Raw genomic sequence first — 72089 nt, 5'->3', positions numbered from 1 at the left:
TCCTCATCAAGGATACCATTGCTATGTGGAGAATTCTGAGGAGAAAGTTTTGGTTATCATATAAGATATCTAAACACCTCCCATTGTGGAATAACCCGGAGTTTCCAAGAGGATATACAAATAGTTTGTTCAAAGAATGGGCATTAAAGGGAATCCTACAGGTCAAGCACTTGCTACATCCCGTGGAGCCCAGATCGCTTAGGGAGTCGGAAGTGATAGATAAATTCTCTCTAACCCCTTTTCAAACTTTACAATATGCTCAAGTAAAGGCAGCCATACACTCAAATCTACTAATGGTCCACAAGGAAATAAAGCACATTATTTTGGACAAAATTCTGGAGCTGGGGGAGGGAGAACCGCAGTCTCCCACTTATACTACAGATTGCGAACTGAAGAACTATTAAATGATAGAGAAGGAAGTTTTCAAAAATGGGAAGAGCAGCTAGGTTTAGTAAACATTACCCAATTGATGCATAAGGAATGGTTGCGAGTTAGGAAGCATATAATAAATGAGGTATGGAGAGACACTCAGTTGAGAATTATCCATAGGGCCATCTTTGGTTTCAATGTACCTTCTCACCCGCTCAAACCCGACCATATAACACACTGTCCTAAATTTCATATAGGTCATAAAGACCTTTTTCATTGACTTTGGATGTGTTCCAGTAGTAGACAGCTCTGGTCTGAGGTGGGTGATATGGTGGAGGAATTATGGGGGAGAAAATTGAGATTGACCCCAATGTTGTTCCTTTTTCACTGTGAAAGGGAAGAAAATGATGGGGGAAGTCTTCCTGATCTTTTTCACTTAATTTGTATGGTTGTTAAATGCTGTATCTTACAGCAATGGCTGCAACCTGAAATCCCCACGTTTTGCACTATCATTACACAACTAAAACTGTTGTTTCATCTAGAACGTTTGGCGACCTTTCAGTCAAAAGAACGATCCACTCACAAATTGTTCAAAAAATTGAAACATTTTATTCTTAAGCACATGTCAGACAATGAGATTCAATTCATAATGAAACCATTTTCTTTAACAGAATGGTATTTATTAGAACAACTGAAAGGAAGATTGGGCAGACTACAGATTAGGGACACAAACATAGTGGGATAGGTGGGTTGTTGAACAAGACCCTCTTTGGTCTATGAAGTTTTGCTACTCATACAAAGTACAAACAAAATTTGGTCAGGCAGATTGTCATATGTAATATTCCAATTCATGCAAGATGCATGATATTTTTCACACTTGTTGATCCTTTGATATTGCGAGTGATGTTCTAAAGATGTTGATTTTATTATTTTTCACACTGTGATTTTCTTGGAGATCTGTTCTAGATCTCATTGTTTCTCTATTTATTGTGTATTTAGGTCTGCGTACCCATATTATATTTGCTATAACTCAATGCCTCTACTTGTCTAATACTGCTTCTATTGAGTGTCACGCCCTATTTGTATGTTATGAAAAAGATGAATAAATAAATATATATATAACTGGAATACCCCTTTAAATCGCCTAGAGCTCTATAAAGCTCGGTTTACATCACTTTGAGCATCCGTCTGAGACTCTCTTGGCATATGTCAGGTCAATTAAGCCCTGCAGCTAAGTTCAGCATATACTGTACGTCCTGGTGCTCCAAGGCGTAAGGGCTCATGCACACCACCGTGTTTTTTGTCCGCATCTGCATTTTATTCACTTCAATTGGACCAGAAAAGATGTAGACAGCACACCGTGCTGGCACCTGCAAAAAAATAGAACCTGTCCTATTCTTGTCCATTTTATTTTTATTATATATATCTATATATATATATATATATATATATATATATATATATAGATATATATACAGTGTTTGGCTTGAGAAAGGCTCATGTAGAGCCGAAACGTTGCTTTTTTGCTGCCACCACATGGGTGATTAAACATTACTTGCTTTACCGAAGAAACCGTCTGGAGTGCTGTCCGATTCTTTCCATTGTCTACTAGTGGGTAAGCTCCAGTTACCGTACTTGGACTTTGCACCCGTTTCTTGTTTTACAAGGTGGTGCTGCCGGTAGATTTTTATACTATATATACACATATATATATATATATATATATATATATTTATATAAAAAATATTATATATTTTATATATAAAATTTTGCGGAACGCACACGGTTGATATCTATGTTTTATGGATCTGCAATTTGCGGACCGCAAAAACGGTTACAGCTGTGTGCATGAGCCCTATGGGTAAGACTACAGGGAGCCTAAACCAGGGAAGCTAAGGAGTTGCCCCTTTCTCAACAAATCCGTTTAGATGCCAAAACAGTGTCCATTTGGCTGAGTTCACACTTAAGGTATTTGGTCAGTTATTTCCGTAATTTCCGTTATTTCGAGCCAAAACCAGTAGTGAAGCCTCCCCAGAGATCAGGTATAATAGACTGATTTCTACCTGTTCTGTGTTTTTGACTTGCACCTGATTTTGGCTCACAATCACTGATGGAAATAACTGATCAAATAGCTAAAGTGTGAACTCAGCCGTACCATTTTATACCTGTATAGGAATTCTTTATGAATTATGGATAAAAAAATAATAATAATTCCCATCATTGCTTCTGTAGTAGAAGAACTCCGTGCATACAGCACCCAACAATGCTAGTATTGCTCCATGTACAACGTGCGTGACAACTAATGTGAAAGGAGCCTTATTCTGGCAAAACCTGTTTAACTGTATGCTAGGCATAAAACCTGTTTAACTGTATGCTAGGCATAAAACCTATATAGCTGTATGCTAGGCATAAAACCTATATAACTGTATGCTAGGCATAAAACCTGTATAGCTGTATGCTAGGCATAATACCTGTATAGCTGTATGGTAAGTTTACATAATGTAATAAATGTAATTTAAATAATTAATAAGATAGATTGTGTTATCGCTTTTCTTGTTCCGCTGCTCTAGGTCAGTGCAGTTTATTGCATACTTGTGGCATCATGAGACTGATATACATGCATTCATTGCTCTTTGCATATCTGTGAGCTTTTCTGGCTGTCAGAATGACTCAGCTGGCCTGGGTTCTCCACCTCTCTAGGTCTTAGGGTACTTTCACACTATAGTTATTCTTTTCTGACTTTAAGTTCAATACTGGAAAAGAACTGATTAATTTTATCCCCATGCATTCTGAATGGAGAGCAATCCGTTCAGGATGCATCAGGATGTCTTCAGTTCAGTCACTGAACGGTGTTCTCGACAGAGGAAATACTGCAGCATGCTGCCGGAATGCCGGATCAGGCATTAATTTACATTGAAATGTATTAGTGCCGGATCCAGCATTAAAAATACCGCAATGCCGGATCCGTGCTTCTGGTCTGCGCAAAAATGTGAAAAAAATATCTAACGGTTCCGTTTCTCTGGTTGACATCCGGAGAGACGGATCTGTTCTTGCAATGTATTTGTAAGACGGATCTGCATCCAGATCCGTCTACAAATGCTGTCCGTTTGCATGCAGATTGCCTGATCCGGCAGGCAGTTCTGGCGACGGAACTGCTTGCCGGATTACTCTGCCGCAGGTATGCCTTACAACTTGTATTGGAGACATCCTATCCTTCACAACATTGACAAAAGCTGCCTGGCGTGTACTATGTCAATTACACGCTAATGTGCGGCTCTCATTACTTATGTTAATACCACTAGAATGATGTAAGGGTTGACTCATTGAAGGGGTTCTCTGAGTCACGCAACATCGTTTCATATATAGCAAAGAACAAGGGGATCCGCTCACTTCTGTTCCCCTCAGGACAGGTGCTCCAATCCAAAAATGAGTCACCCCTCAAAAATGGTTCACCCCTCAAAAATGGTCCTTTTTATATATCGTTTCATATATGCAGGCTGACCACGAGGGTTAAAAAAAAAAAAAAAAGACTCACCTGTCACCATCGCTCTAATTCCAGCACTAAGGCCTCTTTCACACGGAGGTCACGTTTTGGCTCAGGATGCGTCCCGGGTGCATTGCGGCAAAACCGCGCGAGTAGGTACGCAATTTTAGTCAATTTTGAATGAGATTGCGTTCCGTTGTTCAGTTTTTATCGCGCCGGTGCAATGCGTTTTACACGCGCGTGATAAAAAACTGAATGTGGTACCCAGACCCAAACTTCTTCACTGAAGTTCAGGTTTGGGTTCAAGGTTGTATAGATTGTATTATTTCTCCTTATAACATGGTTATAAGGGAAAATAATAGCATTCTTAATACAGAATGCTTAGTAAAATAGGGCTGGAGGGGTTAAAAAAAAATATAATTTTTTTAACTCACCTTAATCTACTTGTTTGCGCAGCCTGGCTTCTCTTCTGTCTCCTTTCTTCAAGACCTGGGTAAAGGACACTTGATGACATCACTGCGCTCATCACATGGTCCATCACATGATCCCTCACCACGGTGAAGGATCATGTGATGGACCATGTGATGAGCGCAGTGACATCACCACATGTCCTTTTCCTTACAGATCAGCAAAGAAGAAGACAGAAGAGAAGCCGAGCTGCGCGAAAAAGTGGATGAGGTGAGTTAAATTATAATTTATTTATTTTTTACCCCTCCAGCCCTATTGTACTAAGCATTCTGTATTAAGAATGCTATTATTTTCCCTTATAACCATGTTATAAGGGAAAATAATATAATGATTGGGTCCCCATCCCGATCATCTCCTAGCAACCATGCGTGGAAATCGCACCGCAGCTGCACTTGTTTGCGATTGTCACGCATTCACTTCTATGCGGCCTGCGTTGCGTGATAAACGCACAATATAGAGCATGCTGCGATTTTCATGCAACGCATAAGTGATGCGTGAAAATCACAGCTCATGTGCACAGCCCCATAGGAATGAATGGGTCCAGATTCAGTGCGGGTGTAATGCGTTCACCTCACGCATCGCACCCGCGTGGAAATCTCGCCCGTGTGAAAGAGGCCTAAGCTCTCTTCTTCCAGTTCCAACTGGACAGGAGGTGAGAATGTTCTTTCTACACACACGTCACCATTGCTGGTTAATTAGCGGTCATAAGCTATGCCTGCGTACATTCCCGCTGAGGCAACAGATACATACACGTAGATGGCACTTCCAACTTTCAATCCATTGGGGACCTGAAGCAGAAGAGAAGAGAGCTTGGTGCTGGAACCAGAGCCCTGATGATAGGTGTCTTTTTTTTTTGTACATGTGAAAAGGGGTTCTTAGTCCCAGAGAACCTCTGTAAGGTAGTCATACACATGCTGGCCAAACACGAAGCTACATGCATGTCACACGCAGGGTGTCGGACCCAAAACAATTAGATATTGATAGTCCATCCTGTGGCATTCAATACGATGTTACAGTGGGAAAATTACTTTACAGGGTCCTCCACCAATCACGAGAACAGGGTCCTGTGTTTCCCTGTTTAAATGGAGCAGCAGACAGGCATCTACCGTCCCATTCAAACAGGGGGACACGGGACCCCCATCAATAAGACATCCCCCATTTGGTGGATGGGGGTTCTTGTAATCAAAATCAAAATATGGTCCAGTGCTCTTGCGTCTTCAGATCAAGATCCATCTTTATTATATACTAGCAGAAGGACACGGCTTCACACGGGTATATTTAATCTATTTCATTAAATTTTTCTGTGTGTCGTTAAAAGATATCGACAGCATCCCCCATAACAGTGATCTCTACAGCACCCGCCCCTCTAGCAGTGAACTCCACAGTTCCCCACCCCTTAACACTGACCCCCCCCCCACAGTGCCCCGCCACTTTAAAATGGGACCTCCACAGCAGCCCATCCCCTTAACTTTGACCTTTACAGCAGCCCGCCCCTTGACAGTGACCTCCACAGTACAACGTTGCCTTTATAGTGACCTCACAGTACCAGCTGCCTTAACAGTGAGCTCCACAGCAGTTACCCCTTTAATAGTGGCCCCTGCCGCCTTAACAATGACCTCCACAGCGCCCTGCCCCTTTAACAGTAACCTCCACAGCACCCGGCCCTTTAACATTGACCTCCACAGTGCCCGCCTCTTTAACAGTGACCTCCACAGCGCCCTGCCCCTTTAACAGTGATCTCCACAGCACCCGCCTCTTTAACAGTGACCTCCACAGTGCCCGCCTCTTTAACAGTGACCTCCACAGTGCCCGCCTCTTTAACAGTGACCTCCACAGCGCCCTGCCCCTTTAACAGTGATCTCCACAGCACCCGCCTCTTTAACAGTGACCTCCACAGTGCCCGCCTCTTTAACAGTGACCTCCACAGTGCCCGCCCATTTAACAGTGACCTCCACAGTGCCCGCCTCTTTAACAGTGACCTCCACAGTGCCCGCCCATTTAACAGTGACCTCCACAGTGCCCGCCCATTTAACAGTGACCTCCACAGCACCCTGCCCCTTTAATGCTAGGGCTACACGACAACATGTGTCGAGCAACATTTTGTCTCAACTATTTTTATAATGATAGGCCATGCGACATGCTGCGACTGCAACGCGACAGTAGCAAAAATTCCATCCAAGATGGATGCATGTAGCAGCGTAGTTGTGCCCTATCTGTCATGCGACTAATTGTCATCCTGTAGCCCTAGCCTAAAGCTGACCTACAGCAGTGAAGAAAAATGGCTTGGTTGTTATGGAAACCTGGAGTAAAACTGTGTGTATGTGGAGACTAAGAGCCTGCAAGCTTCTATTGGCTGACAATGGACATGTAACCGTGTGTATGGCAGTGGGGATTTGAAGAGAAAGAATTGCAGGCTTGTATTGGCTAATGCAGGTCATTTTTTGGGGAATATCTGAGATCGAGATGGTGAAGATCGGTCCAGTCGTTTGGTCGCGCATAAAGAACAGACAGACAGAAACTCATTTTTATATATAAGAGACAATTACCCTACTAAAGAACTCTTATGGAAATCACAGGATCGATAGACATGTTAATCATATGCAAATAATGAAAACATGGAAAAAAATATTCAAAACATCTTGATTTATTCAGTATCAATTATGAGCACCACGTGCAGAAATACACACGCTTACATGCCTTGGCATGCTTTCACTGAGGTTATTAAGGGGTGTCCAAGGAATGTCCTGGATGCCAAGCTGAATGCCCTTTGGCACACACAAATCATAAAGATCCACTGCTGCCAGCTCCCCTTGCAATTGCCGACCAATGACTTCCCAGATGTGCTCCATGTGAGACAAGTCTAGAGATGCTGCAGGCCCTATTAGCATGTTTATGCCACACAGGCTGCTCACAGTAGCACAGGCAACATGCGGCCTTGCATTGTGCTGTTAAAAATTGATTCCTGGGACACTTTGCGAAATGTGTGTATCACTCGTTCCATGACCAAATGAATGTAATGCCGAGTTGTTAAAGGGCATCTGTCAGCAGATTGGTACCTATGAAACTGGCTGACCTGTTGCATGTGCTCTTGACAGTTGAAGGCATCTGTGTTGGTTCCATGTTCATATGTGTCCGCATTGCTGAGAAAAATTATGTTTTGGTATATGCAAATGAGCCTCTAGGAGCAACGGACACAGCTCTCTCTGTAATGGCAACGCACCCGTTGCTCCTAGAGGTTAATTTGCATATATGAAAACATCATTTTTATCAGCAATGCTGACACATATGAACATGGGACCAACACAGATGTCTTCAGCTAACAAGCGCATATATATCAGGTCAGCCAGTGTCATAAGTACTAATCTGTTGACAGAAGCCCTTTAAGTGTACCTGAAATGAAGACTAGAGGGGCCCGGCTACCATATATTTTACCACCTCACACCATAATCCTGGCTGTATGACCGGTTTGATGTTACGTTGTGATGGGCTCTTCATGGCATCATTGCCCATGTGGTCCCTAGACCAATCTCTGGCTATCACTGTGTCCAAGACAAAAGTAAGACTTATTGCTGAAGAGGACAGACCTCCACTGCCATCCTGCTGTGCTCCATAATAGTCTTTAAGAACAGTGGCCTCAGGTCAGAAACATATGTAGCAGGACATCTGGTTCTTAGCCCAATGTCATGATAACACCTTCTGATGGTTTGTGTAGACACTGTTTGTCACCCTAGGCCTGGGATGTGACATCCAATTTCACTTGCAGAACGGAATGGATAACTACAAGCCATTCTTCTAATCAGATGATCCATCCATGGATCTGTGCTCCTCTGTGCACCTCTTTCTGTCAATCCAGTTTATCGTTGTTCTCCAACCACTGGGTCACACAACATTGAAGATCTCAGGCACGTCAACAAACAGGAGGCATCGCACAATCATCCCACACGACTTGATCCGATTTTTGAGGTTTCATGTGGGTAAAAAACTTTTCTTTTAGTCTGGCTTTTATGTCCCTCACACATGCCACAGATTGGAACTAGGTGTTTGGAAATTTGACCATCTGGATATCGTGGTGACACCTGCTACTTCGTCGACTTGACTAACCTTACATCTTGTCCTTCTTGGTGTTGCAATTTCAGTGTTAAGGAGTGTATATAGCCTTAGTCATAGCTAATCAGATACCAACCCAATATTCAGTGGATAGTGGATAAGTTCTTGTAATAAGACAACCCTATTAAATATTGTTGGCCTTACATTAGGATAGGTGCTCGATATGTCATTATAGGGGCCAAATGGGGCTGAGCTATGGCATGAGGCCAAGCTGACTGGCATGATGAGATGCTAAGGCCTCTTTCACGTGTTCGTCATGACATTTCTGTCAAGGTGATTAGTACAATTCATGTTTGTTTTTCCCCCCTCCATGTGTCATCTGTCTTCCATGAACACTACTAGGCTGAAAATTGGTTTCCAGAGCATAAACTACAGTATATAATGGGCATGAGGGATCTGTAATCACAGGGCAGGACATGCTTCCGTGGTGCACTCTGTGATTCACTGACATGAAAAAGGCCTAAGAAGAGGATACAGTGCTTGCAGGAGCTCTGCCGGCCTCCATTGTGCTGATCAGCAGGGTTCTAGGGGTCAGATTCCTACTGATCAAATATTCTGAGAGGCCATAGGACATCAGCATTTTAAACCTGGAAAACCCCTTTAAGTGTCTAGATATAGCAAGTCACTGGTCGTTCGTATTCTGTGAATCCATTTTTCAAAAGTTCTCTCATTTCTGTTCAGGTGGTGAAAAAGGCAGACATAGCAGAGCTGGAGAGGGTTCAGAGAAGGGCAACTAAAGTAATAACTGGAATGGGGGGACTACAGTATCCTGAAAGATTATGAAAATTAGGGTTATTCACTTTACAAAAAAGACGACTGAGGGGAGATCTAATAACTATGTATAAATATATCAGGGGACAGTACAGAGATCTCTCCCATCATCTATGTATCCCCAAGACTGTGACTGTGACGAGGGGACATCCTCTGCGTCTAGAGGAAAGAAGGTTTGTACACAAGCATAGAAGAGGATTCTTTACGGTAAGAGTTATTCTGATTGCCTGACTGGAAGGAATTTCCCCCCTCTAAAATGAGGAAAATTGGCTTCTACCTCACAGGGTTTTTTTTATTTTTTTTGCCTTCCTCTGAATCAACTACAGGATAACAGGATGAACAGATGTCTTTTTTCAGCCTTATAAACTAGGTTACTATGAGTGAATTTCTATATTTGCAGAATGTAGCTGTATAATTAGTCCTGTATGCGGCAGGAGTTCCCTAGTTCTTTGGATACGGGACTGCCGGATGTTACCAGAATGGCCACTAGCCCCATTGGCTATAATGCTGGGATTCAGTCAAACAAATACCCCTGTATGCCATGTTTTTTGTCTGTCCGGATCCAGAGAGCTCTGGCAGTCTGTTCTCTGCTGAAACAGCCTTCCGGGACTTCTGCCGTCATTGTGACACAGGCCTTAGTAGTTTTTTATGTGCTCTTTGTCTATTTACCTATATGTTGATATAGTAGACCTTTGGCAACCGCTGGTGGGATATGGATGTGAAATGTTGACATTACTTATATTAACGGCCCTGTGAGTTACCTGCAGCTTTATTATACACCATGATGTACAGGTACCCTGTTATATCTAGCCTATTAATTGCTCCACAAGAAAAAGGTCATTGATGAAGTGCAGTGACCTGTGAAGCCCCTTCGTTAAAATGAAGTACATTGTGAAGGCAACTTGTGGAGTTGCAGGTAATTACTCGAGGCCTCGATTCACCTTTTCATGGAAAATAGAATATTTATCCGTCAAGGAAAGGAGATTTGTGGAGCAAATAAAAGCGTTGAAGATTTCTGTAGGAGGAATATAGTGGTTTATTCATGAAAACCGCATAAAGCATTCCAGGTCGTCTTGGACGTAACTTTTCTATTACTTACATCTCATCATCTTCCTTCAGAAAGACTCAGCAATAGTTCAAAAAAATCCTGTCCACGAATAGCAAGGAGTTGCCATGGCAACATATCCAATTACTTTTAGAATTTCATGGTCATTTGGTGTTTTACCATGGTAACCCTATGAAACATCTCATAAGTCAGGTCTCGCTGACCCGTAAATCCAGTATAATCTGGACGGTTGTCCAATGGTGCATAAATATTTCATTTTCATATTTAATTAAATCTATTATGCAACCACACTGTGCTTCTTCTGTCCATGCTACGTCCATGGGGGCTGCGGAAATGAAGCTATTTTCTAGAGGTGTACACAGGTCAATTATTGGGAACAATAATTTGTATGAACACCTGTTTCCAATAATTGACCCCTGTAAAGCTGCTTCCGGTCACCTGATGATCAAACCCTTTTTCAGTGGGTGAAAGCAGTGTTGATGTGGACACCAAAATCACTGTTCCTGGGTAGCAGATCGTCCTGTGTAAACGGGGATCTGCTGCCCAGAGACAATGATTCTTTATGGGGATGAGTGATCGCATTGGTGATCACTCATCCCCATGCAGAGAACGATTGCTGCATGTAACTACAGCTCTTTACCTCCGCTAATGAGCCGGCAGTTATCAGGAAGGAACAGTTTGTTCCCAATAATTGCCTGCTTAGTTGGCCTTAATTGAGGACTGAGGGACACATTTATTAAGACTGGCGTTTTAGACGCTGGTCTTAAAGGGTTTCTGCTACTAGAATTTTCAGTATTAAACTGGCTGACATTAGCGATGTTCTAATGTCACCTGCACCTAACTCTGCTATTCTAATGATTATCTGTGCCCCCAATACTGTAGAATTATTACTTTTATAAGTAAATGAGCCTCTAGGAGCATGGGGGGCGTTGCTTCTGCTCCTAGATGCTCCCGTCTCCCACCTCAAGTCACGCCTTCCAAGTGTTGTACGACAGGGCCAGGCATCGTTCGCACCCTTCTGCCTGCCCTGTGCCCTGGGGAAATCTCACGCCGCTCGGTATTCTGCGCAGGCACAGTGAGGGAAGGAAGCTCGCAGGCTGCCAGTTTCCTCACCGTGCCTGAGCAGAATACCGAATGGCGCACAGGACCGACTTCAATGCAGAAAAAAACTCTTCCGCCTGGTCATTCCAGTGGACCATCACGGACTTCCGTCCCTTCAGGAGCCCTGTCAACGGAGCCGCTGAAGTGGCAAAATGGGGAATGAACCTCATATAGTAGCCCATCATTCCCAGGACTTTATTTGCCTAGTGGTGACAGGTCGGGGCCAATTCCGAATCGCCTCTATTTTATTTACCTGAGGTTTGATGACTTCGCGTCCAATGACATACCCCAGATACTTAGTCTTAGAACACCGCAAGATAGGTCTCGACAACATCCATGGGGGTCATCTTAGGGATCCCTGCATGGACAGCTTTTTCGGGCATCGTGGACATTCTGGGATGCTCCTGCCGCTTGCAACGCCATCACATGTTGTAATAGCAGCAGGTTAGTTTCCTGCTGCTGCTTGTTAGCCTCCCGCTGCTGTAAGTAAGCCTCCACAAGGGCTTTCACGACGGCCTCCATTTTGTCAGGGGACACGGGTCGTAACCTTGCCGGCTTAATATAGGACATACACTTGTGCAAGGGAAAAACAAAAACTTTTCGGCCTTCAGGCCTGCCTCACTGCGTTTTCACGCATCCGACACCAATTGTGGGGATTTGCTCTGGTAGACAGGCTAGCGGACGCAGTATAGAGGCAACCACAAAGTCTTTAACTTTAACAGTTCAGTGTTTTATTCACACAAAGAAAAACAAAAAGTGACGTTTTGCAGTCTAGGTGTTTGTTCACACCATGAAAAGTCCACAGAACAAAAACCTTCACCTGGTTTGCAGTTTCTCCACATGTGGCTTTAGGGGCCTGTTTCTCAGCATGTGGCTCCCAGCCCTTTTGCACGGCACAAGTTTTCAGATCCCAAAACACACAGGGACTGACAGCGCTCCACTGTCAGAGAGGAGTAATCCACACCCAGCTGAGACTGCTGGCTGGGTTTGATATAGGCCAGTAAAGACCCGGCCTGGAGCATGGGGAGAAGCCACCCACCCAGCACTTTGGCTAATCCCAGTAAGAGCCGGCCCGGATCAGCTTACAGCAATACTAAAATAGCAACGTGTCAACCAGCACTAGCTGCTGCTGACATTTTAAAATACCGGCTCTTACTTCACCAAGGCCAGGAACCTCGGTGACACATACCTTCCGTCAACGACGGACCCTTGTGCATTTCTACACACCATTACAAGTTATTTTTTATATTATTCAGCATGAAACACTACTTACTTTTGCCATTTACTTTCTGTTATAAAAATTCTCTAGTTGTGAAATATTCTCTTTACATCATTATAATGGCACCCTGTGGTGTTTAGTCTGTATAATGATATAGGTGCACGTCCACAAATGAAGTGGTGGCACCTGCTCAGTTCCATCCTTTAAATGTTAGAAGCTGTGACAGTAACATAGAGAGAACTGCAGCAGAGAGGACACATCCCCTGAGGTAAAAGCTTGAAATACCGGTAATTATTTCAATGATTTAGTGAAACAGACATGCGCTCCACTGCTACAGCTGTTAGTAACAGCCAGGCTCCATTTCACAGACCCCAGCTTCTACAATGCCAGCTGTTAACCCTTTGATCATGGCACGGTCCATACATCAGCATGATCAAAGGGGATTCTCTCCTAAGATTGAGTCACCAAATATCTCAGTGACCCAATCGGAGATTGGGGGAGCTATCCACAGTCAGTCCTGTGGACCTATGAGGGACCCCAGGGCTGTCTGCTCAGTAAACCTTCCGTGAGGGAACACTAGTGCTGATCTAACAGCAGCCTGTGTCATACTGACACAGCGCATAATGTAATAGTATACAGGAATATGCTAATACATTATGATTGAACTAAATAAATCAAAAAAGCTATCCCATAATGGGTGCTTTTAAAAATGATATAGTGTAGTAAAAAAGAAAAAATTGAAAAAAATCTCACCCCCATAAAAAAATGTTAAATACATTTTTTTGTGCACACGTTAAATAAAAATAAAAAATACACATAAAACATCCACAACCATAATGATCCATAAAATTTAGTCAATAGGTATTTTTTCATGTGAAAGAGTAAACAAATTTAAAAAAAAAGCACCAAAAATCACACAATACACTTTTATTTTCTATATTTCCACAGCAAAAAAATTATATATTGCACAGTCATTTATATGCACCCCAAACATTATAGGGCTAATCCTGGAATTCACAAGAGGAAGCACTTTTCTATGCAAAATACTTGGCACAATCTGTGGAATTCTTTGTGGATTTTTCTTTAAAATCTCACATTTCAATCTCACCAAGGGGCGGACTGGGAACTAAAAGTGGCCCTGGAAAAAAAAGGTATAAGTGGCCCTATATTGCAGGCAGGTTCATATTGACAGAAAGGGGGGGGGGGCGCACAACATAATTGGGTGGGGACAACAGAAGTAAACAGGGCCAGCAGTACCATCGTGCAGAGCAATATACCGCCCCAGCTGAACCAAATACCACAGTGCAGCACAAAATACTGCCACCTGTGCCACAGTATTCAACTGTATCTCTGTCCTGAGGATGCCAGTACTGTTGAATTCAGGAGGGACCTGCGGCTGCTGGCCAGGTGTGTAAGAATGAATAAGATCATTATGTATCTGACTGGTGGCCGTTAGAAGGGCTTGGGTGGCCTTCCTAGGCATTGGGAAATTTCCCTGTAGGGTCTATGGCCAATCTGCCCCTGACCCCACCCCACCCTTCCTTCCCAACTCAATGAGAATATTCTTATTCAAGTAAAAGGCAAATACGCAACATATATACCAGTGCTTTTGACCATGCTGAACTTTTGACAGCACTAGGTTGGTTCTGGAGAGAGAAGTACAAACAGGACTTTTTATGGAGCTTTTTTCATCAGGAGTAGTGTGTATATAAAATTTTATTCTGCTAGAATCCTGAAGTGCACTGGAGGTGGAGCTTCACTGTGAAGTGCTCTCTGCATTGAGTTGCTTCACAGCCCCTCCCCTCTGCATGACCGCAGTAGTGGTCTCCTGGTTGGATGCCAAAGCTATCACTCAGGACAGAGGGGAGGGGCTGTGAAGCAGAGAGCACTTCATAGTCATGCACAAATATTCTCTTGTTTTACTGATTGAAACACATGCACGGTTTTAAGAGAATTTCTGTACCTGACTTAGATCATTCAATAAAGCTGGGTTTAAGAAGATCTTGATCTACAGTTATGCTGGCGTATTCTCCGTACTGTGAGAAAACGACCTTGGGAATCACTTGTTCCTCCAAAAGCAAGAGACAAAATACTTATTTTATCCATTTATTTAGAAATCACCGGTAAAGAAATAAAGGTGAATTCGAGTAAGGCTACTTTCACACCTGCGTTCGGTGTGGATCCATCTGGTATCAGCACAGACGGATCCGCACCAATAATGCAAACGCTTGTATCCGTTCATAACTGATCCGTTTGCATTATTCATTAAAAAAAAAGTCTAAGTCAAAACGGATCTGTCTTGACTTCCATTGAAAGTCAATGGGGGACGGATCCGTTTTCAATTGCAACATATTGTGTTTGGCTCCACATCATCAGGCGGACACCAAAACGCTGCAAGCTGCGTTTTAGTGTCCGCCTCAAAAGCGGAGCAGAGACCAAACGAAGCCAAACTGATGCATTCTGAACGGATCCTTATCCGCTTGTGAGAGCCCTGAAACGGATCTCACAAGCGGACCCAGAATTGCCAGAGTTAAAGTAGCCTAAGGCTATTTTCACATTAGTGTTTTTTGCGGATCCATCATGGATCTGCAAAAACGCTTCCGTTACCATAATACAACTGCATGCATCCGTCATGAACGGATGACGGATCAGTCTTGAACACCATCCGTTTTCTATTGTGTCAGAGAAAACGGATCCGTCTCCATTGACTTACATTGTGTGTCAGGACGGATTCGTCTTGCTCTGCACCACAGCGTTATTCTGTCCGCGATGGGAGCGCAAACAAATGGAGCGCAATGCATTTTGGTGCACTCCGTTTCATTCAGTTCAGTTTTTTTCCCCATTGACATTGAATAGGGACAAAACTGAAGCTTCTTCTTCCGCTATTGAGATCCTATGACGGATCTCAATAGCGGAACTGAAAACGGTAACGTAAAAGAAGCCTAACATCCAAAGTCCACATTCATGTTCTTCAATACTTTATTTTCATGTAGTCAGTTTGGTACAAAATAATAATACGTCTGGTACTTGTACACTATCATTTGGCTCATATATAAACAGCTGGTGCAGAGGAAAACACATAAGGAAGAACACCCACCGGGTGTGTGGCATCGGTTAATAACACAATTTCATCCAATTGTGCCAAACACTGATAATGAGGATATCCTGGGACAGCAATCCACAGCTCTGGTCTTCATTCTGTTCATCTACCCAAAATCCTCCTGGCCATGAGCAGCCTTCTCCACATTTACTGTCTAGCATCGCCCGTAATACACACATAGCAAGGATAAGAGAAACATTTGGAGAATTTGAGCTCATGGGGTACCTCAAAACCAGTTACAGACATGACTGTCTTAGAATTATAATCAGAATGGAGAAAAGGGGACAGGTAGAAAAATATGACCATCACCAATCCAAATCCTAACCAAAAACTGTCAGGCAGCAGAAGGTTTCAAAATCAGCAGTAGATTTATTGCCTCAACAGAAAAACAATAAGAACCATCTCAACGCGTTTCAGGGCGAGGAAACATTTTCCTCAGGACAGGAGGCTATACAAACAGCTACAGGTTGCTTATACCAGCTCCTGAAGAAGAGGTCACTTCACCCCAAAAGGCATTGAGCTTGGTGTTTTTCTGTTTTCTACTACCACTTTGAAGTCTGCCGATTCTGCCTGGCAGTTTTTGGATTGCATATGGGTTACATTGGATTCCAAGGAGTATATTCCTATATCTCCTTCCCCCCAAGTGAGAATAATATTGAGATAGTCTTGTCAGTAATAGGTTTTGGGGGTTCCCCACTAAGTGCCAATCCTACATTATTTTTCTGTTTTCTTTGCTAAGAATAATAATACAGATGCAACTTTTTGCTACTGTCTCATTTATCTGATTAGTGACTGTAGAAATTCAAGCACATGCTGAGGAAACAACCCAATTCCCATGTATGGACCTCTTATTTTGGGCTCATGCACATGACCGTATGTATTTTGCGATCTGCAAAAAATACAGATGACCCCCGTGTGCATTCCGTATTTTGCGGAACAGAACAGCTGGCCCCTAATAGAACAGTCCTATCATTGTCCATAATGCGGACAATAATAGGACATGTTCAACTTCAGTTTTTTTTTTGCGGACCCATTGAAATGAATGGTTCCGCATATGGTCCACAAAAAAAAAACGGAATGGACAAGGAAAGAAAATACGTTCATGTGCATGAGCCCTTAATCACAGAAATGTCTGCCAAAAATCTGCCACGTGTGAATATAACCTTATAGTCTACAGCTTTAGGGCTCATTCAGATGGCCGTATGCTGTCCGCAAAAATACGGATCCTTTTTTTGCGGGCACTTCAGCATGTCCGCAAAAAAACGGACTGTATTACGATTTTTTGCTGATCCAAAGACTTCGATAGGGCCATGTCCTGATTTTCACTGATAAGTATAGGACATGTTTCATTTTTTTTGCTGAGCCGTGTAATGGAAGAAAAGGGCCCCATAGAAGTAAATGGGACAGCATCTAAGCCGCAAAAAAAACGGATCCGCATTTTTGTGGGCAGCATACGGCCGTCTGAATGAGCCCTTATTGTGACTGTTTGCATGTTATCCATAGTGCGGACAGCAGGCATTGCCCCTGCATGACTTGCTCGGCCCTGTTGCTTACATGCTCACTAGTCTGTTATATATTTAGGGAAAATCATGAGTAAAAAGAATATTCTCCTCCCTGTGGTACTGCTCTAAACATGTATGGTATACATCTAAAAACCAAGCAAATTGCTACAGGGTTAAATACGCAAAAAAACTAAGGCTACTTTCACAGATCCGGAAGAGGATCTTAATACCGGAATTAAATGGATCCGTTTTGATTTTGCCCATCAGGATACATCTGTTCTGTTAGGATCCGGTCATAAAAACGGAAAAAAAAACTGGTCTGTCACAAAATACATTGAAAGTCAATGGATGACGGATCCGTTTTTTTAGGCTCCGACTTACATTGTTTTCAGTGACTGATCCGTTTTTTCCCCCCGTTTTTATGACCGGACACAAAACCACAGCTTAGGCTACTTTCACACCTGCGTTAGGTGCGGATCCGTCTGGTATCTGCACAGACGGATCCGCACCTATAATGCAAACGCTTGTATCCGTTCAGAACGAATCCGTTTGCATTACCATGAACAAAATTGTTCATGATAATGCAAACAAATCCGTTTTGACTTGCACTGAAAGTCAATGGGAGGCGGATCCGTTTTCAATTGCACCATATTGGGTCAGTGAAAACGGATCAGTCCCCATTGACTTACATTGTAAGTCAGGACGGATCCGTTTTGCTCTGCATCATCAGGCGGACATCAAAACGCTGCAAGCAGCGTTTTGGTGTCCGCCTCCAGAGCGGAATGGAGGCTGAACGTAGGCAAACTGATGCATTCTGAATGGATCCTTATCCATTCAGAATGCATTGGGGCTAAACTGATCCATTTTGGGCCGCTTGTGAGAGCCTTGAAATGGATCTCACAAGCGGACCCAGAAACGCCAGAGTGAAAGTAGCCTTACAGTGGTTTTGTGTCCGGTCACAAAATGGAATGCTGACGGAACGGAATCCTGAATGGATCTTTTTCCATTCGGAATGCATGAGGACTAATAGTATACGTTTTCTTCCGGTATTGAGATCCTCTGCCAGACCTCAATACTGGAAAACAACAACAACAGTGCAAGTGTGAAAGTAGCCTAACTCAGAAACACTTGTAAATACTTTGAGTCATGGCTAAGTCTAATGTGAAAGTAGAAAGCCACACTAGCACCCCAATCTAAGACCAAAGACCCTGACAAACGTATGAATATCAGGCATAACTTACAATATCAGTGCATGCTAAAAACATTGATGACATGCCAACAAGAAAAAAAAGAGAAAAGTTAATCCAAGTGCTCATCAAAACAGTTTGTTGTATAATGCATAATAAAAATATCATATAATGTACATATTACCCTGTGCCCGGAGGCCGGGTGAGCCCAAGAAATATGTATGTATATTTGGATTTTTCAATAAAAGACTTGTAACATTTTTAATTATTGAAAAGTCTAGATTAATTTAGATTAAAGGTGTATTCCGGTAGCATAATTATGATTAAAAATAGGGTCAGAGTAATAATAAAACAGTCAGTACTCACTGATCCTCTGCTGCTGTGTTTGGCCACTGCTCTGATCCCTGTTCCTCTCCAGTTCCCGTTTTGGGGCTTAACACAAGACCGTATGCCCTCTGAGACATACAGTCCGTGAGCGCGCCATATGTCCTGGAGCGGTATTGATCCTGCGCACAGCATCATATATTACAATGATGCTGTGCACGTCGGGCCGCCCGCGGTGCTATTGTTCTGCACTCATAAAATCATATGAGGCCCTCTTAGCCAATTAATAGCCAAAACCATGGTTGGCATGCCAACCCTTAGAAGAGGAGCGGGGCTAGCTGAACAGCAGCTGGAAAGGATCGGTAAGGTGTCATGATCCTCCACTTGTAACACGTTGGGGGACATTTATCATCTTCCTGTGCCAGAAAAATGGCATTAATAAGTCGCAAACTGTGTGTTTGCTGCTTTTTAAAAAGCTGGAAGTGCTATTTTTTTTACGCTGCCCTTGACACTTTTCCAAAAGGGGACGTGGAAAGGGCAGGAAGAAACCATGGCCAGCTGCCACAACAAATTTATATTCATTTACGCCAGTTTTCTGCTGCAAATTAAGCCAGAAATCTATAGCAGCTCAAAGCTACCATAGAGTTCTGCTTAGGTGCACGGACTGCTGGAGGAGGCTCCTAATTTATGACGAGGAGCAAGCCTTGTCGAATATTAGGCACATCCTCCAGCAACTCAGGATATCAAGACAAGCACCGGTGTTGAAAAATCTCCCCGTTTGTGTTTGCAGCGCTGGTTTTGGTCCAATAGTTTCAACTGTTGAAAAAGCTGCACTGAAGTGTAGTTATTACTTTAAAGGGAACCTGTCTAATTGAACATGGTATCTGAGCTGAAGACAGCATAGAGCAGGACGAGCTGAGCAGATTGATATATAGGGGGGTCATTTATTATACTGAAATATGCCTATATTAGGAGTATTTCAGGTGCATCTGCGACTTTATCCCGGTCTAAAATTGTGGGCGTGGCATGGGCGGGAAAGGGGATGGGCCAGAAAGGCCGTCTCATTTACCATTTTCTATGCCTGTTTCAGGGGTAGAAAAAGGTCTAAATGTAAGACAGCTTGGAAGCCGTCGCCTCTTCATAACTTCAGTCCACCGCCAAGACCGGCATCTAAAACGCTGATCTTAATAAATGACCCCCATAGTTTATGGGAGAAGATTCAGTAAAACTTGTAATTTACTCATTTACATTCCTGCACATTCTGGGCTTCGAAGTCCAGGAGTCGGTCCCATCAGTGATTGACAGCTTGTCCTCTATACAGAGAGAGCTGTCAATCACTGATAGGTCCGCCTCCTGGACTTCAAAGAACAGAATGACCAGGAATTTAAATGAGTTAAATAAGTTTTATTAAATATTTCCACGGAAAACCCATACATATATCTGCTCAGCTCCCCCTGCTGTGTAACATGCTGCCTGCAGATTGCACTGCATTTTTATGGTGACAGGTTCTCTTTAAATATGTTAAGTTGTAGGAAGTTAGTGACAATGTAATATAATTGCAAAGTGTGCTTACGGAACTGTATAGAATGTTCCCCAAAACCACCACAGGATTACTATTTATCAGTTGCCTATTTTGTATGTATGGAATGTTAATGCAGTGTTCAATTTATTTATTTATTTAAAGCTTGTTCATTAAAAAATAATAAATAAATAAAGATTTTGACTATTTCAGCCTATCAATGAGTTTGCCATTGCCATCTGCTATCCCACATTTAACTGTATGCCAATTTCCGACTGATCATTCGTCACTTTGCGCAAGCACGTTCTATTTTCTTACATTTCTTTTTGCCCCTGATCCGTCAATAATAGCTGCCATGTTGATGGTCACAACGCTGGCACCAAAGCTTTGATGTACAACTGACTGGCCACATTGTGCCGGGTCCTAACCTTAAAGGGACACTTCCATCAAAAGTTTTTATCATTATTGATAGCATGTATATGTTCTATATAATTTTTTTTTATTTTTTACAAAAAACAGGGGGGTGGTTTCCTGGACATAATGTTTTTAAATCGCTCCATATATTCTTCTTTGTGACCTGGCTTTTTATCTTCTTTGTTTGAACTTTTAGCACAGCAAAAAAAAACTTTCTGAAGGAAGTGTCCCTTTAAGTGTATGGCCAGTTTAAAGGGGTTATCCGGGAAAAGATATTGCTGACCTGTCCTCAGTACAGGTCATCAGTATCACATTTGGGGGGTCAGACACCCAGCCAATCAGCTGTTAGAACAGGCCAGGCGCTCTGCAGGTGTGGCGGCCTCTTCCTAGGCCAGTGATGTCACCACATATTGTTCATGTGGCCCTGTTGCAGCTCAATTCCATTCAAGTCAATTGGACTGAGTGCAATACCAAGCGCATACACCATGTACGACACCTTGCTTGGAAAGCTGCTGGGAGCCCACCACTTTCACCAAAGCTGATTGGCAGGGGTGCTGGGACTTGGCCCCCCACCAATATGGTAATGATGACCTCTCCAGTGGATAGGTCATCATTATTTTAACCCGGATAACCCCTTTAAGTCTAACCCTATGTTAACAGATCTCACTCATTGACTTGACTCTAAAACAGAGATACGTAAAGCTTTTTGCCCTGATTTAAAAAAAAATGACAACTGGGCTAGTGGAAAAAAAAAAAAAGAATAACTCAGCCTAGTGTAATTACATTTTTCATTTGTTTGGTCATAGCACCTTTGCATTGCACATTGTGGCTCTTGTTGTAGGGGCCCAATTGTGACTTGCCCCACTGCATCCTTCAACTACACCAGAGCTTAATAAATGTCATTGTCAGTTGCACTTGAAGCATATAATGCTGAAAACATGTCAGTCTCAGCTATGTAAAGAATCATATACATGTGCACAATCCTCTCTTGAATGTTTGGTCTCTGTAAACCTTTACATACTGGAAAGACATTCATACAGGCTACTAAATCTAATCTTGACTCTTTTGTAGCTCCAAACACATAGCCCAAAAAAATAAAAAAACATTGAGTGGGCTCAGTTCCCATGAGTGGGCTAACCTTGTAATCAAGTTGCATGAGCTGCCAAGAAGAGAATTCACTGCTCCAAACAATGTAGCCACATTCAACCTAGGGTCGGCTAGTCCTCCTCCATCCACCAACTGTTATAGCCTATACTGAGGGAGTGTGCGCCATATGTAGTCAGCATGATTGCGCCACAATATACAGGTCACCAAAATCAATTTTGGAAAGCAAGCAGATAAGAAAAAAGCCACTCCTAAATATTGCACGGAACCTCCAATAAAGCATTAAGATTGTAAAGCACAAAATACTGATGGCATACTGGCCTACTCAAACTTAGGGTAGGTATGCCAAAAAAAAAAAAAAAAAGATCAATTCACCTGTTCCCAGAGTTGGAAGAAACGGAAATCATTGGTAATTCATTGGACTCCACCACAAACCTGAAGGATAGTACCTACTGCCTACCAGCAGCTGGTGGACTCTACATCCCAGCTTGGAAATTGTTCCACCAGCAGCTGAGAAGCCTCAATGTATCTACCCATAACCATCTCATAGCTCACCCTCAGAGGTATAAGCTGCTGTCATTTGGCACTCGTCTTTGACATGGCAGCCGTCAAGAAGGTGGCTGTACTGCTTCTTCAAGTCATCAAAAAGACAGACAGACTCTTGGGTATGAGGGAAGGGAAGAAGATTTTCATTAAGCAGCATCTGAACTTGGTACTCTTCCTCAGGACTCTCTGCCAAATCACAGTGGTACAGGACTAACACAAGGTTTGAAGCGTAAGGCACAATTCTGCCACTGCGAAACTTCTGGTCCACGTGTTTGGAGAAGTTGTCAGCGGTCAAAGGTTTCTCATCCTTAAACAGTCCCATCAGGGCCAATAATGGCAAGAGAGTCTCGGCATGCCCAAATTGCATAACAACGGGGGTGGAGATCTGCTGGGACCTGTAAGATATAAAATTATGAATAATTTATTGTTCCTTTTACATGTGAAAGCTTTTTGCATGGTAAACCTGTTCAATGTGATTCATTTCTGGTAGTGGCAGCACTATCCATGACAATGCTGGGAGGACATTTTCTGTAAAGTCATTGAACTTGTCATTTGAATCATTCCCCAGGCTACACACTTAGGGCTCATGCACACGACTGCGCCGTGTTTTGCGGTCCTGAAAAACACGGATAACGCCTGTGTTCGTTCTAAAATTTGCGGAACGGAGCGAGTTGCCCATAATAGAAATGCTATTCTTGTCTACAAAACAGACAAGAATAGGGCATGTTCTAATTTTTTTGCAGCCCCACAGAACTGAGCAACGGATGCGGACAGCACACGGAGTGCTGTCCGCATCTTTTGTGGCCCCATTGAAGTAAATGGGTCTGCAAAAAATGCGGCTCAGATGCAGAACCAAATAACGTTTGTGTGCATGAGCCCTTAAAGTGTACCTAAACCTTTATATATATTTTATTAAACAGTTGTAAATGCCATTAAGTAAGTTTTCCTAATATGCTTTATTTTTATTTTTTTTATGTATTGTGCTTTGGTATCCGTACTCCTATACAGAGCTATGTAGGGGAGCTGTACAGACCGGAGTATCACGCTCCTGCCTGTACCAGTGCTGCTGTGCTACAGCCTGGCATAGTTTGGCTATGTCAGACCTTAGCAGAGAGGCATAGGCAGAAGAGCTATGTCTTATGTGAGCTCCTAATTATAGATGGATCCGGTCAGCACACGATCCTTATATGTGTTGCAGCTGGAAAGGAGAAATCTTCAGTAACACAGCATAGAGAAATCCCAGCAGACGCAAGGTGTTTCATAAGGTATACACTCTTATAATGCGTTTTGGCCCGCCGAGCCTTCATCAACTAATACAGAGATATGATTCACACTGTATTAAAGGGGTTATCCAAGACTCTACAATGCTCACGTATGCCCGGTCCCTCACAATGAATATACTTACCTGGCTCCCCGCGCCGCTCCTGGTCTCTGCACCGCTGCTTCTCCCCGTGTGTAAATGAAAACATCCGGTGTCGGGGGGAGCAGTCAATGGAAGGCGGTGACGGCGCGGGAGGGGGGGGGGGGAGCCTCCCTAGCGTCACCCGCGAAGCTAGGGAGGCTCGTCCTTGTCTGCCATTGGCTGCTCCCCCCACAACGGATGTTTTCATCCACAGACTGGGACCAGGTGCGGCGCAGGGAGTGGGGAGCCAGGTAAGTATATCCAGAGGAGGGCAACTAAAGTAATAACTGGAATGGGGCAACTACAGTACCCTGAAAGATTATCAACATTAGGGTTATTCACTTTAGAAAAAAGACGACTGAGGGGAGATCTAATTACTATGTATAAATATATCAGGAGTCAGTACAGAGATCTATCCCATCATCTATTTATCCCCAGGACTGTGACTGTGACGAGGGGACATCCTCTGCGTCTGGAGGAAAGAAGGTTTGTACACAAACATAGAAAAGGATTCTTTACGGTAAGAGCAGTGAGACTATGGAACTCTCTGCCTGAGGAGGTGGTGATGGTGAGTACAATAAAGGAATTCAAGAGGGGCCTGGATGTATTTCTGGAGTGTAATAATATTACAGGCTATAGCTACTAGAGAGGGGTCGTTGATCCAGGGAGTTATTCTGATTGCCCGATTGGAGTCGGGAAGGAATTTTTTATTCCCCTAAAGTGGGAAAAATTGGCTTCTACCTCACAGGTTTGTTTTTTTTTGCCTTCCTCTGGATCAGCTTGCAGGATAACAGGCCGAACTGGATGGACTAATGTCTTTTTTCGGTCTTATGTACAATGTTACTTATGTACTATGTTACTATTGTGAGGGGCCCGGCATACGGGGGGGGGGGGGGGCATTTTATAGTCTTGGATAACCCCTTTAAATCCAAGTTGCAGTAGCCATGTGGTATGACGTCTGACGCTCAAACTGGGCGGTATTTTTAAAATAGACAAAAAGACTGTTACAATCAGAGCCACATTTGTAAGTAAAATAAGTAAAAACAACAATACATTGAATCACATCAGCCCTCAAAGAAAAGGAAAGTGTATCTTATAAAGATTAAAAAGGATACTGCAATCATGCAATGAGTCCATTATCTCGGAAAACCTGCAGATAAGGCGGTATCCTTGGTTATTATGGATCAATTTAAAAATAGTGGATGTGGTTTATCACTATGTGGACTTGGGAGTCATTGATGAGAAAATGCGTGACTTTCCTATAAACCAGTCACCAGTAACCCTAGTATTTTATGTACTACCAAAAGTACACAAGAGTCTTGTAGACCCCTCCAGAACGCCCGATTGTGACATCCGTAAAATCCATATTGTCTCCTTTGGCCATGGTTTTGGAGAAAGTTCTGACACCTTTAGTTAAAAAGACCACAACTTTTCTTTTGGACATGTCACACTTCTTAAATGTCATTAAGGAATTACAAATGGTCCTTGAGGACTGCTGGCTGGTGACAATTGACACAGGGAGCCTCTATATCTCCATAGACCATAAAGGGGGTATAGTGTCAGCAAAGGGGGACTGTGATGGGCTCAAATGTGGTTCTGATTGTAAGTCTTTTTTGTCTGTTTTGAAAATACCACCCAGTTTGGGCATCTGACTCCACACCACGTGGCTACTGCAACTTGGATTTAAGATCGTGTGAATTATATTTCTGTATTAGTTGATGAGGGTTCGGCAGGTCGAAACCCGTCCTAAGACTGTATACCTTATTATGCAATAAAAAGCATAAGCCTTTGAAACACCTTGTGTCTTCCAGGATTTCTCTATGTTATGTGAGCTCCTGTCCCGCGGCTGCCCACTCTGCTCTGCTAACAGCATGCACAGATGCCCTTTCACTGGTAACACATTATAAAAAATAAAGCATATTAGAAACAATTATTTTATGGCATTTGCAACAGTTTTTAATACAGGGACACATTTATTAAGACCGGTGTTTTAGATGCCAATCTTAATAAGGCCTGCGCTGGATCCGCCACAGTTATGAAGAGGCGCCGGCCTCTACATAACTTTAGCGCATCCACAACCGTTTCTAAATGTAAGACGGCTTCCTGCTGGCACGTCCACTTCCCCGCCTACTTTTTTAGACCTGGCGTGAGCGGGAAGAAGTCGCGCGAAGAACCTTCTCAGTGCAATCTGTGCCAGAGTTATGCCTAATTTAGGCGTATTTTTGTTTCATAAATGTCCCCAAAAGTACATATAAAGCTGTAGGTAAACTTTAAAGGGCATCTCTCAGCAGGACCAACCCTATTAAAACAGCCATAATGTTTGGCAGGACTGAACCTGCTGATTAAAACCATGCCTTTCTTCCCGTGATCTGTTGCTGTATTTAGGAGAAAAAAGGGAAATTTTAAATTATGCAAATTAGGGCTAAAGTGCACCTAAGTGGGCCCTACCAACTCTGTGCACAATATCTCCTCCTCCCTGCTCCCATGGACACTCTCCCCTCCACTTGATCAATATTTAAATCAAGATCAAAAATCTAAATCACCCCCCCCCCCTTCCCAAATTTACATATATAACAAACAATAAAACCACAAAAGGAGTTACCTAGAAATATATAATGATGCTTTTCTCAGGATAGGTCATCATTATCAGATCAGCTGTTACGGGGAGCTGCCGCTCTCCTAGGAGCTCCAGTGAGCTCAGCAGACTCCCAAGCATCTCTCCCAAGCACAGTGCCATACATTGTTTAGTGGCTGTCCTTGGTATTGCAGCTCAGCCCCATTTACTTCAATGGGGCTGAGCTGCACCTATGCCATGTGACCAATCTAGGGTGACATCACATGGCCTAGGAAGACTCACTGAGCACCCGACTTCTTCTACAAGCTGACTGGTGGGGGTCCCGAGTGTCAGACCCCCCCAATCTGATATTGATGACCTATGCTGAGGATAGGTTATCAATATTACCGGATAACCCCTTTACGACATTTGCGTATCTGTTTGAGAGGGCTAAAACCAGTAAGCGTGCACTTCCGAGGTAGGAATGCTTTCGTAGAGATTGGGGAAAGCGCTCTATGCATGTAATAAGTCGGAGCCTGTACTAGGCTTCCAGGCTCATTATTTGTATATTACAGATCAGGTGGCAGCACTGAATTGTAATATACCTATTTCTATATAGAATAATGGAGCAAATTCCATTATTCTATACAAATTGCAATCCAATGATTGCAAGTTGGAGACCCCTTGGGGACCTAACGAAAAGTAGGAATTTTTTTATATATATATATATATATATATATATATATATACACACACACACATATATATATAAAAATAAAAAAAATCAATAAATTTCAAATCACCCCTCTTTCCCCAAAATCAAAATAAACAATTAAAAAAATATAATGGGTATCGCCACATGTAAAAACATCTGTATTATTAAAATATTAAAAAACAGTATCCATACGGTGAATGACATAATGAAAAAAAAAGGCTGCTTTGCTGTTATTTTCATCACTTTACCTTCCCAAAAAACTTTAATAAAAAGTGATCAAAAAGTCATGCACATCCCACATTGGTATTATCATAAACTACAGATCGTCCTGCAAAATATGAGCCCTCACACATCTCCATAGACATAACTGCAACAAAGTTATGGCGATGAAAAGAAAATCATTTTTTCAAAAGTTTTTTCAATATTAAGACACAAGAAAAACTGTGCATATGTGGTATCGCCAGATTCGTACTGACCTGGAGAATGAAGAGCACAAGTCAGTTTTACTGCATAATGAATTCTGCCCCATTTGCAAAAACATTTCCTGCTTCCCACTAAATTGTGCCATAATGGTGCAATTAGAAAGTATAACTTGCCCTTATATTATGGCTATGTGAATGGAAAAATAAAACAGTTATGGCTCTGGAAAGGCAGTGAGCGAAAAATTAAAATGCAAAAATGGAAAATCAGGAGGGCTCAAACATCACGGATATTGCCACGTCTGAAAATGAAACTACAGCGCTCCCCACAGAAAACAAGCCGTCACACAGCTCTGTAGATGGAAATATAGTTATGGGGGTCAGAATATGACTATGCAAAGCAAATGCTTATTTATTTTTTATTTTTTATGTAGTAAAGCATAAAACATAAACTACATAATGTGGTATCGCCATAATCACACTGACTTATAGAATAAGATCATCATGTCCCTTTAAGTGCACAGTAAATGGAGTAAAAACAAATCCTCAAAAAACAAGGCAGAATTATTGTTTTTTTGTTTTTTAATTTCATCGCGCAAATAATTTTTTCCCATTTTCTAATACAGTATTTGTTAAATTAAATGGTGACAAAAAATACAACTTTCCCTGCATAAAATGACCCCTCATATGGCTACGTGAACAGAGAATTTAAAAAGTTGTGGGTCTTGGAGAGGACATAAATGAAAACACACACACAAAAAAAAAATAATTGGCCCAGTGCTTAAAGAAGAACTCCCGCAAAAAATTGTATTCTCTCACCTGTTAGAAAGGTACATGATGTAATCTGTAGTGAATGTAAAGTCTGTATCTGTGAGTTATCCCCTCCCTTCTGCTTCTCAGCTATGTCATGTGACCAGCAATCAGACTTTCCAAATAAGGCTACTTTCACACTTGCGGCAGAGTGATCCGGCAAGCAGTTCCGGCAAAACATATGCCAACTGATGGCCTTAGTAAGACTCATCAGGATCCTGATCAGTCTTAAAAATGCCTGATCAGTCAGAAAAATGCATTGAAATGAAGGCATTTATTTTCTTCACCTTTTTTTTGGTCTGCGCAGACCGGAAGGACGGATCCGGCATTCCGGTATTTTGAATGCCGAATCCGGCACTAATACATTCCTATGGAAATTCAGGCAAGTCTTCCGGCATTCTATCTTTTGCCTGATCAGTCAAAATGACTGAACTGAAGACATCCTGAACGGATTACTCTCCATTCAGAATGCATAGGGATATACCGGATCAGTTCTTTTCCGGCATTGAGCCCTTTTGACGGAACTCAGTGCCCGAAAAGGAAAACGCTAGTGTGAAAGTACCCTAACACAGCATCTTAGGTGTGGACAGGAAGTCAGTTTCTCTATGTATTCCTATGGGAGCTACGGTCTCATAGGGATGAATGGAGAAGTAACTAACTTCTTGTTCTGTGTCAGTTGGACACAGCTGAGGATCAGAACGGAGGTTATAACTCACAAATACAGTCACTGATAAGAAGATTACATTCACTACAGAATACATCATGCGCCTTTCTAACAGGTCAGAGAGTTCTTCTTTAAATTCCTTATTTTCTATAACGGCAAAAATAACCTTTGTACTCATTATAAAGATTATGCGAGTCTCACTATTTATGGATATGATTAGCACGGTTCCTTTTTACAGCTGATCATGCCACCAATCAATACGAAGGAACGTCAATAAATTATTAGAAATTAATCTTATTTTTTTTTCCTGGAATTATGCAGATGAGGTCATTTTGTGTGAGTGTTCAACTACATTCACTACTATTTACTCACCTTCAGGAGAAGAACAAGTCATACAAAAGGATAGACTATGTATACTTGTCACTGCCTGCCCTGTGAGAGATCTGAGAAGATCGGATAGACTTGCAGCACGTGAGTCTATCTGACAGGTCTTTCTGTGTTTCCCTTCTGTTTGTTGTTCTGGGCAGGATCCCACCTCTCCATGGGTTCTGCTCGTTAGCTGTTTAAGAGGCTCTATTTAAGTACTCCTTTTACTGCTGACTTCGCGGTTGATATTTTCCTTCTGGAGTTCTATATAGGATGTTTTTGGATCTTCTACTTCCAGCTCGTCTCAAGCTAAGTCCTCCTGGTCTCCCCTTTGTGCGTGTGTTGCTTCTAGGTCTCAGGGAGACACTGGTCCCTTCATGGTGGAAGGTACTGGCTGTCTCATTCCCCACTGCCTAAGTTAGGAATTGCTTCAGTGTCAGCAGGGCTTAGGTTCAAGCGTATGAGTTTGTTCACCATCAGGACTTGTTCATACCGTTAGAAGTCAGGGAGAGGCTCGGGGATTGTTAGGAGGTTACCATTTCCTCCTCCCTAGCTTTAGGGCCTAGTCTGTTCACCTGTTGCTGTTCATTTTCTTGGTGTTCCTATTATCCCCACTTGCCGTGACAATACTATCCCCAGGCGAGAAAGTAATACAACCTGGGGGGTGTTAAAGATGCTGCACTGTAAGCTACGATGTAGTAAAGTCACATTTAAAGCAGGCAGACCGGCTCTCACATGATTCCTAGCATGTTTAAAAAATAACTGTCTCTTTAATTTACTTTGATAAGTCAATACAAATGATAAGAAACTCTGTAATATCACAGAAATGCCTCTTTCACCACGTATCAATCACCTCCTCTCCTCCCCTCCTGGACTGTTCATTCCTTCTTAATCCACCTGTCTTTAGAGAGGGAGCGATGAAACCAGGTTACCAGTTTCACTGAGAGATCAGGTTACAGCAGAATCTCCTCTTCTCCATATGTCCTGTGTATGGCAGCTAGACTCTGCCCACTCTGGACATGAGTTCAGGGAAAACTGACACTATAAAGTATAGGGCATATGATATACAGAAATAGTGTAGAGCACATCTTAAGGGTGGGTTCACGTCACGTTTTTCCATCCTTTTAACTGCCTCCGGACCGGAGGCGGCAGTCCCAGGCAGTCGCGCATATATGCGTCATCTCACGAGACGCGACGCTTAGCCGGCCCGCGCATGCGCATCGCGGGCCAGCAAAAGTTAGAGGGGGGTCACGTCTTCAGCTTGCCAGCCAATGATCGTGGCTGGCAAGCTGATGATTTTTAAAAAAATGAATCAGAAGCCAGTTAACACATTATATTTGTAAATATAATGTGTTAAATGGCTTCTCTGCTCCTCTGCTGGTCCTTTTCGTCGGTTGGTCTCAGCAGAGGAGCAGGCTTCACAGTGAGTAGCACCAAACACTACACCTTAGCCCCAGATCACCCCCTATCACCCCAATAAACCCCTTGATCACCCCTTGATCGCCCCTGTCAATCACCTAGTGAAAGGAAAAAAGTGATCAGTGTAAACTGTCACTTTTTTTTCCCCACTGGTATTGACTGATAGGTTTTAGGATAGTTTAGGCCCCTTTGTTAGATAGTTTAGCGATTGTTTAGCGCCCAGCCCACCGCAGTCACTGATTCGCTGATTAGCGTATCGCTAATCAGCATTTGTACTTTTATAGTATCTGTAAGTGATCAAAACTGATCACAGTCAGATTTATAATGATATTAGTGTCACCTTAGCTCGCCCTCCACCCAAAACGCAGTGTTTGCCTGATCAGTCGCCCACACGTGCGTTCACCCACGCCCGCCCCGCCGCAGTGACAAAGAAATATATATATATTTTTTTATCACTGCACAATCACTTTCCAAGCGCTGCGGCGATAAAAAAAAATCTGTTTTGATATTTTTTATCAACCGCAGCGGCCTCCGGTACTTCGCTAGGCTCCCATTTGTAAGACAGGCTTGCTTTTTTTCTTGGGTAGTCTCAGGGAATACCCCTAAATTATGTAGTCCAAATGTCAAACAGGGGGTATTCTTCTGAAGAGGCCTACAGGCTTCTGACCCAGTCGGATGAGGAATGGGAACCCTCATCTGATGAATCTAGCGGGTCAGAATATGAACCTGTAGAAAGCAGTGGCAGTCTGACACAAAGTTCGGACAAGGAGGTTGAGGTCCCTGATACCACCAGGCGTACCCGGCCCCGTGTTGCTAGACCATAGGTTGCGCAGGATCCGCTTCAAGGGCAGCAGAGTGGGGCTGGCGCTGTCGGATTACGTGGTGAGGCATACACCAGCAGCGCAGCCCTCCCTGGACCTAGTACCAGCACTGCCGTACAACATGGTGAAGTGGCGAGCACCAGAAAGGCAGTTGAAGCTGGTAGGGTGGCACGTGCAATAGTTACCCCGTCGCAGCCACCGCACAGACAGGCCTGTAGACCCCCTAGAGTCCCTGAGGTGCTGGCAAATCCTGATTGGCAGTCCCCAACTTCAGCCGCACCATTAGTTCCCCCTTTCACCACCCAGTCTGGAGTTCGGGTTAAGACAGCTCAGATCGGTTCGGCCCTGGGATTTTTTGAGCTGTTCTTGACTGCGGAGCTCTTGGACTTAGTTGTGGCAGAAACAAACCGGTATGCCACTCAATTTATATCCGCCAACCCAGGAAGCTTTTATGCCCAGCCTTTCCGGTGGAAACCAGTCCAAGTTTCCGAATTACATTTTTTTCTGGGCCTTCTCCTCAACATGGGTCTAACCAAAAAGTATGAATTGCGGTCATATTGGTCCACGAATCCAATTCATCACATGCCCATGTTCTCTGCTGCCATGTCCAGGGCACGATTTGAGGCCATCCTGCGTTTCCTGCACTTTAGTGACAATAGCACCTCTCGTCCCAGAGGCCACCCAGCTTTTGACCGGCTCCACAAAATTCGGCCCCTCATAGACCACTTCAACCAGAAATTTGCAGATTTGTATACCCCTGAGCAAAACATCTGCGTAGACGAGTCCCTAATACATTTTATGGGGTCAAATTGTATAAGCTCTGTGAAAGGGCCACAGGCTATACCCACAAATTTCGGATCTATGAGGGTAAAGATCAGACCCTGGAGCCGATCGGTTGCCCTGACTACCTGGGGAGCAGTGGGAAGACAGTCTGGGACTTGGTGTCACCCTTATTTGGCAAGGGGTACCATCTTTATGTGGACAATTTCTACACAAGTGTGGCCCTCTTCAGGCATTTGTTCCTAGAACAGATTGGCTGCTGTGGCACCACAAGACACCCCAAGGTATTCGCTGAGGGGCATATTGAGTCCATGAAAGATTGAAATTTTTGTCTCAAGTTAGCAGAAAGGGAGATTTTGTGAGAAAAAACAAAAAAAAAAAAAACAATTTCCGCTAACTTGTGCCCATAATTTTTTTTTTCTATGAACTCGGCATGCCCCTCATTGAATACCTTGGGGTGTATTCTTTCCAAAATGGGGTCACATGTGGGGTATTTATACTGCCCTGGCTTTTTAGGGGCCCTAAAGCGTGAGAAGAAGTCTGGGATCCAAATGTCTAAAAATGCCCTCCTAAAAGGAATTTGGGCACCTTTGCGCATCTAGGCTGCAAAAAAGTGTCACACATGTGGTATCGTCGTACTCAGGAGAAGTTGGGGAATGTGTTTTGGGGTGTCATTTTACATATACCCATGCTGGGTGAGATAAATATCTTGGTCAAATGCCAACTTTGTATAAAAGAAAATGGGAAAAGTTGTCTTTTGCCGAGATATTTATCTAACCCAGCATGGGTATATGTAAAATGACACCCCAAAACACATTCCCCAACTTCTCCTGAGTACGGCGATACCACATGTCTGACACTTTTTTGCAGCCTAGGTGGGCAAAGGGGCCCACATTCCAAAGAGCACCTTTCGGATTTCACAGGGCATTTTTTACAGATTTTGATTTCAAACTACTTCTCACGCATCTGGGCCCCTAAAATGCCAGGGCAGTATAACTACCCCACAAGTGACCCCATTTCGGAAAGAAGACACCCCAAGGTATTTCATGATGGGCATAGTAAGTTCATGGAAGTTTTTATTTTTTGTCACAAGTTAGTGGAATATGAGACTTTGTAAGGAAAAAAAAAAAAGGAAAAAAAAATTCATCATCATTTTCCGCTAACTTGTGACAAAAAATAAAAAGTTCTATGAACTCACTATGCCCATCAGCGAATACCTTAGGGTGTCTACTTTCCGAAATGGGGTCATTTGTGGGGTTTTTCTACTGTCTGGGCATTGTAGAACCTCAGGAAACATGACAGATGGTCAGAAAGTCAGAGCTGCTTCAAAAAGCGGAAATTCACATTTTTGTACCATTGTTTGTAAACGCTATAACTTTTACCCAAACCTTTTTTTTTTACCTAAACATTTTATTTTTAATCAAAGACATGTAGAACAATACATTTTGTGAAAAATTTATATATGGATTTCTTTTTTTTTTTTTACATTTTACAACTGAAAGTGAAAAATGTAATTTTTTTGCAAATATTTCGTTAAATTTCGATTAATAACAAAAAAAGTAAAAATGTCAGCAGCAATGAAATACCACCAACTGAAAGCTCTATTCTAGTGAGAAGAAAAGGAGGTAAAATTCATTTGGGTGGTAAGTTGTATGACCGAGCAATAAACGGTGAAAGTAGTGTAGTGCAGAAGTGTAAAAAGTGGCCTGGTCATTAAGGGTGTTTCAGCTAGGGGGGCTGAAGTGGTTAATGTATACAAAAAACTTATACATTAAATGGATGCCTCAGACTGATGCCATACAAAATCATATGTTCACCGTAGAGTTCCATTGTAAAAAAAAAATATATAATATACTTTTTTTTTTATCGGACTGTGCAGGATACAATATGGTGTGCTGCATTTTTCTATCCTTTTTTTGTAACGTATACGTCAAACTGAGGCATAAAACATTATGTGAACCCACCCTAACAGACCCATTTCAGGTAAGCGTGCATAACCATGATGTATGAGAGTGGCCTAACATGTACTGTACCCTCTGTACTGTATTTTCAAAACTGCTTCCATTTCATAAAAGTGTCTGCCCTCCTCCTCTGTAGCATTCACTGCATATTCTACTTCCATTATACCCCAGCAGTGCAAACAGATCCTCCTCCAATAGTTAAAACAGGACTGTTATTTTCCTGTTCACCAGCAGTCACAGCAGTGAACCACCAATTACAGTACTGCCTCCCTAACTTTCCTCTATCATAGCACAGCTTCCTCCCTCCATCAAGCAATTACTGTATTGTCTCTCTTTCCCACAATTCGGGGGGATACTATATCTCCTTTTGAAGAGCGCCTTAATCGCTCCTCTGGAATTCCAGCAAGAGGGTATGCAAAAGAGCTGTTAACAAGCTCTGCTTCTGATGCCACCAGATGTAAGGCAGATATCCTATAAGTCAATGTTCGATCTTTTAAATAGGCCTTGACACATGACTTTGAAAATAATTAAGCCAGCATCTCATATGCAGACAACTGTTTCGGCATCAGAGGCAGAGCTTGCCAAGAGCCAGAAGCATTACTAACTACCATGCGACTGCTATGGGGCCCAGGGCAAAAGAGAGCCCAGTTGGAATCATCTCATATTCTACTGGGGGTAAAAACTTGGTCAGGACTCTACCATCTGAAGAAACAACTTTTAGCAAACGAGGCAGTGAAAAAAAAATGGCCCACGGGTCACTGAAAGGGGTTTAGCCTGGTGTGATCCTTGCTATGGGGCCCTTACTTCTCTATGTGCGCCACTGCTAAGAGCTGATGCATACCCTGTTTCCCACAAGTCACATTACAGCAAAGCATGACCCTCTTCCCCTTCAAACCAGTAATCACAGCAGGCCTTCCCCTCTTTCTGTAGAAATTACAACTCTGCCTCCTCACCACACTTTTTAAGTATGACAGCACAAAGCCTACCCCTTTGGTAACAGCAATTACAAAAGTATACAAAATCACCTATTACAACCATTCAAAACTGTGACTGGTGCCATAACAATATGGTGGACCATCCCCACAATGAACAAGGTCCGAATCCCTAGATAAAAAATAATGGATGCGTTGTAACTGGTGCAACAAACTCTATATGTAGACTGATCAAATAATACATTCGTATGCTGAGAAAATGTGTATAAAGGCAAAGATAACCAAATGGTCCTCCAAAAAAATAACTAAAACTAGTCAGTGCCAAACATTAAAGTGGACCTGTCAGCAGAACCCTATTAAATCCGTCATAATGCCTGGTAGGGCTTATGTTGCATAAAATGATACTATTTGTATGTTTTTACATGCTGCCATTACCGCATTATTAGTCTTTGCATAGATATGAAAATTTGTTAATTGGTGCATCAATGTCACGGGTGAAGTTGCAGATAGCTGGAACTTATAAATAAACAACCGACTGGCTTGATCCCAAACTAAGGAGCATATAGGTGAGCCCTTTAAAACCCTAAGAGCTCTCCCTGACTGCTATGAACATGCAAGGGTCTCAATGGTAGACGATTGCATGCCCACGTACCTAAGACTGTGTGACACCTGAAAACCCTATAATAGTGAGGGGACATGACCACCGGCTTCCTGCACTTAATACGGAGGGAGTCAGGGTCACCTGGAATCATGCCAGCAAGGAAACAAAATAAAGGAAAGACTTATCTGAGCAAACAGCAGCAGCCTCCAGCAGTGAACACTTCATCCAGGAAGTAGTATAAACCGCAAAGTGAGGCAGTATGGGAGGGAATATAAAGGAAGACGATTAGTCTAAATAAGTGACACCTGGCAGAAGGAAAGGAGATGACAGAGTGAAACCAAAACAAAGAACGTCATACAAGAGGTAGAGAGGAATGTCTGTCAGACCTTCTCACAGAACTGGCGGTGAAAATCAAGGGGTGGGCCTGAGCCTTCGGAGCACCAGATCTTCAACACCCTGCTTCTCCTGCCACTCACTCATTCCCCTTGATTGACAGGGCCAGGTATGTTACCTTGCCCTGTAATCTTGTGCATGTGTTGTTGCTCCCAGTATTGGTGCACACACAGAGTATCTATTTCAGCTTCCAAAGCAGGACATATACCTTCTTTGAATGCGCCAGTGACATCACTTTGCACCTAGAACTGGAAATTCCAGTTGTGCAATGAAGTTATTGGCATATGGAATTACAAACTCCGGGGTAGTGACTGAAAACCGGGCTGATCCAGGATCGGTGGGGGCTTGGAAACCTCCCCCATCATGTATCACCATGACTTCTTCAGGAAAATAGCATTTGCTGACTCTACCTCAGCTGTTCCCATCTCTTTTCTTTTTATAAAGAGTTAATTATATAACCACCAGGGGGGGCGGAGGAGAGGTGGCAGCTTCCTAATGGGAAAATCCAGAGAATATTTATTAGGAGCACAAATACCCAGTGAGCTCTCACTATTTAAAGCGAACCGCTAGTCAGAACTAAAATCTGACTCTACAAGGGACATGTGTATTCAACATATCCAGTGCCCTCCATGCCTTTTTTCTGGACCCTCATAACATTCCTTTCACTTTTTCAGACTGTCCCATACAGAGCACGTCTAACCTGGTACCAGAACAGAGGGGCGAAGGTAACATGGAGGCAACAGAGGGCACCAGGTATGTCATATTATATATATGACTAGGTCATGCATAGTAACATTTCAGGTTTGGACAACAAGGTCACTTTAAAGGGGTTCTTCAGACCTGTACCTAAAAAGTCTCTTTTAGCTAACCTGCAACAGAAGACATTTTGGGTGGTACTTATCCTTCCGTCACTCTGCCGATTCTCCTGGCTGGGAGCATTTGACTGCCCGACTGGCTGCGGGCTCTTCCTCTGACATTGTGACCAGGTGTGCTCCTTTGTCTTCCTGTTCAGCTACCTCACAGTATGCAGCTGAACAGGAAGAAAGAGGAGAACATCCAGTTGCAATATCAAAGGAAATTCCCAAAGCTGGGATCGTGGAATTCAGGGAGCAATGAATGTATAAGTACTGCTCAAAGTGTCTTCTCCCCACAAGCTGGCTGAATAAGACATTTTAGGTACAGGCTCGGAGAACCTCAATAAAGGGGTATTCCGGTAAAGTAACTTAATTTTTGAAAAACTGCATTAAGGCTGCAAGCTATGACTCAACCAGAACCCATACCTACAGATATAACCAGAGCTTCAATTTACCTTGCAATCCATTTGTCTACCTCCTGTTTGAGCCTGTAACACACTAAGAGTATCATGGCGCCCGATCTTCCCTCAAAAAACTACAATCCCCACAATCCCTAGCCTTCCTGTTGATGTTTGGCTGCCTAATATACAGTCTGGTCACGCCCCCTCTACTCAGTAATCTCCAGCACACTAACACGCCCTTTGTTTCACAAGACATTTAGCTAGAGAATTGATAGCAACACACTGAGCATGCTCGACCTAACAAAGGCTCAGAACTACAGGTCGACACTGTGGTAATTTATGAGGAAACACAGTGGGTAGCAGAGGAAGAAAACTACTTGTATAACTACTGAATGATAAATAGGTGAAATTTACATTATATTAGGTAATTATTTATGATGAATTAGTCTAAAACATAAGTTATATTTATGGTAACCAAAATACCCCTTTAATGGTAAGCCAGGGTTTTCTGATGACTAGGGCCACAGGTGTAAAAAAATTGCACCTTATCTACAATATATTGTTTCTTGCAGGTTTCTTTCATGTCCTACAGTTTCAATTATTTGGAAGTACCCTTAATTTATTAAGGGTGAGAAACATTTTCAACTTTTGGACAGTCAGTATCAAAGGAGTATTTCCATCTGGGACATGGATGACATATCGCTAGGATATGCCATCAATGTCAAATAGGAGCAGGTCCCACCTCTGGGCCCCACTCCTATCTCCAGGACGGACTCCTTGAAGTGAAGAGAGAGCAGGTGAGCATGTGAGGCCACCCTCTATTCACAGCTATGGGAGTTCCGAAAAAAATAATAATCCACGCACTGGCTCTCCTATTTCTGGCCATGTTATAGCAGTGAATAGAGGGGTGGCTGTGCATTCGCAGTGCGCGCTCCATTTACCGCTATGGGACCCTTACTCAGCTATTTTTGGAACTTTCTTAGCGGTGAATGGAGGGCACACCACGCAGGTGGACCCGTTCTGGAGATCAGAGCGTGTCTCAGAGGTGGGACCTGTACCTATCTAATAAAGATGGTATATTCTAGCGATATGCTATCAATGTCTGAGATGGGAATACCCCTTTATGGTGACACGCAAACGTCACAGATGCGACATTTGCACAAGAACACTTCTGCCCAATACTGTAAAGAATATTGCCTCATCCTATATAAGTGCCTGGGGTTAGGTTTCGCATTATTGTACAGGTATTGCAAGCACCACAGTAGCCTGTCCTTTGTTCTACTCTTTCCAGTTCTCATACTTCCAGCTTATGTTACAAACTTGTAACACAAGCCAAGACTTCACTTTTCACAGGGCAATAAACATGTTTGTAAAGCGTTTCAGTTAATCTTTAAAAAAGCAGCTTTCCTTACCAGTCTTCATTTCTTTTCATTTGTGTGAAAGTTCACCAGCTCCAGTCAAATGGCCTCATTCAGCTGTATACACAGATAATACAAAGCCGGGTGTTTGCAATTCATCCACATAAAGTAGGGCTGTGTTCACACTTGCACTTACCTAATCCGGCACTTGGACCTGGCCTAGCCGAGCACTACCATTCACCTCTGGACCCCATTAAATATAATGGGATCTGGCCAGTTTCTGGCATAAGTGCAGGGTTTTAGCTGAGCAGAAAGTCTTGCATGCGCGACTGTCTGTCTGAAAACCGGCATTTCTGCTGGATCCCATTGTTTTTAATGAATTCCAGCAGGCCGGAAAAGCCTGCCAGATCAGGTAAATGCAAGTGTGAACTATACTATACAGTATAATTCCGGTTCCCCTCAGCCCCCCACCCTCTTGTTTCAGAGTAACCCCAGAATAATAGCGCTCCATTCATTGCATTGTGGATGGTGCTGGGAACTGCAGTGCTGCTCCCATTTACTTGGGAGTAGTTCTACAGTTACCAGCCCGCTCCACTACACAATCGATAGAGCTCTGTAGTCCCGGTGCTGACTTCACACACCGGAGCTCCTCTGAAACAGCGGGAGTGAGGGGAGTCGGACCCCTGCTGATCAGATACTGATGACCTATCAGGAAATGCATCTACATTAAAATTTGGGAATGCATCTTTAAAGTGAACCGGAGTTAAAAAAACAAACAAAAAAAAACAAAAAAAAAATTTACATAATGGCTGCGCTTCTTTGTACAATCATAACAGTGAAGGCGCAGTTATGTTTAGGCTTCCCTAATGTTTAAGCTGCACAGCTAGATGCATTTCACACAAAAGCAAAGGGTATCTCCCTTCTGCTGGCACTGTACTGCTGTGAGATCCTTTCCCTTACTTTCCACCATGTTTGTTTTCGGCTCTGGAGCTCACAGAATAGATAAGGAGGCATAAATCACACTTAGGGCTCATGCATTACGGATCTGCAAAAAACTGAAGACATACGGAAATATCACTTCTGTATTTTGCGGACATACGGAATGGATGCAGAAGCAACACAGAACAGACTTTAGGATTTTTGCGGAATAACGGATATGCTAAATACGGACAGTAAAACAGATACATTAGTGTGAATAGGCCCTAATATTGTAGTCACTTACATATATCATCATTACATTCACACGTAGAAAGTTTAATTTGATTCCAACAACTTCTTCTTGGTCCATTATTATTTTTTTTGTCGATGAGTGTATACAGTTTTATAACATACAGCTAAATTATTAAATGGTAAAACACTCGGTAACACTGACATGGAAAAAGATCTAGGAATTTTAATAAACAGCAAACTAAGCTGCAAAAGCCAGTGTCAGGCAGCTGCTGCCAAGGCCAATAAGATAATGGGTTGCATCAAAAGGGGCATAGATGCCCGTGATGAGAACATAGTCCTACCACTTTACAAATCGCTAGTCAGACCACACATGGAGTACTGTGTACAGTTTTGGGCTCCAGTGAACAAGGCAGACATAGCAGAGCTGGAGAGGGGCCAGAGGAGGGCAACTAAAGTAATAACGGGAATGGGGCAACTACAGTACCCTGAAAGATTATCAAAATTAGGGTTATTCACTTTAGAAAAAAGACGACTGAGAGGAGATCTAATTACTATGTATAAATACATCAGGGGTCAGTACAGAGATCTCTCCCATCTATTTATCCCCAGGACTGTGACTGTGACGAGGGGACATCCTCTGCGTCTGGAGGAAGGAAGGTTTGTACACAAACATAGAAGAGGATTCTTTACGGAAAGAGCAGTGAGACTATGGAACTCTCTGCCTGAGGAGGTGGTGATGGTGAGTACAATAAAGGAATTCAAGAGGGGCCTGGATGTATTTCTGGAGCGTAATAATATTACAGGCTATAGCTACTAGAGAGGGGTCGTTGATCCAGGGAGTTATTCTGATTGCCTGATTGGAGTCGGGAAGGAATTTTTATTCCCCTAAAGTGGGGAAAATTGGCTTCTACCTCACAGGTTTTTTTTGCCTTCCTCTGGATCAACTTGCAGGATGACAGGCCGAACTGGAAGGACTAATGTCTTTTTTCGGCGTTATGTACTATGTTACTATGTTACTAAATAATTAATGAAAGTCCTATTGTTTCCAGCAACTCAAACACCATTCATATGAATCTCTGATAAAAGAAAGAATGCCTTAGGGGTTTCCTCAACCAAACAAATATTTCAGCCACTCTTTCTTCCTTCAACTACCTACAGAAACAATTCCCCACAAGTAAGAGAGGAAACAGCCATCAAATGTATAAAAATAAAATACAAGTTAATTGAAAAAAAATAAAATATATATATATATATATATATATATATATATAAGTATAAGATAGAGCTGTAAAAAAAAAAAAATCCAGAGGACAACATCAAATCTTGGAACGCATACCCATAAAATTCCTGTACCAAGTACATCACGTCACAACATTACCCCCCAAAAGATGAAACGACATGTGCCATGGCAAAAACGGTAATCATATAGTCTACCAATTAATAATAACCAGTGGGAGGGGGACCAAAATCATAAACCCAATTATGAAACTATACAGAGTCCCAAAATATAAATCAATGTAAACACAACTGTGGTATCACTATCCAAAAGGACATGGACATGATGAGGGAATGTGGATCAAGGGGAGCAAAAGAACACCTCGAAGGTCGTCGCAGTGAAATACACAACAAGGTGTTCTTTGGCTCCCTCGGATCCACGTTCCCTCATCGTGTCCATGGAGGGGTAACAGATTTTGGATAGTGAAACGGTGATTGTGTTTACACTGATTTATTTTTTGGGTATACCCTGGTTACTATGTTTGAGGCATTTGTTTGTGTCCTTCTTCCTGCAGATGATAGTTACATCACAGCAGCAAACAAATGTCCTCTCCTGCACCTTTATCACTTCTGTCATTTTTACTAATTACTTATAAAGGTTTAGTTGAGATACGGTAGCTTTGAATTTTCAAGAATTTACCACATTAGCAAGAGATATGTTAACTTTCTTGAAAATAGGCATTGATTTATCTTTATTTGTGGATTAGGAGTATTGATTTTCATAGTCAAGCTATGTGACCTTAGCAATCTTATATGATATGAACTGTAAAAGCATGTTACATTTAAATCAATTCGTATGATGCAATGCTGTGAAATGGCACAGAGTGGTACAGATTTAACCCCTACAAATAAAAGAGGGCCAAAAAGTGGTCAAACACAAAGGAAGAACTAGTGCCATGAAGAGAGTGGGTCTCCCCTATAGGACGTATTTGGCAGTTCACAAGATCTTCCAACACAATTATTTCAGCTTTTTATACGATCACCACTGGCAAGAAATATGATCTCACTGGGAGGTGGAAGTTGTCTCATGAATGGTCTTGTACGGATGAGCGCCTGTGCTAGTGTAAGGCCCTGCACCCCACTGATTGGCAGGGGTCGTACCCTCACTGATTACACATGATTTATCTTTCCTGAAACCTCATGCACATGACCATATTGGTTTTCAGCTTTTTTGTGAACTGGATGCAAACCCACTAATTTTAATGGGGTGGGGGCCACAAATAAATGCAGACAGTACACTGTGTTCTGCCCGCATCCGTACGTCCGCCCCGCAAAAACATGTTCTATTCTTGTGGATTTTGCAGACAAGATTCAGCATTTTGACAATGGGACTGGCGGAAATTGCAGGATGCACAAGGCTAGCATCCATATTTGTGGGTTGCAGACCACAAAATACATAAAAAGTCGTGTACATGAGGTCTATAGGTAAAAAAACAAACAAAAAAAAACACTTTGAAGGGGTTCCCCATGAATAAAAATAATTTGATAATCACTGGTCTACTTCTTCCCTTTGGTTCCCAATTCAAAATGCTGCCATAGCTGCCAGTATGCAACACAAGAGCATTTCCACTTTGGCTACTTCCATATGCAGCGTAAACTGGACAGAAGAAATACACCAAGGATTTGCAGCAGAATTCATCCCCATGCACTGCAAAGGGTGGAATCCACAGTGAAAATTCCCAGAACTAAAGGGGTTGTCCAGCCTATACTAAGTGATGACCTATCCTCAGGATAGGCCATTACTAGCTGATCAGCGGGTGTAGCTCCGTTGCTGGAACGTCACAGCTCCGCCAACTGTGTAGTGGAGGGGGTTTGTTATCAGGTCGCTGCTGCCTTGATCCTGAGGAGGCTAGACAACCCCTTTAACACGCTAATTTGACATCTGTACCACAAGTCAATTTACAAGCAAATATTTGTTAAAATCTCATCAACTTTGTTGTTACTGTAACATGCTGTGGAATTTCTGCCTGGAAAATCTGCTAATGTGAACATAGCTTTTCAAAGATTTAGCACCAAACTGATCTCTAGATTAGATGACTGCAGGAACTAGTGAGAGGATTCCATTACTTACAGGCCATGATGTAAGGAACATCTATAGTGCTCTTCTCTCAGTGGGGTGAGGGAATAAACCGCTACCAGAGTCCTCTGTTGGCAGATTATCTGTCCTGAGAATAAAGGATAGAACATGCCCAATCCTTCTTTCCCCTGACATCTGCCGCTGGGGGGGGGGGGGGGGGGGGGGGGGGCTGGGGGAGTCGAGACCATCCTCATAAACATGGGATGGCCCGGATGAAATAGGCCAACTCACCTACCTTCATTTAATGTGCATTGCCACCTTACAGAGTAAATACACTTTACAAAAACTTTTGATGTGTCATTGTGACATACCAAAAAAACTGCCTCAATAGAAGGTCTTTGAGGCCTTCCACAGCAGCGAGGAGCGACAGCTTCTAACTCCTTATTTTAGTGATCGGTATCAGCGCTTGGACTCCCACCAATCAAAACCTCTTATACGACACTAAGACATTTCAAACGTATTTGTAAAGTGTAGCTTTTCTTTAAGTCAGTTTACTGCAAAAAAAAAAAAGATTTTTATCTGAGCTTCCGGTTCAAAGATTAAAACACATCCTCTCTCATTCATAAAGCTAGCTCCAGAGTTACGGAAATATTGCATTGCTATGCTGTTCATGTAGTTTCCACTCACTGCTCTGGAAATAACAGAAACAGCGGGCGCCAGCTGCTCAGGTGTCCGCAATTCTGGCCACCCGTGGCCGGCACTTGATGCGGGTTATTCCCATCTTGTCCATGAAAGGCCAAGATGGGACAACCCCTTTAATAAATGCCTTCATTCAGAAACAAGATTTATAAAATAACTCAACCTTGTATGTAGCTGTAAAAATCTTCCAGTTGGACAGAGTAAATAATAAAAACTTTCAGCTGGAAGCTATCACACCTACAGTTTATTAATTTTTTGGGCAGCAGGTAGAGGCTGTGGAGAGCAGGACAAACTTACCTTTTGTGGAGTTTTTCTCAACAGGAGTCGTATGAGTATGGAGTTTTATTCTGCCAGATTCTGCTCCAGTATGGTCCCAGGGCTTCACTGTGAAGTGCTCTCTGATCTCAGCTGTTTCACCTCTAAGTGACAGCTGTAGCATCCAACCAGGAGACCACTACAGCTGTCACTCCGAACAGCGGGGGAGGGACTGTGAAGAAACTCAATACAGAGAGCACTTTACCGTGAGTTCCCAACCTGGGCACTTGCTGGAGAACAAAACTTCATATTCTCACTACTCCTCATAATAAAAGCTCCAGAAAAAGTATTTTTGTATTGTCTCTGCAGCCGCTATCTACTACTGGCAGCGGTTTAGTATGGTCAGGACTGCTGACAAACTCAATTAGACATCTAATATACTAATATTATATACACCCCCTTAGAAAGCGGAGGAGCGAAACGTGTGTCGGGGTGCGCTCTCTGCCCGACCTGGGTTTGTTCCATCTATGCCTCCTATCAACTCTAGGTAATATGTTATAGTATATTTTTTTCTTATTCAATGTTTATTACTACTATTGTTGTCCCTCCATACTGCTTATGGGCTAGCTATAGGTGCTGTTATTTCACCCTTTTTTCTGGCTCCTATTTTTGCAGTTGTTGTATGTTTATCTGTGGGGGTTGGAGGCTTGTACGTGTATTGGGGGTAGGGTTTATATTGCCTGCTCAGTGCAGCATACACTGTTTCCCTATTACTCTTTTGGATTTTTGGATTCATTTACCTAGAATAGCGGTTCTCAACCTAGGGGTCGCGACCCCTTTGAGGGTCAATCGGCCCTTTCCGGGGGGTCGCCTGAGGCTTCCTATTAGGGCTGCACGATTGTAGCGTTACATTACCCTACTTCGTGAGATTTCCCTACTCCTGTGTGAAACAATCTCTCGATTTCCCTAACTCCTGACTTCCTGTCGCACTGCTATTGACGTGAGGAGGCGTTCCTGAGTTTTGACAATCTGCGCATGCGCAAACCGACAGTTTATGGAAAATCTCAGCGGAGTTCAGCTTCACACCGGGACACTGCACATGCGTCGGCCGGAGTTAGCCGCGCTTGCGCACTGGACCGTAATATTTCCCTACTAAGGCTCTCCTGCGCATGCGCAGTGTCCCGGTGTAAAGCTGAACTCCGCTGAGATTTTCCATAAACTGTCGGTTTGCGCATGCGCAGATCGTCAAAACTCAGGAACGCCTCCTCACGTCAATAGCAGTGCGACAGGAAGTCAGGAGGCAGGAAAATCGAGAGATTGTTTCACACAGGAGTAACATACTTTACACGCAAAGACAGTTATGTGCGCAGTTTAGGACACATGAGGGGACACATAGGGCCATGAGGGGGACCAGCATAAGATGCTATATGTCTTATGCTGGCCCCCCTCATGGCCCTATGTGTCATAGCACACATCCCCTATAACAGCGTACTCCACAGATCCACCCCATAACAGCGTACTCCACAGATCCACCCCATAACAGCGTCCTCCACAGATCCCCCATAACAGCGTCCTCCACAGATCCCCCATAACAGCGTCCTCCACAGATCCCCCATAACAGCGTCCTCCACAGATCCCCAATATAACAGCGTCCTCCACAGATCCCCAATATAACAGCGTCCTCCACAGATCCCCAATATAACAGCGTCCTCCACAGATCCCCCATATAACAGCGTCCTCCACAGATCCCCCATATAACAGCGTCCTCCACAGATCCCCCACAACACAGCGCCCTCCACAGATCCCCCACAACACAGCGCCCTCCACAGATCCCCCACAACACAGCGCCCTCCACAGATCCCCCACAACACAGCGCCCTTCACAGATCCCCCACAACACAGCGCCATCCACAGATCCCCCACAACAGAGCGCCCTTCACAGATCCCCCACAACACAGCGCCATCCACAGATCCCCCACAACAGAGCGCCAATTACAGAACTACCTAACACCTTGTAATAGACCTGGCATACATCCTGCATATCAGATATTTACATTACAATTCATAACAGTAGCAAAATTAGTTATGACGTAGCAAGGAAAAAAATGTAATGATTGGGGGTCACCACAACATGAGGAACTGTATTAAGGGGTCACGGCTTTAGAAAGGTTGAGAACCACTGACCTAGAGTCAGGCGGCTGGGCTGCTTATCGCAGCGCTTGTCTGCACTGCTGCTACTCATTTTATCATTGTCTATGGTCTGTTATATTTATTATTTAATAAAATATTTGTGTTATAATTGTACATGTGTGTCTTTTGTTTCAATTGGTTGTGATCTAATATACTAAGTTATATAATCTCTATTCAACTTAAGTTCCAAAATACTCAAAAAGAAAACTCAATCAAAACGGACTCTTAAAACCTCAATCTTTATTAAAGTCACTTAAAAGACCTAAAAACATAGGTCCAGATGTATACATATATTAACCCTAATCAGCTATATGAATTCCCGTTTTACTTTGATAATAATATGAAATAAGCAAACACTTAGGAATAATAAGGTGGGCAATACGGGGATATCTTTCCCTAGTGTAACCCTACTTGCCTCTAAGCCCAGAGGTATCCCCTGATGGTGCAGACCCTCCATCCTCATTCCTACCCTACAATACACTGATACACCCTAACTAGTAAATAAACATTTCCCTTATATTCCAACGCGTTTTCCCCCAAAACAGGGTTCTTCAGGAGGTCGTGTGGAAAAAAGAAGCCTAGATCGGCTAAACCAAATAAAGCTAAATATAGGGTAACAGATAACAAAAAAGCAACTATGATGAAGGAAGCTGGCTACACTGATGTATAATGAGGCACATGATAAGGATACATCACACGAGGATCCAGTGAATATGGATAACCAAGTCCCTTCTGTAATGGAATTAGATCTCGGTAAAGCAAAAATATATATACGTGTACTAGCATAAAATCATAATGCTGAGAGCAATTACTCACATAAAACGGTCCACAAACGTGTGGCCAGCCTCACTTCAGGTGCCGGATGGTGCGGACATATGCTGCGGGTAAGTCCCAGGTTTAAATAGCAAAACGCCATGGGACTTCCTCCTGCCGGAAAGTACACTTCCGGCGAGTGAGACGCATGGCAGAAGGGTGTGTGCCACGCGCAATAATGTGGAACGCATCAGTACTTCCGGGGTGGTAGAGGCACCCTTCACCACTTCCGGTGGTGCGCATCAGATGATGGGCAAAAACCACTTGCGGTCCGGCTACTAAACAGTCGATCACGCAGTGGAGAATTATAAATAAAATCTACTAATAAATACAGCACTAGACTACATATTGGAACCGGACCTCTTGTGAGGGTATTGCATGATTCTCCATGATACAATGATTTTTTGGGGGAAGATATATATCAGTAGTTGATAATCTGTACAAACTATTTATCTAATTCATGATATATACACCCACAATGTTTTTTCATGCCAAATATTCATACTATGCCCCAAACGGGATCCCCCAATACCCATCTAGCACCATTTTTTAACGTATAGCTGACCCCCCAAAAAAATATATTATTTATTATTGGATTGGATACCTGTAGATTCAAGTAAAAATTGTATAAGGTGGTGTAATAAACATCACCATATTGATTTTGGATGCTTCTCACACCACACCACTGGGCAATTCACAGAGACAAAAGCTAAACTGAAAAAGGAAAAAGAAAAAAGAAAAAGAGCCTTAGTCTGATAATTAAGTCAGATAAAACTGCTGAAAGTTAGTCTCTCATTAAGGCCACTCGGAGATTGGGACTAGAACCTATAGATCCATATAGATCCGAGAATCGCAACACTCGAGGGTCACCCGAAAGGCACTCAGTCACATTACTTGACACAGGTGTAACATTCTTTTTATTAACATCTTTGACGTGTTCACATACCAGCCTTCTGAGTTCTGATGGTCTTACCAATATAATCTCTTGGGCATGGGCATTGACAGATATATACAACACCTCTGCTTTTAAAGTAAAAAAATTCTCCAATTGAAGAAGTCTGTTTAGTGACAAAGCACATGATAGTTTTCAATGTAGACATAAAGTCACAAGCTTTACACGCTCCACAACGAAACATGCTTATTGGTCTCCGATCCAACCATGTGCCTTTCCCTACAGGAGCAGTATAATAACTGTGTACCAAGCGATCTCGTAAGCTTCTCCCCTTGCGGTAAGTAATACTTGGGTGGGTGGTAACCACATTTGAGAAATCAGGATCTATTAACAAAATCGGACAATATTTGTTAAGAACTGTCCTGATCTCTACATTGGCCCTATTGTATGTTAAAATCAGTCGAATGGGAGCTTGTTCACCATCCGATGACAATTTTGGGGTGAGAAGATCTGTTCTCTCCTGTATACGTACCTCTTTAAAACCATTCTTTAAGATTGCTTGGGGTACCCCTATCCACAAACCTCTTGTATTCTTGTATTTTTTTTGGGCCTCTACATGGAAATCCTCGGATTTGGAACAATTTCTTCGAACTCGTAAGTATGGACCCCCTGGACTGCCCCTTTTCAGGGCCTGGGGGTGATAACTATCTCAATTTAGAATGGTATTAGTGGCTGTTGGTTTCCTAAAAATTGTGATTACAAGTCTTTCTTCCTGTTTACATACTTTCACATCAAGGAAAGTGATACACTCCTCCTGAATCTCATAGGTAAACTTCAGACCAATCTCATTTACATTAAGAGTATCGACAAATTTGCCAAATTCATCCCTGCTTCCATTACATAACACAAAAAAACATTGTCGATGTAGCGTGTCCAGAATAAGATTTTATCATTCCACCATGCATGGTGGTCTGGAAACACGATGTTGTCTTCCCACCAGCCCAGGAAGCGGGGGTACCCACAAGCAATCTTAAAGAATGCTTTTAAAGAGGTACGTATACAGGAGAGAACAGATCTTCTCACCCCAAAATTGTCATCGGATGGTGAACAAGCTCCCATTCGACTGATTTTAACATACAATAGGGCCAATGTAGAGATCAGGACAGTTCTTAACAAATATTGTCCGATTTTGTTAATAGATCCTGATTTCTCAAATGTGGTTACCACCCACCCAAGTATTACTTACCGCAAGGGGAGAAGCTTACGAGATCGCTTGGTACACAGTTATTATACTGCTCCTGTAGGGAAAGGCACATGGTTGGATCGGAGACCAATAAGCATGTTTCGTTGTGGAGCGTGTAAAGCTTGTGACTTTATGTCTACATTGAAAACTTTCATGTGCTCTGTCACTAAACAGACTTTTTCAATTAGAGGATTATTTAACTGTAAAAGCAGAGGTGTTGTATATATCTGCGCGATCCAATGTCAGGGCATGGAATCGCGCAGTAAAATAGAGGGCACCGCGCATGCGCGAGACTTCGGAAAGCGAAGCCGAATTGCGAGCGGTCACTCAAAAGCAAGAGGTGGCGTGGTTACCTTGACTTAAAGCAAAGAGGCTGCTGCCCCCTGGACTTCAAGCTGACATGCAAATTAGCGTGGACGGAGGATAAAAGATCGTTTTCTGACCTTATGCAGCATCGGACTGCAGGATGAAAAGTATGATTAGTATCACACTGCGGGCTACCCTGAGGTACTGCTGGCGGGTTTACATGCATTTAGGAGGTGACAGGTTCCCTTTGAATGACAACTGTGCCAATATAGTTTACAATAAATGGACCATAAGTACTGTAAGAAGGCACAAGGGTCCGTCGTTGACAGAAGGTATGTGTCACCGAGGTGCCTGGCCTCGGTGAAGTAAGAGCCGGTATTTTCAGGTATCAGCAGCAGCTAATGCTGGTTGAAACGTTACTATTTTAGTATGGCTGAATAGCTGATCCGGGAGGGCTCTTGCTGGGTGGGTGACTACTCCCCACGTTTTTCTAGGCCGGGTCTTGACTGGCCTATAAAAAAAAACAGCCAGCAGTGTCAGCTGGAAGTGATTATGTCAGGGACGGTGTACAGGAAACAAGACAAAGCAACATGCATATATGACTCACTGGATCCAAAGCTAAGGAACCAAGGGGAGACCCCTGCACAAGACCTAGCACTTTCCCTGGCTGCTCAGCCTATGCAAAGATCCCAGAGGTGGATGGTTGCATAGCCACGTACCTCGACTATATAACTCCTGAACACCCTACAATAGTGAGGGGACACGACCACCGGCTCCCTACACCAGACACGGAGGGAGTCAGGGTCACCTGGGATCCAGCAAACAGAAAATAACAGATAAATGTACAGCACTTAACTTAGTAGCAGGCAGGAAAACAGGATGAGCATGCACACACACTCCAGGAAGAAGTATAAGCCGCCCAGTAATGCATTATGGGGCGGAATTTAAAGGGATGCAATTAGTCCAACTACATGACAGCTGAGAGAGGCTAACGAGATGAGGAACTGAATACCACAACAAAGAGAACTCAAGGAGGAGGTTCTGAAAGGCTTCTGTCAGAGCTTCTCAGCTGTCTGGTTGTGACAGTACCCCTCCCTCTACGAGTGGACTCCGGACACTCAGAGCCCACCTTCTCAGGATGGGACCTATGGAAAGCCCTGATGAGACGAGAGGCCTTAATGTCCGTCACTGGGACCCACATCCTCTCCTCAGGACCATAACCCTCCCAATGAACAAGGTACTGGAGAGAACCGCGGACAAGACGAGAATCCACAATCCTAGAGACCTGAAATTCAAGATTCCCATCAACCATAATCGGAGGAGGAGGCAAAGGCGAGGGTACAATGGGTTGAACATAAGGTTTCAATAAGGACTTATGAAAACAATTATGGATCTTCCAAGTCTGAGGAAGATCAAGACGGTAGGCAACAGGATTGATGACAGACAGGATTTTGTAAGGCCCAATAAACCTAGGACCCAACTTCCAGGAGGGAACCTTCAATTTGATAGTCTTGGTAGACAACCACACCAGATCACCAACATTCAGGTCCGGACCAAGCACACGTCTCTTATCTGCCACACGCTTATATCTCTCACTCATGCTCTTTAGATTATCCTGAATCTTTTGCCAAATAGATGACAAAGACGAGGAGAATCTGTCCTCATCAGGTAAACCAGAAGACCCCTCTCCCGAGAAAGTCCCAAACTGCGGATGAAACCCATATGCACCAAAAAATGGTGACTTATCAGAAGACTCCTGACGACGGTTATTTAAAGCAAACTCAGCAAGGGACAAAAAAGAACACCAATCCTCTTGATTCTCCGCCACAAAACAGCGCAGATATGTCTCCAGATTCTGATTGACGCGCTCTGTCTGGCCATTCGACTGCGGGTGGAAAGCAGAAGAGAATGACAACCGAACCCCCAAGCGAGAACAGAAAGCCTTCCAGAATCTGGAAACAAACTGCGTGCCCCTATCAGAGACTATGTCTGAAGGAATACCGTGCAATTTGACAATGTGATCAATAAATGCCTGCGCCAGCGTCTTAGCATTGGGCAAACCAGGAAAAGGGATGAAATGCACCATTTTGCTAAAACGGTCCACCACCACCAGAATCACAGTCTTCCCCGAGGAACGAGGCAGGTCCGTTATGAAGTCCATGGACAGATGTGTCCAAGGACGGGAAGGAATGGGTAAGGGAAGGAGAGGACCTGATGGCCGTGAATGAGGGACTTTGGCACGAGCGCAAGTCTCGCAGGCTGCCACAAAACCCTCAACCGACTTACGAAGCGCAGGCCACCAGAATCTCCGAGCAATGAGATCCAGTGTGGCTCTTGCCCCCGGGTGCCCAGCAAGGACCGTATCGTGGTGTTCCTTAAAAATCTTGTCTCTTAAAGCGAGAGGCACAAACAACCTCCCAGGAGGACAAAGATCAGGAGCCTCTGACTGGGCTGCCTGCACCTCTGCCTCCAATTCAGAAAAAAGAGCAGAGACCACCACCCCTTCGGCCAAAATGGGACCCGGGTCTTCAAAATTCCCGCCTCCCGGAAAACAACGTGACAGGGCATCTGCCTTCACATTCTTAACCCCAGGGCGGAACGTGACAACAAAATTAAATCTTGAAAAGAATAAAGACCATCTGGCCTGTCTCGGGTTCAGACGCTTGGCTGACTCCAAGTAGGCCAGATTTTTATGGTCAGTAAACACGGTAATAGGGTGTCTGGCTCCCTCTAGCCAATGGCACCATTCCTCAAAGGCCAACTTGATGGCCAACAATTCCCTATCTCCCACATCGTAATTTCTCTCTGCGGAGGAGAGTTTTTTCGAGAAAAAGGCACTCGGTCGCCATTTGGCAGGAGAGGAACCCTGAGACAAGACCGCACCCACACCCACCTCAGAAGCATCAACCTCAACTATGAAGGGTAAAGAAATATCAGGTTGCACCAAGATGGGAGCGGAAGCAAAACTCTCCTTGATATTAGAAAAAGCCTTACGCGCCTCTACCGACCAAGAAGAAAAATCTACCCCCTTTCTGGTCATATCAGTGAGTGGTTTAACAATAGAGGAATAATTCAAAATAAACTTCCTGTAATAATTGGCAAAGCCCAAAAAACGCATCAGCGCCTTCTGATTCTCAGGAAGCTCCCACTCAAGCACAGCGCGGACCTTCTCGGGGTCCATGCGAAAACCAGAAGCGGAGAGAAGAAACCCCAGAAATTGAATTTCTGGAACCGCAAAGACACATTTTTCCAGTTTCGCATATAATTTATTCTCCCGCAGGATGAGCAAGACCTGACGTAAATGTTCCTTATGAGTTTTGAAATCAGGAGACAAAATCTAAATGTCAAATGATAAAAAATGCTGTTCACGAAATGCTGAAAAATGGCTGGGGCATTCATCAAACCAAAAGGTATAACCAAATTTTCAAAATGGCCCTCAGGGGTATTGAAGGCCGTCTTCCATTCGTCTCCTTCTCTGACCCTGACCAGGTTGTATGCCCCTCTTAGATCTAATTTGGAAAAGACTTTAGCCCCAACAACCTGGTTAAACAGGTCCGGGATCAGAGGAAGCGGATAAGGGTCACGATTAGTGATACTGTTCAGCTCCCTGAAATCCAGACAAGGTCTTAAAGAACCATCTTTTTTCTTAACAAAGAAAAAACCAGCGGCAACAGGTGACTTCGAGGGTCGTATGTGTCCTTTTCTCAGACTCTCAGAGATATAAGCACGCATAGCGATCCTTTCAGGTTGGGAAAGATTGTATAAACGAGATTTAGGCAGCTTGGCGCCTGGGATGAGATTAATAGGGCAATCGTACTCCCTGTGCGGGGGCAAATCCTGAACTCCACTCTCAGAGAAGACATCCGAAAATTCAGAGAGAAAAGATGGTACAGTCTTAGTAGCAACCTCTGAAACAGATGTCGTGAGGCAATTCTCTCTGCAAAAGTCACTCCAACCATTTATTTGCCTCGCTTGCCAATCAATGGTGGGGTTATGTTTAGTGAGCCAGGGTAGCCCCAATACTAGAGGAGTAGGCAAACCGCTAAGGACGAAACATGACACATCCTCAACATGAGCATCACTCACAATTAAACGGATATTGTGAACTATGCCCTTTAATGATTTCTGAGAAAGTGGAGCGGAATCAATAGCAAAAACAGGAATATCCTTTCCCAAAGTGCGCACCTGGAAACCATGAGTTATCGCAAATTGATTATCAATGAGATTGACAGCTGCTCCACTATCCACAAAAATCTCACAAAAAATGCTCTTGCTCTCTAGCGCCACCCTAGCAGGCAGGACAAAACGGGAACTACAAGCAAACGGAAAACCTTCAATTTCCGCCTCAACCCTGCCAAAAGTAACAGACGGAACATTTTTAAAAGATTTTTTCCTGTTGGTTTCTTTATTACTCCCAGAGAACTGCCCGAATCTCCTAGAGGGACAAATATTTGCCAAATGATTTATACCTCCACAACAAAAACAAACCCTCCCATGCGAGCTGAATCTTCTATTGTCAGAAGCAATCAACTCCAGCTGCATGGGCTCCTGCTCAGAAGGGGCTGACAGCGACTGAGACCCCTGCGCACAGAATGGGACCGCTGCACTGTCCTGGGACTGAGTATGACAGGAAGGAGAGATCTCTCCTCTCTCTCTAAGACGCCTGTCAATACGAACGGCCTGAGACATAGCACAGTCCAAGGAAATAGGCCTTTCATGAAAGGCAAATGCATCTTTCAATCCCTCTGAAAGACCATGGCAAAATTGACTTCGGAGTGCAGCATCATTCCAACCAGTATCAGCTGCCCATCTCCGAAATTCTGAGCAGTATATTTCTGCGGATTGTTTACCCTGGCATAATAGACGTAGTCTAGACTCAGCCAGAGCAATACGATCCGGATCATCATATATCTGACCCAGGGCTAAAAAGAATTCATCCACTTAACGGAGGGGCCGTGCCCCCTCCGGCAGCGAAAAGGCCCAGGACTGAGCGTTACCCCTGAGCAGCGATATAATGATCCCCACCCTCCGTTCCTCATCACCAGAGGAATGGGGAAGAAGGCGAAAATGGAGTTTGCAAGCCTCTCTAAAACGCACAAAATTCTCACTACCCCCGGAAAACGTATCCGGGAGCGAGATCTTAGGCTCAGAACAAACTCCATGAACGCCAGCTGAACCGGTCACTTGAAGCTGAGAAAAAGTCCTGCGAAGATCAGCTACCTCCAATGAAAGACCCTGAAGGCGTTCAGCCAAAAGTGAAACCGCATCCATGCTTGAGACGGTTTTGGCGGCTTATAATGTCACGGACGGTGTACAGGAAACAAGACAAAGCAACATGCATATATTACTCACTGGATCCAAAGCTAAGGAACCAAGGGGAGACCCCTGCACAAGACCTAGCACTTTCCCTGGCTGCTCAGCCTATGCAAAGATCCCAGAGGTGGATGGTTGCATAGCCACGTACCTCGACTATATAACCCCTGAACACCCTACAATAGTGAGGGGAAACGACCACCGGCTCCCTACACTAGACACGGAGGGAGTCAGGGTCACCTGGGATCCAGCAAACAGAAAATAACAGATAAATGTACAGCACTTATCTTAGTAGCATGCAGGAAAACAGGATGAGCATGCACACACACTCCAGGAAGAAGTATAAGCCGCCCAGTAATGCATTATGGGGCGGAATTTAAAGGGATGCAATTAGTCCAACTACATGACAGCTGAGAGAGGCTAACGAGATGAGGAACTGAATACCACAACAAAGAGAACTCAAGGAGGAGGTTCTGAAAGGCCTCTGTCAGAGCTTCTCAGCTGTCTGGTTGTGACAGATTACCTCTCTCTGACAGAGGAGCTCTGGCAATCGCTAGTGTGGGAACTGAGGTCTGTGCTGGGCTGGAAAGCTGAGACCTGTGTGTTGGGAGGGCAGGCCACCTATAGCTTGCATTTGGACTGGTGGAGGCAAAACCGCCGACAATGTGACTTTTTTTTTATGCACAAACTTTCTACTCGATGTGAACAAACACCAATCTTGCAAAGAGTGTTTCTGTTTGACCTTATGTGTGAATAAACACGGACATTTGAATTACGAACTTGTACTTTGCCTCTGTACTGCACCTGCTTATCCCAACTACCAGAGCGAATCCCCACAGTACCTACACTTAATTCCCTATAACGTGCCTACCGCACATGAGCCATAGAAACCTGACACACACACAAACTTCGCTCTACTTATGTCGGCACCTAAGTCAGTACTAATAAATGGACTAGGGGAAGGCTCTCATGTATGCAAGACATACTGATAGGGAACTTAGATGGTAAGCCCAATTATGGACAGTGCGATGCTAATGTCTATATTGTGCAGCGGAATATAGTAGCGATATATAAGTGCATACAATAAATTTGGTGTGGACTTCAGATTTTTTGCTCCTTCAAGAAGACCCATATCCTGTCAGTATCTGATAGTGTCACAACTTTCCTGTGTGGTTTCTGCTTATCTGTATTTTGCATTATTCTGTTAACGATAGCAATGGTGATTATAGATCAACTGTGACCAGTAGTTAGTATATCAGTCCAACAATAAAAGAACATTATAACACACAATCTGGTAACATACTACCGTATATAAGAGATACATAAACCTTTCTCACTGTGTTTCAAGGGAAAAAGTAGTCTAGTGGATCCCAATAAGGCTGCTTTCACACTAGCGTTCGCTGGTCCGCTCGTGAGCTCCGTTTGAAGGAGCTCACGAGCGGACCCGAACGCAGCCGTCCAGCCCTGATGCAGTCTGAATGGAGCGGATCCGCTCAGACTGCATCAGTCTGGCGGCGTTCAGCCTCCGCTCCGCTCGCCTCCGCACGGACAGGCGGACAGCTGAACGCTGCTTGCAGCGTTCGGGTGTCCGCCTGGCCGTGCGGAGGCGTGCGGATCCGTCCAGGCTTACAATGTAAGTCAATGGGGACGGATCCGTTTGAAGATGCCACAATGTGGCTCAATCTTCAAGCGGATCCGTCCCCCATTGACTTTACATTGAAAGTCTGGACGGATCCGTCCGAGGCTATTTTCACACTTAGCTTTTTTTTTGCCATTTTAATGCAGACGGATCCGTTCTGAACGGAGCCTCCGTCTGCATTATTATGAGCGGATCCGTTCAGAACGGATCCGCCCGAACGCTAGTGTGAAAGTAGCCTAAGGCTCTATGTTGATTGGCCATTTTGCTGGAGATGTAGCAAAAAGATGTTAAAAGAACACAATAAACTCAAATAGTGTTGAACAAAGTGCGCTTACGATGCTTTATCTGAAGTCGCTTCATTCAAAACTTCGGAATAATACTGTACGGAGATTTGTCTCCCTACAGTATTAGAATGTACAGGCTCAGATGTCAGTTATTCGCGAAGTCGCGCATGATTTCGTTAAATAACTTCAGTAGTTGATTTTTAAAGTGGAAAACCACTTTAAAACTTGAAACCGAACTCAGCTTCGGTTCCGAGGTACTATTTTCAAGTTTTGAACGAAGTGACTTTAGATGAAGCACCCGAAGATCGCTTTGCTCAACACTAGACTCAATATTTGCACTAACCTCAGTGAGCTGTGGGGCTGAATGATTTAACGTCCACCTGTACAGGCAGCCATGTTTAGATAGGATATGTACATAGATCTAATATTTTTACTTTTATAATTAGATTTTTTTCCTGTATCAATGTAGATGACTTTAACGATTTTCAAGGGAATTGCTACAAACGCTTACTAAGAGTTAAGGACTTGCATAATAAAAAAAAATCTCAAGGAACAGGCTGCCACCCTGTGGTGAACAGAAAACACTGAGGATAAAGGTCATTCTACTGGCAGAGTAGTTTATTTTATTTAGAACCTAACCCAGGGAATTAAAAAACATACATAATTTTATGTAGTGTGTTTTTTTTTTTCATTTTTGGCCTTTGTTAAAAAAAAAATAAAAAAATAAAAAAAAAATTCTATAAATGTGATGTGTATTTTTTAAAGGTTTTGGATTTTTTATTTTTATATATTTATATTAATTTTTTTCCATGTATTTTTCGTGCATTTTTCAAAGGTCAGTCTGCTTGGTGAATTATATGGTGGGGCAGCACTGTGTGAGAGGTGAAGATGCTGGCCCAGATTTCCCAATCCTGAAGATGGGGTAAGCTTAGACCTGCGCCGGATTTATCACAGGGGCTCAGGCTGGATGGTAAATGCGGTGCAGGGATGGACACTTCTCTCTGACTCTGTACCATCTATTGGTTAGCTTACTTTCAGACAGAACTTTACGCCAGAATTGTGGCACAAAATTGTGCATCGTAGGCCCTATCTCTTTTCCCATGAAGCCCCACCTATTTTCCACTAAGTTACACCCCCTTGACAAGAATAAAAAAAAAAGCGTGGAAGCCCTAGATGTGTCAAACTGTGCCATTTTGCGCCACTTCTTAGACAGATTTTTTGGCACATATACATTAGTAAATTGGGTCATTGTAATAAACTGCTAAGCAGGTCATACACATTAGATAAATCTTGGCCTGAACTTGCTGACCATCTAATGTGTAGGGGGCCTCTGGCAGATGTCGCTTATCTTTCCAAAAGCAAAAATGGCAGCACTGGTTGGATTGAGTCAGTCTGTGCAGCTGGTTACCTCCCCACTGGTTAGCCCCCCAACTGGTTACCTCCCCTCTGTACCCTTACTGCAGACTGCTAGCAATTCACTCATAACTTCTAGTGCAAATAATAAAGGAATGGCACAACATAGAGACATAAGAATAGATGCTCCAGAATGGTTATTACATGGGGAATGCATGAAGCTATTAAAATAGACATGTCAGGAGTGGTGACAGGTCCTCTTTAAACATGAGAGCACAGCCATGGGAACATGGAGAAACACTGCTCTAGAGGAGCATTAAAAGGGTTGGTCCATCTCAGACATTGGGGCCAGAGATGTCACTGTCAAGTGAAGAGACTGCCTGCCAGATCACAGAAGGTTAGTGAACGTACAAGTCTGTACAGTATGATCGCAATTGTGTGTTGTTCACTTGCTGCAGACCCGCTCGAGGCCTAGCTCCATTAAAGGGAGCCAATCCGAGAGCAGACACTTGCCTTGGCTTCCAGCGGTGTCTGTCCACACACAGTGCTGGCCGCTGCTGGCGTACAGTTCTCCCGGCACAAGCCACTGTGCGAATGGCTCAAAGGCCGGAAGAGACCACCGGTTTGTCCGCTTTGGAACGACAAAGGATTTTACAGGAGATTGTTGTTCCATTTTATCACATTTCCTACCGTGATACTGTGTCCAGTGACAAGTCTGCTACTGGGCCCAGCTTTTCCTAGCTACACCCCTGGACAGGTGAGGGTCCCAACTCTGGGATTCGCTCCTATCTCCAGAATGGGGTCCCAGAAATGAAGGAAAAGACACCGCAAATGCACAGCCACCTCTCCATTCTCCACTATGGGACTGGCGGCAATAGCCGAACCAGCGCTCAGCTATTGTCGGAACTCCCATAGCAGTGAATAGAGGGCGGTCACAGATGCGAGGTGTGCTCTCCAGATGATGTCGGGGAGAGAAGGAGAGGGTGAAATTAATATTTTCGCCCGACCCTTTTGTTCTCCAGGGAGGTAAGCACCTCCAGAAGTGTCTGGGAGCGTCTTTCTCCCCTCTCTGCATTGAATACACATTCGGCTGAGTGGAACCTATATGTCTAAGGCTACTTTCACACTAGCGTTCGTCGGTCCGCTCGTGAGCTCCGTTTGAAGGGGCTCACGAGCGGACCCGAACGCAGCCGTCCAGCCCTGATGCAGTCTGAATGGAGTGGATCCGCTCAGACTGCATCAGTCTGGCGGCGTTCAGCCTCCGCTCCGCTCGCCTCCGCACGGACAGGCGGACAGCTGAACGCTGCTTGCAGCGTTCGGGTGTCCGCCTGGCCGTGCGGAGGCGTGCGGATCCGTGCGGATCCGTCCAGACTTACAATGTAAGTCAATGGGGACGGATCCGTTTGAAGATGCCACAATGTGGCTCAATCTTCAAGCGGATCCGTCCCCCATTGACTTTACATTGAAAGTCTGGACGGATCCGTCCGAGGCTATTTTCACACTTAGCTTTTTTTTTGCCATTTTAATGCAGACGGATCCGTTCTGAACGGAGCCTCCGTCTGCATTATTATGAGCGGATCCGTTCAGAACGGATCCGCCCGAACGCTAGTGTGAAAGTAGCCTAAGGCTACTTTCACACTAGCGTTCGGGTTTCCGCTCGTGAGCTCCGTTTGAAGGAGCTCACGAGCGGACCCGAACGCAGCCGTCCAGCCCTGATGCAGTCTGAATGGAGGCGGATCCGCTCAGACTGCATCAGTCTGGCGGCGTTCAGCCTCCGCTCCGCTCGCCTCCGCACGGACAGGCGGACAGCTGAACGCTGCTTGCAGCGTTCGGGTGTCCGCCTGGCCGTGCGGAGGCGTGCGGATCCGTCCAGACTTTCGATGTAAGTCAATGGGGACGGATCCGTTTGAAGATGCCACAATGTGGCTCAATCTTCAAGCGGATCCGTCCCCCATTGACTTTACATTGAAAGTCTGGACGGATCCGTACTAGGCTATTTTCACACTTAGCTGTTCTATGCTAAAAATAATGCAGACGGATCCGTTCTGAACGGAGCCTCCGTCTGCATTATTATGAGCGGATCCGTTCAGAACGGATCCGCCCGAACGCTAGTGTGAAAGTAGCCTAAGAGGGAGCTGTGAGGGAGTCGTTCAGCTGACACCTACTGAATGTGAATGGCCGCCTTTACGTACACATATACTCCACGCCTTGTGCCTGCCAGTAGTGGTATAATTGGTGATTTGGATAAACAGCACAAATACATAAGAAAGCCAAGATAAACTATATAAGTAGGCACCAGCGGCCGGAAGGTGTGAAGCTGAACAGAACGTGTAAATGAAGGAGATAAGAAAGGAACAGTCAAAACTAATTAGGAGGTGATCTGACCGGGATTAGGAAGGAGGTGAAGTCCTGCGGTAAGAAAAGAAGATTCAGCTGCTGGAAACATGAACATACCTTTTACTTTCAGAAACCGCGGTGTCCAAGTGCTGGAAGATATTCCGGAACAGGCTACAGCTGGAGCGGCTGTTGATATCATATCCATAGCCCCGCTTCCAATACTGTTTCAGGTCATTGAGGTATTCCAAGACCTACAGGGTAGTGAAGAGAGAAACCAAAGCTCGAAATCAATGTCAAATGTACATGGGCCGACTCTGTATTCAGGAAGCTGCCTCGCATTTCAATGGTAAGTGACCCGCTCTACAGTTGTGAACAGCGAAGGTCACACTGGCAGGACTCCGATCAATCAGTAATCTAGGACATGTCCTATTGAAAACCTCTTTAACCATTCAATGCCCCCCAATGCCTGGCCTCTCATATAGATCTCCATCACAGGCTGCTATTGGCTGCTCCCCCCGTCGCCAGATGTTTTGATCCGCACGACTGGGAGATGCAACGGCGGCCGTGTGGGAATCAGGAGTGACGTGGGTGCCGGGGAGCGGGGTAAGTATAATCTATATGGGGGCCAGGGCATTGGGGGGCATGTTTTATACATTGGATGATCCCTTTAATAACCAGACCAGTTTAAGCCTTTAAGTAACCCTCTGGCTTTACATATAAATTTAACATAGGAAATGCATAGTGAAGGTACCCGGTGGCCTCCTAGTGTCACGGATCCGCTGATTTCTGGTCCCCTCTGCTTTTATCAAAGTGGCTGCCCACTTTTCTGACTACCCTGAGACCCTCCCCCCTGCTGTCAGATGGACCAATGTTGACCAGCACCCACCAGCAGGAGGGAGGGTCTCAGACTGACACAGCACACTGTCCATAGGGTAGATGGAGAAGTGGGCGGCCATCTTAAATGAATACAGTGGGGACCAAGGATTGAGCTGATCGCCAGGGGCACTGGGGGTCGGACCCCTGCAGATCAGGTATTGATGACCCATCCTAAGGATACGCCATCAATATAAAACCCCTGCACAACCCCTTTAACATATGCATAAATGGCTGCCATGGGGCCCAGTACTATTATATGCATATAATACAATGCCATACCATCTGATTATAGTAGCTGCCCCAATACGTACTTTGGCATCTTCTTCATCAAACAGCCTGCACCATGGAGAGTTGGCAACATTGTTGATGGCCAGTTCAAACGAGCAGGTAAAAAAGGCCACTTGTATTAAATCTGCAGTGGAGTAAGAGAGAGATTTAATACTGCGAGAGATGAAGTTCAGCAAAAAGCAAAGTAAGGGCCAACTGGAAGTTTATATGAGAGAAAGCCGCCCTGAGACCATTATACTCTGTCTACTAAGTCTGCCTACTTTGGGCAATTGTTTTTCGCTAGAAGCTTGACTAAAAGCTAATTAGTGCCAGCAATCGGTTGTATTCTTAAAGGGTTTCTGTCACCCCAATTTTCACTATTAAACAGGCTGACATTATAGATGTGAAAATGTCACCTCTGCATTTCTTTTACTTAAGTATGCCCCCGTTTTCGTGTAATTCTAACTTTTTATATATGCAAATGAGCCTACACGGCAGACGGGCCACACTGGCTTGGCCCTGTCAATCAAGACAGAAGGGAGTGGAAATGAGGTCGGCGAACGGAGCCTCTAGAAGCAGGTGCAAAGCCCCCCCCCCCGTTTTAGTACCTACTTGCAGTTCCCATGTAATAACTATTCAGGAGCATCTTTTCTTATGACTCTTTGTTGCACTATTCCTTTATTATTCCTGCTAGAAGTTATGAACAAATTACTAGTATTTTGCAATGAAGGTCCTGCTGGGTGTTACCAGTTGGGATGTCTCCCTGCACAGTCGGAAATAAATTCAAATCCAAACGGCACTCGCTGGGTTGCCTGGCGTTGCAACGGAAAGGAGCGTCGCGCCACGTGGATCAGTGAAAAATTCCAGCAAACCGCCAATGTGTTGCAAAATGTTATTCTTCTTTATTTCTTTATTGTAATAAAGAAGAATAACATTTTGCAACACATTGGCGGTTTGCTGGAATTTTTCACTGATCCCTGCACAGTCTGAGACTGTAAGCACTGACTGGACACCGGCTGACCACTGGTAACACCCTGTTGGACCCTTACTGCAGACTGCTGCCAATTCATTCATAAACTTCTAGCGGGAGTAATAGAGCAATGGTACAACATACAGTCATAAGAATAGATGCTCCAGAATGGTTATTACATGGGGAATGCAAGTAGTCACTACAGCAAACTCAGGGGAGGTGACAGGTCCCGATTTAAACCCCACAGATTGTCCCCTAACATAGGATGGTGTTCGAGCAGCCGTACCTGCATTCAGCTCATGCTCTGGAACGCTTAGGAGGTCAGATATTTTGTGCAGAACTCTCCTCATTTCTGGTCCTTTCTTAAACTTGTCCACTTCATGCATTGCTGTGTCATTATCTTCTACTTGGGCCACAAACTTCTCACAGTGATCAAAGAAACGCATTAAAGTGTCATTGACCACAGGGTTTCTGCACGCCGCACCTGCTCAAAGACACAGAGACATTTCACTGCACAGAATACCATAAATGTGCCATCACTTTATGATCCAAACTTTGGGGCCCCAAGTGATCCTGAGAATGAAAGGAAACGAACAGCAATGTAGTGCTGGATTCCTTTCCCCTGCACAGCGACACTCCTGACCACATGGCCGTGAATGGAACTGCAGCTGGCACCATGAACTGCACAGTGGGTAGCTGGGGCACAGCTGGTCCGAGGGAAGCGCTGAACCATCCTCATCTCATTTTCAGCATCTTTGGGGCCCCAGGCGTTTGTTCTCCACCTATTATAGAGCGACGACATATAGGAAAACCCCTTTAATTACTGACAGAGACTTAAAGGGGTTGTGTCATCTCAGACATCGGTTGTATATCACTAGTATATGCCTCCAACGTTGGATAGGTGCAGGTCCCACCTATCTCCAGAAGAGGGCGCGCAAAGTAAAGGAGAGCGCACTGCGTATGCGTGGAGTGCTCTCCATTTACTTCTGAGGAAGTTCAGAAAATAGCCCAGTCAGCGCTTGGTTATTTTTAGGACTCCCATAATAGTGATGGAGGGTGGCCACGCTTGCGCAGTGTACTTTCCTTCACTTATGCCCATTCTGGAGATAAGAGCGAGTCCTGCACCTATCTGACATTGGTGGGATATCCTAGCAATATGCCACCATTGTCTGAGATGACACAACCCCTGTAATAATTTTCCAATGCACAGTATTGCCATATGGCAGACATGCATGCATCCATTATAAGTAATTTAAAGGGAATGTGTCATTAGAAAATGATCTATTGATTAAATCATGCTTTTATGTTTTATTTATTTTAAATTTTTGACGTTTTTTTTTCATTTTCCATGTCATCATCTATATTAAAAAAAAAAAAAAAATTAAAATCATGCCGTTTTTCGCACAGACCACTAGGCCTAATAGTATGTGGAGACTTCCTGTTCTGTATAGGTAACTTTTTAGTAGCCATCTCATTATCATCACAGACAGAATTACAATTACAAATATCACTTCTGTATAGATAACACAGGATCAACCATTCACAATAGGCCAGTGGTGGTGAACCTATGGCACGGGTGGCACTCAGAGGCCTCTCTGTGGGCACCCGCCCCCTGGAAAAAGTCTCTGGTGTACCAATATACCTTAGATTTCTCCTGCCATTCATCAGCGCAGGGCGCACTATGAACAGTGCAGGGCACACTGAATGTAGGCAGGATATTATAGCTAAATGATAAAGTACATGGAAAACATACTATACTGGACTGTAGTATTCAGGGTAAATTGCCGTGTTGGCACTTTGCAATAAATAAGTGGGTTTTGGGTTGCAGTTTGGGAACTAGGTGATATCACAGCTTATCTGCCCCCTCCTGACCTCTGCACAGGTCGCACGGCATGCCTGGGAAACTCTCTCTCAAAGAACAGGAAGTCTTGACCTATATGTAGACAGAGTGGCCAGAGTGAAAAATGCAGGATTTTAAAAAAAAAATTATTTTATTTTATTATTTAAACAAAGATAGGGACAGCACAGTAGCATAGCGATCATCATCGTGGGGGTACGACTACAACTGGGTCCAGAGAAGGAGGTCCCAGGTCCGCTCAGATCCCTGGGCACACACAGTGTTTTCAACTGTGTCAACATCTTTAGAGTGCATTCACACAACCATATGTATTTTGCTGTCCGCAAAAAATACGGATGACGTCTGTGTGACGTCCATGTTCCATCTGTTTTTTTTCTGCTGACCTATTGTAACAATGCCTATTCTCGTCCACAAAACGGACAAGAATAGGACATGTTCTATAATTTTTTTCTGGACTGCGGAACGGACATATGGATGTGGACAGCATTTTTAGCGGCTCCACCGGAATGCGGATAGGATGCGGACCAAAAATATGGTCGTGTGAATGGGGCCTAAATATGCAGATCCAGTTGAAAGCAGTGGAAGAAAAGAGTCTTTGGCTCCCTTCCTCACCACTTACTGTGGTAGCTCCAGGCTGTTTTAGGCATGTGGCCTACCAGATGTCTGTAGGTTGAGCTCCCAGAAATAAAATGGAGACGTGAACTTGGGAACTGCCTGCACAGCAATTTCTTAAAGGACTTTTCCCAATGGAGGTACTTATATATCACTATAAATACCATAAATATCTGCTCAGTAAAGATCCATGGATCCCAAGACCAAGGCAGTGCATTGTCCCCTTCCTGATGAAGATCTGGCTATGAATGTATTGAAATCTACTCACTTCTCCACAAAGCCAGGACACTGAGTTCTCAAAATTAGGGCTCATGCACACAAACTTATTTTTTTCCCTGTGTCCTTTACGTTTTTTTGCGGCCAGGATGCGGAACCATTTACTTCATTGTGGCCGCAAAAAAACTGAAATAACTTAGTGTGCACTCCTCGTCTGTCTGCCCGCATGGCCGTTCCGCAAAAATATAGAACATGTCCTATTAATGTCCGCATTACGGACAAGGATAGGGCAGTTCTTTAATGGCCATTCTGTTCCTTTGCGGAATGCACACACCCTGTATCAGTGTTGTGTGGATCCGCAATTTGTGGACCACAAAGTATCCAACAGTCGTGTGCATGAGCCCTTAAAGGGGTTGTCTCATTTCAGACTTATAGATACGGGTCTTACCTCTGGGACCCGCACCTATATCGGGAACGGAGCTACGCAAGGTGGTGGCTGGAGGACTCCGGTCCGGCCACCACAAAGTGCACTCCCCAAAGAAGTGAATGGGAGAGCATTGAGCATGACCGGCGACCGCTCCCATTAACTTCTATGGGCCCGACAGAAATAGCTAAGCCAGCGCTTGGCTATTTTCGGCAGCCCTATAGAAAATGAATGGAGGGCATGCACAGTGCGCCCTCCACCACTTTAGGAGCTCCGATCTCGATATACAGTGCAGACCAAAGGTTTGGACACACCTTCTCATTCAAAGAGTTTTCTTTATTTTCATGACTATGAAAATTGTAGATTCACCCTGAAGGCATCAAAACTATGAATTAACACATGTGGAATTATATACATAGCAAAAAATGTGAAACAACTGAAAATATGTCATATTCTAGGTTCTTCAAAGTAGCCACCTTTTGCTTTGATTACTGCTTTGCACACTCTTGGCATTCTCTTGATGAGCTTCAAGAGGTAGTCACCTGAAATGGTCTTCCAACAGTCTTTAAGGAGTTCCCAGAGATGCTTAGCACTTGTTGGCACTTTTGCCTTCACTCTGCGGTCCAGCTCACCCCAAACCATCTCGATTGGGTTCAGGTCCGGTGACTGTGGAGGCCAGGTCATCTGGCGCAGCACCCCATCACTCTCCTTCATGGTCAAATAGCCCTTACACAGCCTGGAGGTGTGTTTGGGGTCATTGTCCTGTTGAAAAATAAATGATGGTCCAACTAAACACAAACCGGATGGAATAGCATGCCGCTGCAAGATGCTGTGGTAGCCATGCTGGTTCAATATGGCTTCAATTTTGAATAAATCCCCAACAGTGTCACCAGCAAAGCACCATCACACCTCCTCCTCCATGCTTCACGGTGGGAACCAGGCATGTAGAGTACATCCGTTCACCTTTTCTGCGTCGCACAAAGACACGGTGGTTGGAACCAAAGATCTCAAATTTGGACTCATCAGACCAAAGCACAGATTTCCACTGGTCTAATGTCCATTCCTTGTGTTCTTTAGCCCAAACAAGTCTCTTCTGCTTGTTGCCTGTCCTTAGCAGTGGTTTCCTAGCAGATATTTTACCATGAAGGCCTGATTCACACAGTCTCCTCTTAACAGTTGTTCTAGAGATGTGTCTGCTGCTAGAACTCTGTGTGGCATTGACCTGGTCTCTAATCTGAGCTGCTGTTAACCTGCGATTTCTGAGTCTTGTGACTCGGATGAACTTATCCTCCGCAGCAGAAGCGACTCTTGGTCTTCTTTTCCTGGGGCGGTCCGCATGTGAGACAGTTTCTTTGTAGCGCTTGATGCTTTTTGTGACTGCACTTGGGGACACTTTCAAAGTTTTCCCAATTTTTCGGACTGACTGACCTTCATTTCTTAAAGTAATGATGGCCACTCGTTTTTCTTTACTTAGCTTCTTTTTTCTTGCCATAATACAAATTCGAACAGTCTATTCAGTAGGACTATCAGCTGTGTATCCACCTGACTTCTCCACAACGCAACTGATGGTCCCAACCCCATTTATAAGGCAAGAAATCCCACTTATTAAACCTGACAGGGCACACCTGTGAAGTGAAAACCATTTCAGGTGACTACCTCTTGAAGCTCATCAAGAGAATGCCAAGAGTGTGCAAAGCAGTAATCAAAGCAAAAGGTGGCTACTTTGAAGAACCTAGAATATGACATATTTTCAGTTGTTTCACACTTTTTTATTATGTATAAAATTCCACATGTGTTAATTCATAGTTTTGATGCCTTCAGGGTGAATCTACAATTTTCATAGTCATGAAAATAAAGAAAACTCTTTGAATGAGAAGGTGTGTCCAAACTTTTGGTCTGTACTGTAGGTGCGGGTCCGCACCTATAAGACAATGGGCACATCCTAGCGATATGCCCCCATCGCCTGTGATAAGACAACCCCTTTAATGGTATGGATTTTGAGGACTCATGTTGACATTTTAAAGGGCTTGGTCATATATAGCTGTGAGAGCAGCCTTCTGACCATGGATTTTACTTACTTTCCAGTGTATCTTCAGTTGGTAGAGGAAGTCTGAGGTAAGTGTGTGCCAGCCCGCTGATAAAAGCTTTTGTGCTGTCAACACATCGATGCTTAGAGCTGGTGGTAAAAGACATTTTACATTTATGGAACTTGTCCGACGTGAACAGGGAAGGAAAGAGAGAAGCCAGTCTATAAGCCAGGTTCTTCATGTCCTCCTCTCCTTTCTTCACCAGTTGTCCATCCATCCAGTCCTCATACCACATGTTCCAGCTCTTCAGCTCCTTTACCAGCTCACAGTTGCTTGTACTTTCTTCGATTAGGCTGTACATTTTCTTCAGCTTCTGTATTTGCTTTTTGGTAGGGTATCGTGTCCCATGCCTGATCACAGAGACTATTTGGAGAGGGGTGCAAGAATTTGGCAGTAGGTCATGCTTCCTTGTAACCAAAAGAGGACTTGACAGGAGGAAGGGATTGACTTCTTCATATCTGGTCTTAGTTCCAAAATAAGAAGCTAATTTTGGTGACTCTGTGAAAACGGAGTCATGTCCGCCAGCGCTACAGAACCAAGTAACGGAGATGAGAAGGATCTGGGCGGCTTTGGGGGCACACTTTCTATACGTGTAGTATATAGGAAGCATGGTAAAATAATGGTGCCTCTGAGGTACACTGGACAGGGAAGCAGAGATAGTCTGTAGCTAGCTAAGCCTTCAGAGCTGTAGTGAAGGAACTCTGGCTCACCTCATCCATGGAGTCCTACAAGTGATAACATCAAGAGGACATCAGGGAGCACCATTCAGCTCTGAACACAATTTAAAATCTTAAAACCCTTTAAAAAGACAACAACCTAATACAAGGCAACACATGTATATGGAAAACAAGTCCCTTAGTTTGATCAACACATGAACTAGGGGTTTAGCAGCAAGGGGTCTTAAAAAAAGCACAAGAAAGGTGGACAACCCCTTTTAGGCCTCATGCACACGACCGTTGTGTGCATCCGTGTCCGTTGTTCCGTTTTCCGTGATTTTCTGCGGACCCATTGACTTTCAATGGGTCCGTTGAAAACTCGGAAAATGCACCGTTGTTCATCCGCGTCCGTTATCCGTGTTTCCTGTCAGTCAAAAAAATATGACCTGTCCTATTTTTTGGACGGACAACGGTTCACGGACCCATTCAAGTCAAAGGGTCCGTGAAAAAACACGGATGCACACAAGATTGACATCTGCGTCCGTGATCCGTGGCCGTAGGCTACTTTCACACAGGCGCATCCGCAGATCCGTCTGCATAAAAGCTTTTTCAGAGCTGAGTTTTCACTTTGTGAAAACTCAGATCTGACAGTATATTCTAACACAGAGGCGTTCCGCACTGGCCACCAATGAGTTTAAATACAGGGGAGGGAGGGAAGGGGGCCGAACTGGCCACCAGGTCTATTGTACTGTACTGCCATCATCACTGAGCACAGTACAATAGACCCTCCATCAGACAGGAACTCATTGTATCATAATTCACTATGATCCAGTCAGCCCGAGTTAAGGTAGCTTTGGCCAACACATGGACCGTGTTTCCTGGACCGAGCAAGGTCACGTTAGGTAGGGATTGGTGAGGAGGGTAAGCTTTATTTTTTAACTTATTCTGTCCCTTATAATTGGGCAACCCCTTTAACAGGAACTGTGGTCCTTCAACAGTTGATTGTATATATACAGTTGCAAGAAAAAGTATGTGAACCCTTTGGAATTATATGAATTTCTGCACAAATTGGTCATAAAATGTGATCTGATCTTTATCTAAGTCACAACAATAGACAATGACAGTCTGCTTAAACTAATAACACACAAAGAATTAAATGTTACCATGCTTTATAGAATACACCATGTAAACATTCACAGTGCAGGTGGAAAAAAGTATGTGAACCCCTAGACTTATGACATCTCCAAGAGCTAATTGGAGTGAGGTGTCAGCCAACTGGAGTCCAATCAATGAGAGGAGATTGGAGGTGTTGGTTACAGCTGCCCTGCCCTATAAAAAACACACACCAGTTCTGGGTTTGCTTTTCACGAGAAGCATTGCCTGATGTGAATGATGCCTCACACAAAAGAGCTCTCAGAAGACCTACGATAAAGAATTGTTGACTTGCATAAAGCTGGAAAGGGTTATAAAAGTATCTCCAAAAGCCTTGCTGTTCATCAGTCCATGGTAAGACAAATTTTTTTATAAATGGAGAAAGTTCAGCACTGCTGATACTCTCCCTAGGAGTGGCCGTCCTGTAAAGATGACTGCAAGAGCACAGCGCAGACTGCTCAATGAGGTGAAGAAGAATCCTAGAGTGTCAGCTAAAGACTTACAAAACTCTCTGGCATATGCTAACATCCCTGTTAGCGAATCTACGATACGTAAAACATTAAACAAGAATGGATTTCATGGGAGGATACCACAGAGGAAGCCACTGCTGTAAAAAAAAAAAACATTGCTGCACGTTTACAGTTTGCACAAGTGCACCTGGATGTTCCACAGCAGTACTGGCAAAATAATCTGTGGACAGATGAAACCAAAGTTGAGTTGTTTGGAAGAAACACACAACACTATGTGTGGAGAAAAAGAGGCACAGCACACTAACATCAAAACCTCATCCCAACTGTGAAGCATGGTTGTAGGGGCCTCACGGTTTGGGGCTGCTTTGCTGCGTCAGGGCCTGGACGGATTGCTATCATCGAAGGAAAAATGAATTCCCAAGTTTATCAAGACATTTTGCAGGAGAACTTAAGGCCATATGTCCACCAGCTGAAGCTCAACAGAAGATGGATGTTGCAACAGGACAACGACCCAAAGCATAGAAGTAAATCAACAACAGAATGTCCTGACCTCAACCCGATTGAGATGCTGTGGCATGACCTCAAGAAAGCGATTCACACCAGACATCCCAAGAATATTGCTGAACTGAAACAGTTCTGTAAAGAGGAATGATCAAGAATTACTCCTGACCGTTGTGCGCGTCTGATCTGCAACTACAGGAAACGTTTGGTTATTGCTGCCAAAGGAGATTCAACCAGTTATTAAATCCAAGGGTTCACATACTTTTTCCACCTGCACTGTGAATGTTTACATGGTGTGTTCAATAAAAACATGGTAACATTTAATTCTTTGTGTGTTATTAGTTTAAGCAGACTGTGATTGTCTATTGTTGTGACTTAGGCTACTTTCACACTTGCGTTAGGAGCGGATCCGTCTGGTGTCTGCACAGACGGATCCGCTCCTATAATGCAAACGCTTGCATCCGTTCAGAACGGATCCGTTTGCATAACTGTTTATTTCAGATCTGATTTTTCACTTCGGAAAACTCAGATCCGACAGTATATTCTAAACACAGAAGCGTTCCCATGGTGATGGGGACGCTTCATGTTAGAATATACTGAGAACTGTGTACACGACTGCCCCCTGCTGCCTGGCAGATGCTGCCAGGCAGCAGGGGGCAGACCCCCCCCCCTCCTGTATTTAACTTATTGGTGGCCAGTGCGGCCCCCCCTCCCTCCCCAGTATTAAATATGACCAGTGCGGCGGCCTCCCCCTCCCTCCCTCCCCAGTATTAAATATGACACGTGCGGCCCCCTCCCTCTATATTTATTGGTGGCCGGGCCAGTGCGGATTCCAAGTATTGTGAGCAGTGCGGCCTCCCCTCTCCCCCCCTAATTAAAATCACCCCCCCCCCCCATCATTGGTGGCAGCGGAGAGTACCGATCGGAGTCCCAGTTTAAATCGCTGGGGCTCCGATCGGTTACCATGGCAACCAAGACGCTATTGCAGTCTTGGCTGCCATGGTTACTTGGCAATAAATACAAGCATTATACTTACCTGAAGAGCTGCGATGTCTGACCGGCCGGGAGCTCCTCCTACTGGTAAGTGAAAGGTCTGTGCGGCGCATTGCTAAAGACCTGTCACTTACCAGTAGGAGGAGCGCCCGGCCGGTCAGACATCGCAGCTCTTCAGGTAAGTAATGCTTGTATTTATTGCCAAGTAACCATGGCAGCCAAGACTGCAATAGCGTCTTGGTTGCCATGGTAACCGATCGGAGCCCCAGCGATTTAAACTGGGACTCCGATCGGTACTCTCCGCTGCCACCAATGATGGGGGGGGGGTGATTTTAATTGGGGGGAGAGGGGAGGCCGCACTGCTCACAATACTTGGAATCCGCACTGGCCCGGCCACCAATAAATATAGAGGGAGGGGGCCGCACTGGTAATATTTAATACTGGGAGGGAGGGAGGGAGGGGGAGGCCGCAGCACTGGTAATATTTAATAC

General features: G+C 44.0%; 1 protein-coding gene across 1 annotated transcript; it reads right to left on the bottom strand.

Annotated features, from left to right (window-relative positions):
- Nucleotides 1–18038: 18038 nt before the first annotated feature.
- On the bottom strand, nt 18039–68546 carry LOC122941566 (multiple inositol polyphosphate phosphatase 1-like). Its single transcript, XM_044298897.1, has 5 exons — nt 67818–68546; nt 62916–63113; nt 61704–61804; nt 60634–60767; nt 18039–22676 (listed from the first exon to the last, which is right to left on the bottom strand). Exons 1-5 carry the CDS (start codon nt 68434–68436, stop codon nt 22280–22282), a joined length of 1449 nt encoding a protein of 482 aa, XP_044154832.1. The 5' UTR covers nt 68437–68546; the 3' UTR covers nt 18039–22279.
- Nucleotides 68547–72089: the final 3543 nt, after the last annotated feature.

This window comes from Bufo gargarizans, chromosome 6, assembly GCF_014858855.1.
Source record: "Bufo gargarizans isolate SCDJY-AF-19 chromosome 6, ASM1485885v1, whole genome shotgun sequence".
Classification (NCBI taxonomy): Eukaryota; Metazoa; Chordata; class Amphibia; order Anura; family Bufonidae; genus Bufo; species Bufo gargarizans.
Note: the sequence above shows the minus strand (reverse complement) of the source record. Positions and strands in the feature narration are given on the sequence as shown.

What these genes read in the sequence shown, in the direction of transcription:
- LOC122941566 (XM_044298897.1), bottom strand. Translation starts at nt 68,436, where the DNA reads ATGCTTCCTATATACTACACGTATAGAAAGTGTGCCCCCAAAGCCGCC. An exon ending in AACTGAAGATACACTGGAAA is followed by an intron (nt 63,114 to 67,817) that starts GTAAGTAAAATC and finishes GTCTTTGAGCAG; the next exon opens with GTGCGGCGTGCAGAAACCCT. An exon ending in AGAGCATGAGCTGAATGCAG is followed by an intron (nt 61,805 to 62,915) that starts GTACGGCTGCTC and finishes ACTCCACTGCAG; the next exon opens with ATTTAATACAAGTGGCCTTT.